Source organism: Helianthus annuus, chromosome 9 (assembly GCF_002127325.2).
Source record: "Helianthus annuus cultivar XRQ/B chromosome 9, HanXRQr2.0-SUNRISE, whole genome shotgun sequence".
Taxonomy (NCBI): domain Eukaryota; kingdom Viridiplantae; phylum Streptophyta; class Magnoliopsida; order Asterales; family Asteraceae; genus Helianthus; species Helianthus annuus.
The window spans coordinates 179,768,813-179,840,901 of NC_035441.2; the positions used below are offsets into that span (position 1 = coordinate 179,768,813).

The following is a 72,089-nucleotide window of genomic DNA, read 5'->3' on the forward strand; positions in this document are numbered from 1 at the left end:
TGCACGTTTGCATATGCCGTAATACATTCATATTAACTTAATCTGACAAAATATGCACATGTGCATGTGCATAACTATGCACATGTGCATTAACATGACTGACCTTATCAACAGGTTTGTTTCAATAAACAAATTAACCCTTACCAAATCAAAATTCGTATTACCACCAATCATATTTAACATCAATTAGTAACAAAACTATTATGACAAACTATGCACATGTGCATAACTTTTTTTTTAATGCAAATGTTATTCATGGAAGCTAACCTCCAAAACAGAGGTGGTCGAACCAACCACTACAGCAAAGCAAAAAACAACAACTCAACACAAGAACCTAAAGACCGAAAACGAGCAGCTACCTTATATCGAACCTACACCATTTTTCCCAATTCACGGACCTATTTTTGGACCGATTCTTATACCATAAAAAACCGATGGACTTAATATTACGGATAATATCTCCGGGAACCTTTTATTGTTCCTGGCTAACCATATACACCAATTTGTCATGAACATAATGCCATATAAAGCTTCTTTCACTTCTCTATCCAGATGGTAAAACTCAGAGGCAACTACGATATCTTTAGCTGAAAACAGAATAAAAGGACTCACCTTGCACCACTGACTGATGTGATACCAGACAGTTTACGCTACCCTGCACGAACAAAGAAGGTGTTCAGCTATTTCTTCGCCATCTTCACACAGACAACATTTCACGTCTCCGCCCCAACAGTTCCGATCCCAAAGTGAAGTCAGTGTGGGAATACGATCTAAAACCTCCCTCCAAACAAAAATATTGCATTTTTTGGGGACCCATTTCGACCATTTCACAACGTGCCTGCTGCTGAAATCGGAGCCGCTATACAGGAAGTTCTTGACAGCATTGACTGAAAAATCAGAGTCATTACCTCCCAACCATTCCCAACCATCTTTGCCATCGGACAAAGTGACATTATCGAGGAGCCGGTCAACTCGTGCCATTACAGTAATTATTCGGCAGAGCTTGGGTTTCTCGACAAATTCCAAACCCCCATAAAGTTTATATTATCCTGATTGTACTGGTCCGCAACCAGTCGTCGTTTCTCTTGTTCCATTCTAAATATATTTGGGAAACGGGTTTTGTGCATAATTATGCACATGTGCATTAACATGACTGGCCTTGTTAGCATATTATGACAAACTATGCACATGTACATCAACATGAATGACCTTATTAACCTATTCTATCAAATTATGCACATGTGCATAACTGTATATCACCCAATGCTACCTTATTATCATATTCAACCATGAGTTACAGGTTCATATAACTTCATAATATAATTGATTACATAATAATATAACTACATAACTGTATGTCATAACAGAAAACAACACCAAAATAATAATACATACAAATTATATATTATTATGAATAAATAATTGAGATTAGTATTCAAATTAATGTGCATATTAACAAACTATGACAATTTATGCATACGTGCATAACTATATAAAACACAAAATCACCTTATTATATTGATTTATTAAGTGAATCCTATTCAATTTTTTGTACACGTTAACATACTATTACGTTTTATGCACATGTGCATAACTATGTATCACACACCTCATTGTCTTATTCAGTGTAATCGTAATTTGTCAAACTTTGCACATGTGCATAACTGTATAGAACATAAAATTAGTTTATTCATGTTCTGTATAAACTATTATGTATAAGCCTGTTATGTCGTGTTAATGCACATGTGCATTAACTGTATATATCATAAAATTATCTGATTATCCTGTTTCGTATAAGCCTATTCTGCCTTTTCTGTATAAGCCTATTCTGTCGTGTTAATGCACATGTGTATTAATACCACATAACTTGTCGACAGTCATAATTCAGTACTAAAACCCTATCACTTACCAAATCAACTTCCGTGTTGCCAATCATATCCAACATTATGCATATAACATCATTATTTAATAAAAAAATAAATAAAACAACACATCAGAATCACATTACACATAGTTCATCACAACATTAGCCCTTCTGTTCACTTAAAAATCTGCATTAACTGTATATATATCATAAAATTATCTTATTATCCTGTTTCGTATAAGCCTATTCTGCCTTTTCTGTATAAGCCTATTCTGTCGTGTTAATGCACATGTGCATTAACACCACATAACTTGTCGACAGTCATAATTCAGTACTAAAACCCTATCATTTACCAAATCAACTTTCGTGTTGCCAATCATATCCAACATTATGCATATAACAGCATTCTTTAATAAAAAACTACAGAAAACAACACATCAGAATCACATTACACATAGTTCATCACAACATTAGCCCTTCTGTTCACTCAAAAATCATATATATACCACGATTTTCAATAATTCATTTATGAAACAACTGTTTAAATGTAATAACCACATAATAACATGCCTGAATCGACTGTTGATAGTTGTTTTATCATATACGAGTACAAAACAAGGTGTATGAACTTACAATTTCACGGAACGGTGCAACAGAGGATCGATAGTCCGTTGGATGACTTGTGTTCTTCCGATTATCCCTATGTGTGCATTACGATCGTTTTGCCCTAATTTAGACTGGAATACAAATGTGCAATCGGTGATTATGTTGTTAATGCACTGATATATACTAATTTTGATGACGAATACATGATGAATTATAAGATCGAGATGATGAATTTTGGGGGATTTGGAGTGCGACGTGAACTGAGCTGATGAATTGTGTAGAGATTGGATCTGAGATGATGAATGGATGTGAACTGAATATAAATGATGGTTTAATCTGATGTTTGAAGTCCAGGAGGAGGAGAGGCAACGGATTTAATTTTTATTATGTATTTACAATAATGCCATGTGTTCACATTGGTTCTCGCGGTTCTTGCAATAAAGGTGGTTCTCGCATGAACCCTACCCTATATATATATATATATATATATATATATAGTGGAGGGTTCAAATGAGAAGAATTTTTTTGTAAGAAGAAAAAAGAAGAAGTTTCAACCAATAAGAATGCTTCATTTTACTTCATTTAATATTTGTATTTAATTTTATTATAAGGGTATATTGGTAAACTTACATAAATCATTAATTTGTATTCTTCCCCTTTAATGACTAGCTAAATTTAATTTGTAACTCCTTTTCAAAATATATATTTTTTCCAAATTAAAAAAACAACTTAATTTAAAGTGTAGAATAATTTACTAGTTGTGTAGGATAAATTACGAGTTGTGTAGGATATATTTCGAGGTGTGTAGGATAAATTTCGACTGTGTAGGATAAAATTCTATAATGTGTAGGGTATATGTAGGAAAATTTTGATATGTGTAGGTTTTGTAGATTATATGTAGGATAATTAATGATTAGTTGACTAATTAATTTAAAGAGAGAAAAATTAATAATATGAGTTATAAATGAAATAGCATTTACCAATATGTCCTTTCTTCTTTTTCTTCTCACATCAAATTTCTTCTCAAATGAACATTCCCCTATATATATATATATATATATATATATATATAAACGTCTATTGTGTGTGTTAAAGCATTCACAATGGGAAACCTAAAAACGTCAGCCACATCATCACTCTACTCGTGCTCTCCTTTCTCACATAATCTGTCTTTACCGTATTCTTTTACATGAATAAACGCTCAAGAACACTACATTAAACACATTCTAGTAACATCCATTAACAAATCAAGATGCTGATACATTAGAAAAATCAGAGGTTATGAGAATGAAAATATAAACGTATTAAAACAAGAGTGTTAATTTTGTTTTGTTAAATCATAACACCTACTTTATTTCGAAGGATTTTTCTCATAACCAAAATTTGTTAAAAACATTTATAAATAGAAAAAAAGAATCTCTAAATAGAAAGAAATATTTTTGTTAAAGACAATAGAAGACTATATAAACAACCACTATGGCAAATTTCATCTCCAGCCCACAACCACACCCTAACAAAATGTCTCAACCGCCGGCGACTAACCACCCCACCGGCGTCCACACAATCTCCTCCGCCACCACCACCGCCGCACCGGAGGAAAGTTCACGACCACACCCCCCTAAAATAGTCGTTCTAGCTGACCTCAACGTTGACCCACCTACCGATTCTGACGTCATCGATTCTTTTCCCAGGTCTCTTACATTTCTTCCTTTTCTTTTTATATACTTAATTAGGTTCGAGTAGATTAAATTTATCTTAAATTAGTGATTTTTAACCTTTTAATTTGTATTAATTTCTAGAATCTGGATACTAATCGAGTGTTTTCAGCTTCACAAAATTATTTTTTGGTAATTTGTTGAGTGAGTTTATAAGATGCATTTACATATTATAACTCAAACAAATGTGTATAATTGTAAATGTGGTGTGCATCTAATGGAATTATGAATTACTAGTTATGCTGTTGTGTGATAGATGTGGTTATGTAGGTTGAGTAATGAAGAAAATAATCAAGATAAAATGAGTTTTCTGGGAAAAGATTCGGATACGGTTGAACTAGAAAGTAAGCAGTCTAAAAAACTTGTGAAATCCCGTTCACGAGTCGGAAAGATGGAGTTTCCCATTGATTGTGGAGCCGATGCGGAAGGTGATCATAACGGTCCAGGATTGCCGTCATCTCGTGAGGAAAAAGTCAGCAGCCTTAAAACAGTGAGTTCTCATCTTTGGTGACGCGTTTGTTGAAATGAGATTGTTTTTGAAAGCATATCGGACTCCCTAGGTTTTATACAACGAAAAATGCTTTGGCTAATTGTTATGTGACCTGAATTCTTGTAGGGTTTGGTACACGTTGCACGAAAGATGCCTAAAAACGCACATGTTCATTTTATACTTGGCCTAATGTACCAACGAATGGGACAACCACAAAAGGTAGGATTTCGCTCGTTATTAATATACTTTTCTTTTATTTTTGTACTGACTTAAAAGGAAAATATTAGGCGGTTTCTGCATATGAAAAGGCAGAAGAAATCTTGCTTCGTGGTGATGAAGATATCGATAGGCCCGATTTACTTTCGTTAATCCAGACTCATCATGCCCAGGTGCATTACAACTTTGCACTTCTACAGTTCTACTTGCACTAAAACTTTATTATTACACTTATTAATTTGTTATCCGTTTGTGTAAGCTCACAGTGTATTTTGCTGGGAAGTTCGGAAGAATATGGTTCAGGAAAAGAACCAGAGGGTAAGGAGCTTGAAGAAATAATCCGCAAGTTAAACGAGTCAATGGCATCCGATATTAGGCAGGCATCGGTTTGGAACACTTTAGGTGTATTGCTACTTAAATCAGGCCATTTGCAGGTAAAAATGTTTTTTTTTTCATTATTATCTTCATAGCAAGTACATTCTCGTTTATATCGTTATATTGTTGGTTTAGAGTGCGATATCAGTGCTTTCATCTTTACTGGCGGTGGTCCCTGAAAATTTGGATTGCATTGGAAACCTCGGAATGGCTCATCTTCAAAAGTAATGACCTTACACTTTTAATTTTGGGAAATTGGCCTGTAATAATCCCACCTAGACCTTATTGGCCATTAATAATCCCACCTCAGAATATTCCCCACACCAGTCCCACCTTTCACATATTTTTCCTACAATGGTCCCCCGTTAAAAAAACTTAACGGAGTTATGCTTTTTCCCAAATTACAAACAGATTTTTTAGGGCTTTTGATTATAACGACGATACGAGTCCATTGATGTAAAACTTGACTCGAAACGGTGCTCCAAACGATGAAAACGGCGCTTCAATTCGGGTGTTTAAATTTCCAATTAACCAAAATCAAGTCACTTGGAGCACCATTTCGAAGTAAGTTTTACATCAATGGACTCGTATCATCATTCTAATCAAAAGCCCTAAAAAATCTGCTTGTAATTTGGAAAAAAGCTTAACTCCGTCAAGTTTTTTTAACGGGGGACCATTGTAGGAAAAATATGTGAAAGGTGGGACTGGTGTGGGGAATATTCTGAGATGGGATTATTAATGGCCAATAAGGTCCAAGTGGGATTATTACAGGCCAATTCCCCTTTAATTTTTACTAGTTGGCGTATAGTCATTATCATATAATTAGATAATCTAAAGCAAAGCACACATCCAAACACCCTCTTAATCTTATTGTTATTTCTTACATTGACATACGTACTTTTAATTATATTCATCATCCAGCGGAAACTTGGAACTTTCAGCAAAATGTTTCCAAGACCTGATCTTAAAAGACCAAAATCACCCTTCGGTTTTTATTAACTATGCCGCGCTTCTTTTGTGTAAATATGGGTCTGTAGTCGCAGGTATGTTAATAATTTTCAATCCGCCCTATTATTTTATTAATTTGTTTATAATTACTATATATAAGACGATTATGGAATCAATCTAGAAGTATTAAAAACTTGTTATTAAAAGTTAAGTAGAATCAGTATATTAGTGACGTCTAGGGCACCAATTTTAGGTGCAGGGGCAAACGGTGAAAACGGGGCTTGTTTGGATAGAGTTACAGCAGTTAACGTAGCTAAAGAATGTTTATTAGCTGCCGCAAAAGCAGATCCGAAAGCCGCTCACGTGTGGACTAATCTCGCTAACGCATATTACATGGCTGGTGATCATTACCACTCCGGCAAGTGTTTGGAAAAGGTTATTATCGTCTTTTGCTAATATCATTTTTGTAAAACAGATCATACAGTTATTCAACTTTTTAGTTAATTGCAGGCTGCAAAGTTGGAGTCCAATTGTTTGGCGACTCGATACGCTGTTGCTGTTCATCGAATCAGAGAAGCTGAACGGTCACAAAATCCTAGTGAACAGCTTTCTTGGGCCGGAAATGAAATGGCTTCGATATTAAAAGAAGGGGACGCACTTGCGGTTGAGCTCCCCATAGCTTGGGCCGGGCTTGCTATGGTCCACAAGGCCCAACATGAAATCGCAGCGGGATTTAAGGTTGAACAAAATGAATTAATGGAAGTTGAAGAAAGAGCACTTTACAGTTTAAAGCAGGTGACTTTTTATTTAAATTATAGAAATACATAAAATAAAGAGTAAAATGCCATTTTCGTCCTTGAGGATTGGCCAGTTTTGCGATGTTCGTCCAACGGTTTGTTTTTCCGCATCAGGATCCAAAAGGTTTGAAATCTTGACATTTTCATCCGGCTCGTTAACTCCATCCATTTTTCTCCATTAAGTCAGGGGTATTTCCGTCTTTTTTGGTAACTTAAAGGGCAAGTCGGTCTTTTTCAGGGGTATTCAGTCTTTTCACATAAAGTGAAAAAAACCGAATTGCCTTTAAGTTAGCAAAAAAGACGGAAATACCCCTGACTTAACGGAGAAAAATGGATGGAGTTAATGAGTCGGATGAAAATGTCAAGATTTTAAACCTTTTGGATCCAGATGCAGAAAAAACAAACATTTGGATGAAATTTGCAAAACTAGCCAAACCTCAGGGACAAAAATGGCATTTTACTCTAAAATAAAAATGGAAGCATTTACATAACGTGGGCTTTGCTTTTCAGGCGATATCAGAGGACCCCGATGATCCAGTACAGTGGCACCAACTTGGGCTTCATAGTCTTTGTATTCAAGACTTCAAAACATCGCAAACGTACCTCAAAGCCGCAGTTGCTCGCGACAAGGAATGTTCATATGCTTGGTCAAACCTAGGTATCTCCCTGCAACTATCGGACGCGTCATCTTTACAAGCTGAAGAAGTATATAAACGGGCCTTATCATTGGCAAAGCCCGAACAGGCCCATACGATCTTTTGTAATCTGGGAAACTTTTACAGACAGCAAAAGCAGTATGAGTGTGCGAAAGCCATGTTTACTAAATCGTTGGATCTGCAGCCCGGTTATGCTCCCGCATATAACAATCTAGGGCTTGTATTTGTCGCTGAAAGGCGATGGGAAGAAGCGAAGTTCTGTTTTAATAAAGCTTTTCAGGCTGACCCGTTGCTTGATGCAGCTAAATCTAATATGATTAAAGCGGCAGCTATGTGTAGAGTGTGTGCACCGCTTCTTAATTAACTTTTGTATGTGAATGTTATTTGACATAATTGTTGTTCTGGGATATTAGTGTTTGTAATTTGTACATAATGCATATATCTGTTTCTTCAATTTTCAGCATCTCTTTTTCTATTTTTTTTTTTTTTTTTTTTTTTGGTTTTGAAGCTTTGATCTATCTATGTAAATGTGGAGTTCTAGCATGCAATAAAAGAAATTACATATGTTTCTCATATTCCTACTGATATAATGGTTGCAAGTGAGTAAAACCCTGCAGGGAATCATAAAACTGATCAACCGCGGCTAAACTGGTATACTCGGTTATATTTATAGCAAATTACTTGTTTCGGAACGCTCTAAACGTATCTTTTACAATGACGTTTGGATGTAAAAATCCAAACTTGAAAATATCAAACCGAACAAGTACTTTGTAGCTTCGTTATTGGGTTTAATCGACTCGTTCAATACAAAACCATTTTCACCTCTAATTTTCCCCTAATTTCACGTCTAATTTTTCTCCAATCGGCGACACCATTGAGCAAAGTGGGCATGTGCGACGTTACAGTTAGTGAAAATAACGATGGCGGCCTAAATTAAATTGCATATTGGCTGGAGTTGGAATTAGGCTCTTTTGTTTAAAAATTGGTTATTTATTTGGGCCTAATACATAATACACATGCTATATAAAGATTTTTAAAATATTTGGAGGTCCTAGGCCGTTGCCTAGATTTAGAAACCTCTAGGTACGGCCCTAGTACAGTATTTGAAGGTAAAAAACGGTAAAATACCAGTACCATATTGAACCGTAAGTACCAATCCCGAAATGCCAAAAGATGGGTACCGAATTGATACCAAAAATGATTCCGTTCGATAAATTTAATACCGGTTCGGGTTCAGATTGGATACCATTTGCTTGTCCCCCCTACTCAAAACTTTAAGAAAAGGAGCCACAAATATTTGATATTTATTATGTGTAGTTGGTATATGGGCCTGGAGCCTATTACACAATGAACCGATCCAACAAAGGCCCAAGTCAATTACTCAATACTCAATGGAAAGCTGCTGACGAGAGAGAGAGAGAGAGAGAGTTGTGATCACTGATCAGTAGAATCAGAGGATGAAGCGCTTCTTTCAACCAGTGCAGAAAGATGGTTCCTTCAAGAAACCCAACCTCTCTTCTTCTTCTTCTTCACCAACACCAGCAGTTGTTGAAGATGAGGAGAATAATAAATCCCAAAAGAAAGAACCCACAAAGTTCTTAACTTGGAATGCCAACAGCTTTCTTCTTCGTGTCAAAAACAATTGGCCTGACTTCACCAAGTTCATCGATGACATTGACCCTGATGTCATCGCCATACAGGTCACATTCTGCTCCTCAATTTTTATTTTCTTAATATAATTAATTTACCCTAAACAAGTTTGAATTCAATTTTTTTTGTCTTATTTATGAGAATTTGAGGAATGCTGTCACGTTATTGGGGATTTGTGTCGTTGGATGTCATAAATTGTGAAATGGGTTTTAGGGCTGTTGAATTTTTGGATTTATGGAACCAAAAAAATAAAAAAAAAATATACCTTTTTCTGCTGTGTTGAAATTGTGGTCTGAAATTAACATTCATTTTGATTTATTGACAATATTATGAAATTTTAGTTTCATTCTGTGCTTTTTTAGTTTCTGGGCTCTAGAACTCTAGATGCATTTCTTAGTGGTTATTTATTTGGGAATTTTAATTTTATGACCATTTGATTTTTTTTTTTATATAAGTGATAAGCATGCAGAACCATTAATGATATTTGTCATTGCATAATGAGAATTAGAAACAAAAGAATGTGTGATATTTGGAAAAGATAAGTTGTTGATATTCATCTAACGATGGTAGGAAGTGAGAATGCCTGCAGCTGGAGCCAAAGGTGCTCCGAAAAACCCTAGAGAATTGAAGGACGATAACAATTCATCGCGCGAGGAAAAACTGGTACTTCTTTCTCTCAAGTTTAAGATTCAAGATTGATTTGAACTTTCAAGAAATTGTTATGCGTTGTTATTTGTTTCCATTTAATGTCTTGTAAACATATTAAACATTTGGAAATTTGTCAAAAACAGTTTAGGTTATTCACTGCATACAATAACTTATTCTGTCCAACAAATATTGCAGATTATAACACGGGCATTATCGGGTCCCACCTTCAGAAAATACGATGTGTGGTGGTCTCTTTCTGATACAAAGTACGCTGGAACCGCATTGTTCGTAAAGAAATGTTTTCCACCAAAAAAGGTTTCTTTCAATCTAGATACCTCAGGTGTGCCACTCTCATACCCATGTATTATTTTATTTTGTATTAATAAACACTTTATGTCGCTAAATACTTGTCTGATTGTTGTCGCTGATATGAAGATTCATCATAAATGTATTGTCATGCTTTATGCATGTTATTGATGATGGCTTTTTATTTTTTTTTATTTCTAGTTTCCAAACATGAAGCGGATGGCAGAGTTATTATAGCTGAATTCGAATCATTCCGGATAATGAATACATATGTACCAAACAACGGTTGGAAAGATGAAGAAAACGCATTTCAAAGGAGACGAAAATGGGATAAAAGAATGAAAGAATTCGTCTTGCAATCTACAGATAAACCCCTTATTTGGTGTGGTGATCTTAATGTTAGGTACCTTTATCCTTATTATTAAGCATATGCATGTGTTATCAGCCTCAGGCTAATTTGTAATTTTTTTTTATTTGATTTTTTTTTTTAATTTCTAATGAGAGTGTTTATTTTTTGTGCAGTCACGAAGAGATTGATGTTAGTCATCCGGATTTTTTTCGAACTGCAAAGCTCAATGGTTACATTCCTCCAAACAAAGAGGTTTTGGTTCTTAAAACAATACGGCTGTTCTTTTACATATTTGAAACTAGTTATCTTAAACGTCGAAAGAAAATCGTATCCATTTTAAAGTTCAATTAAACAAACGACATGCAGTAGTGAAGCAACTTCGTTTCTTCTAGTTCTCCAGAAAAAATCTTCTAGAACATTTGTAAACTGCTAATCTGATTCTTAATTCAGAAACTAAGTTGACTTGTCAACTGCAGGATTGTGGGCAACCTGGTTTTACCTTGTCTGAGAGGAAGCGGTTCGGTTCCATACTAAAAGAGTACGCATTATTTTGATTCTGTTTCAATGGTTCAACATAGGGGCGTCAATCGTGTCGGGTTGAAATGTCCAACCCGAACCCGACCCATATTATTATCCGGGTCAAAGATTTAGACCCTAACCCGTTCGGGTCAACCCAAACACGACTCGTTTAAGCCGTTTTTTTAAATGAGTCATACAAGTTGACAATTTATAAGCGAGTTGTTACGTTTTATTAAATGTGTCAAACTTAACTTAACATAATAATGACTAACCATGTAAAATAGAAACGGAAATAGTTAAACGGGTCAATCCGTTTCTATACAGGCCAACCTTAATCCAAAACGGGTCGTGTTAGTCGACCCAAACCTGTTCTTTTCGTGTCGGGATTCGGGTTTGTGTCAAGAATTGCCGCCCCTAGTTCAACATTTAAAATACCCAAATATTAACTAAGTAAATTCATACAAAATTGTATAATGTCAAATTTGCCCCTAAGTTAGAGTAAGATAAGCTGAACATTTTGAAAACTGACAAAAAAGTAACTGAAAATTGTAAATTGACGATAATCTTTTAGGGCATTTTCGTCATCAGGCACGTGTTTGGTCAGAATTAGCATAAATAAAACCAAATTGATACTTGAGCGACATGTAATGCTGTTGTGATATTAGTGTAATGTATTAGTTAATTTAAAATCTTAAACCATGCATGATATTTTATATTCTTATGTATTACTTTGTTAGGGGAAAGCTAATAGATGCATATAGATATCTCCACAAGGAAAAAGATATGGAGCGTGGCTTTTCATGGTGCGGCAACCCTATCGGAAAGTAAGTCCTTTGTGATATCAAAAACATGTTTTCAGTTTATGATTTGTGTATCATTTTTGTTACTATTCATATGGATCTTTACAGGCATCGCGGTAAAAAGATGAGAATAGACTATCATTTAGTGTCGGAGAAACTAAAGGACAAAATTGTCAAATGTGAAATGCATGGCCAAGGGATTGAATTGGAGGGTATGAATATATGATGAATTTACTTTCACAAATGCGCGCACTTATTTACATTTGTTACATTTTTGTCACTTGAAATGTAAAAATGTGTTGATTTTCTTGCAGGATTTTATGGGAGTGATCACTGCCCTGTTACCCTTGAACTTGCGGAGACAACCGTTGATGCTAGTTAAAATTTGAACCCAGAATGATATGATTTTAGCGGCAAACATATCGTACACAAACTAGTGTTTGATTGGTCTCAAGATTATGGGTTTGGTGGTGAATTTGTTGTAGGTTTCTTGAGATGATGTTTTTAGGGTTTGTAGCAATGACCTTGAAATGGTTTTATTTTGCTGTTGGTAGCATTATATGCTGCATTTCATCTTGGAATGGTAGGCATGATTTAACAAATATGTTTTAAAATGAGCAATTGTTTGTTCATGGTTATTTGAACCAGTGGTGGATCTGACCCAAAAACTCAGGGGCATCCAAATTATTTTTTTTGGGATCAGGGTATCCTTTGTATAAAACCGGATTTTTTTTACCCTACGAAAAGGTACGGAGACAGGGTTGAGGGGTAGCCCGTGCAACCCGCCCATGCTACCCCTCCTAATACACTTAACTCCGCCCATGATTTGAACCCCTCTTGAATTTGCAATCAGAATTTATTTTTCGGTCATTTTGGGGAGTTGATGTACGTGTACACCAAAAGGGTGTTTTACGGAATGCACTTCCCCTCTTGTCATATCAGTCATTTCATCTGTTACATCGGCGTATAGATCTGTTGTATGAGAGCTTAACCATGACAATTCTTTCTATACGGTTGTTTAACCCATGGTGATTCCTTATATACAGACGTGTAGTCCTAAAAATCAATCAGATCAATAAGACGGATAAGTAACTTAGGGTTTCCTTTAGCAAATACATGTTAAAATAAGCGCTTGTTTTTATGGTGATGTTGACCCCTCTTGTAATTGTAGTCGAATTCTTTTTTTTTTTCTGTGTTTTTGTTAGGGTATGCATCTTTTTCTTATATGGTTGTTTAATCATGGTGATTCCGTCTATACAGTTATTAAACAGTGACAATTCCATTTCCATCTGTACGACCATTTAATATATATGATGATTCTTTGTGTGTAGCTTTAAAATCAACTAAATAAAAGATGGTCAACTAGTAATGTAGCCATGTAGGGGTTCCTTTAGCCTCCCTCCACTTAACTCATTTATACTATCATCTCACGTCAGGTACCCCCCCCACCCACCCACCCACACACAGAAAAAAAAACCCTAACTCAACATCCTGCCCCACGTAATGGCCTATACGCAGTGTATAGGACAAACCGCCAGGCCACGACTGATTTTTAGGGGCTATACGCCTCGTATTGGCCAATACAAGGCATATAATATTTTATTTTATTTTTTACTTACTTTTTTGTCCAATATGTACTGTTTTAACAAGATTTATAAAGGTTTTTATTATAAAAAATACGAAGGTTCACCCCGTATCCATGGTCCGAAAAGCCTGGTTAGGTTCATACGTAACTAAAGGAATGCCATACCTGGTTAGTTTCATAGGAAACTTTTGGGTTAGGGTGTTGCTCATCATCCACGAGATCCCGGTTGCTTTGTTGTATGTACGAAGGTTCATCCCCGTATCTATGGTACAGATACTCGTATTGACCAATAGTAGACGTATAGTATTTTGTTTTATTTTTTACTTATATTAACCTTCTTCAAAGTTTCAACAATCACTTGATAACACACATTAAAAACCCACCAAATTGCATCAAGTATGTGCATCTCTTTTTTTTTTTTTTTTGTTTAAGATTATTATATTATAGGTCATTAATGTTACTTGGGTTTGGAGGGGTTTTCCTCAATATGGTTGGTAATGGTACTATATACAAGTACATATATCACATAAAAAATTAGTTCCATATTAAGTGTGCCAATATCACGTGAGTTAGCAGTGCGTTTGAGATAGAATATGGCATTTTTGGTACAAGAATTAAAAAAAGAATTCAAGATTGTTTCTAAGTAAATAACTTCTGCATTTAATTCCACAACGTTCAACCACAAGTACGGATTAAACTTGATAAAGATGTCAAATGAATAAATGAATAAAATGCTCCTTAAAAGTACCATAATTTTTATCGAAATACTTTCTTTTTTCTTTTTTCTTTTTTCTTTATACATATAAAGTAAAATAAGCATGCCATCAACGTCTTTTAAAAGCACACTGGTAAACGTTTAACTGAGCTTCAACTTGAATTAATTTTGACTGGTGATGTAACTTGTAAACTTATTCATATATCTTTCATAAACATCTCTGTGTAAAAAAAAAAAAGAAATAGTAAAAACACTTAAAGTATGCCTATATAATATTCAGAATGGTCTACTTTTTATGTTTATACGCTTTTAATAAATAATACTAAAAATATATATTTTAAATAATTAAATCATCAAAAAGACACACACATAATACGTTCAAAACGAACCTAAAAGCTAAAACTAAAACTAAAACTCTGAATTATTTTTACAACAAAGACATCTAATCTAATCTAATCTAATCTAACTATATAATAAAAGAAACCACTTTAAGGACACTTGTCATCATATTAGGCCATCTCTTATCGATAATTATTATTTTAGTTTAATTTCTTATAATTAATTATAGATAACCCTCCTACTAAATATTATTTAATTTAATAATATATATTATAGATAATCCTCCTACTAAATATTATTAGTTTAATATCTTCTGAATAATTATTATTTAGTTTAATCTCCTTCTCATTTATAATATTATTTATTTGAATTAATTATAGAGTTAATTACATAGTTAGTCCCTGTGGTTTGTCCAAAGTAACATACTTAGGTACTAATAGTTTAAAATCACATTCTAGGGTATTAACTGTTCATTTTGTAACGTTTTGATGTATTAACGTTATTTGTAGGTTTAAAATCACATTCTATTAGTAACTAAGTATGTTATTTTGTACAAACCACAGGGACTAACTATGTTAATACCCTAGAAGTTAATACCTCCAAACGTTACAAAATGAAAAGTTAATACCCTACAAGGTGATTTTAAACTATTAGTACCTAAGTATGCTATTTTGTGCAAACCACAGGGACTAACTATGTAATTAACTCTTAATTATATTTGAACATTTTGTTTAGTTTGGTATCAAATAAATTTGACTAAACTTAAAATAAAATTAATTAATATTATTTATCATTTATACATTTACGGAGTTTTAAATAAAGGGTTAAATTTATTGAGACTTCGTTAACAAATTTTGCAACAACAGAATAATCTATTTTTATCACGAAAACCAAATTTTGTATTAATATATTAAATATTTTTATTTTCACCATACAGAATTACATTATCTGACCCATGTAACACGTGAGGTTTTTTAAGATATAACTTTTTATTATTCGATATATAAAATTAGATTTATTCAATTCGTAAAATACACGGGGTTTTTTAAGGATATATATTTTTAATTATTTAGTACAGAAAATTACATTTATTCAAACCGTGTAATGCACATATTTTTAAAGATGTAATTTTTTATTGTTTGGTATATAAAATTACATTTATTCAACTCGTGTAATAAATGAGGTTTTTTAAAGATGTATTATTTTATTATTTGGTAAACAATATTACATTTATTCAACCCGTGTAATACACGTGGTTTTAAAGATAGAACTTTTTTATTTGGTATATAAAATTACATTTATTCAACCCGTACAACATGATTCTTATAGATATAATTTTTATTATTTAATATCTAAAATTATATTTGTTCAACCCGTACAATAAATGAGGTTTTTAAAGATATATTATTTAATTATTTAGTATATAAAATTTATTTATTCAACCTCGTGTAATACACGGGGTTATAACCTAGTTAAATATATATGCCTATAATTAGTTAATTAGTCCTTATTCATTTGTGTTTACGATAGGGTAATACTATGAAATAAGATGTTAAGTATTAGTGTATTACGGTAAATTGTAATATATTATTATACATATAATAGATTTTGTAAGAAAAAAAATAGTATGCTTCCTTTCACTAAAAGGACAAAGAAATAATAAAGAGTATGTTATTATATACAAAAATATAATAATATAATTAAGAGAAAGTCGTCAAGAAATGTACTGAAAATATCAAAGTTAATTTGATATTACAATTATAAGTTATTCTATAGGGAAAACTTAATTTTGTTTATTTATACATGCTAATTATAACATGATTTCAACAAAAATATATCGAGTCAACCAATTAAACTAAAACGCTATCATAGTTTTTCTATAAAAAAAAAACCAAAACGATGGCAAGCCTGTTATTTTTTATCTGGGGGCAAATTAGTAATTTATGAGAACCAATGAGCGAGTGCTAGACAACTGCTTGACACAAAAGTTAAACTGAGTCAACCAAGTAAAACAGAAACTACTATAGTTTTGCAAAAGAAAAAAGAAAAAAAAAACTAAAATGATGGCAAGACTATAAATTTTAACTAGATGTAAAATCGTAACTTTTGAAATGAGGGCAAACTCATAATTTTAAATTGAGGGCAAATTCGTAATTTTAACCTGGGTGCAAAACCATAATTTTATTTTGAACTGAGGCAAAATCATAGTTTTGAACTAAAGGCAAAATCGTAATTTTGAGCGGGAGGCAAAAAGTGTAATTTTATTTTGAACTGAGTGGAAAACCGTAATTTTGAAGTCAGAGCGAAATCGTAATTTTTTAAATGGGGGCAAAATCATATTTTTGAACTGATGACAAAATCTTAATTTAAACTAGGGGCAAAGCATAGTTTTATTTTAAACTGAGAGTAAAATTATAATTTTAAATTATAAATAAAATCGTAAAGATTGAACCAATGAGGAAGTACTTCTAACAGTATTCCTTCAACTTCTGTTTGTATATATAGGATAATGTATATTTAGTCATGTCTTATATCAATAAAATTTACATTATTATAGTTATATTTTACGAATTAAGAAGGTTTTAAAGTTTAAACATATATGTTGTGAACAAATTTTGAGCCATTCGTCCCAAATTATTTAAACTAATTTCTTTCATTTAGCTAATTTAATCTCTAAGTATATTAAAATAGACAAACTCAACCAAAATACCGATGTATTAAAAAAGTTTAATAATATGTTAGGGATAGTTATGCTAAAAATGATTTTTATCCTTAAAAATTGCAACAACTGAAATTATAAAATGTTAGTCATCCGTTTTATTACAGCGCGGTGTTATCCGTTTGTTTTGCTTTCTCAGTCACATGACAATATGACATCTCGTTAATAACTTCCTACATTTTTAGGGAAAAAAATTCTTTTATCAAAACCCAAACCTAGATCATCATTCAATATATATATATATATATATATATATATATATATATATATATATATATATATATATATATATATAGGGTAAGGTTCATGCGAGAACCACCCTTATTGCGAGAACCGCGAGAACCAATGTGAACAAGGGGCAATTTTGTAAATACATAAAACTTGTAAATTAGTCGCTCCTCTCCCTGCATCTGTACTACTGGACTTCAAACAAAAACTAAATCACAATCTATCAAGAAATCACGTCCGATAATCCCACAAGCATCATCAATCTGCGATTCATCACAGCGATTCACAAAAAATCAAGTTCGACGCTCCACAATATTAGCAGTTCGTCATCAAAATTCGTCGTATGTTCGATATTAGAGCAATAAGAACATAATCATCGATTGCACATTCATCTTCGATTCGAAATTAGGGCAAAACGATCATAATCATCAAGATTTGTTGTACAGATAGGGATAATTTGAAGAACATATGTCGTCTAACGGAATCACGATTCGTTGTTGCACCGTTCTGTGAATTTGTAAGTTCATACACTTTGTTTTGTAGTCGTATGTGACAATACAACTCTTAATCATCGATTCAGATATGTTATTATGTAATTATGACACTTAAGCAGTCGTTTCACAACTGTTTCATATCTGCATTATTGAAAATTGTGTTATATATATGAATTTTTGAGTCAACAGGGGCGAATGTTGTGATAGAACTACATGTATTGTGGTAGTTATGTGTTTGTTCATGTAGTTTTTCTTGATGAATAATGTTATGTGAATAATGCTAGATATGATGGGCAACACACAACTTGATTTGGTAAGCGTTAGGGTTTTTTTTACTGAATTATAACTGTTGATAAGTTATGTCATGTTAATGCACATGTGCATAGCTATAGTTATGCACATGTGCATATTTTGACAGGATATGCTTACACGGAACAGGATAATAAGGTAATGTTGTGATCTATATAGATATGCACATGTGCATATTTTCTAACAGAAACGGAACAGGATAATAAGGTAATGTTGTGATCTATATAGATATGCACATGTGCATATTTTCTAACAGAACAGGCTTACACAGAATATGTCGATTAGGTATAATTGTGTGATATATAGTTATGCACATGTGCATATCTTGACAGAATATGATTACACATAACAGGATAATAAACTAAATTTGTGATCTATATAGTTATGCACATGTGCATAAATTGTTATAATAGGTTAATATGCACGTGTGCATAGTTTGCAATAATAGTCTAACAAGGTAGATAATGTTGATGCATATGACTTTGATCTATATGGTTATGCACAGTTATGCTAACACGTATTTCATCTTGGAATATGTTAATAAGGTATAATTGTGTGATATATAGTTATGCACATGTGCATAGATTGACATAATATGTTAATATGCACATGTGCATAATTTATCAACATAGGTTATTAAGGTATTTAATGTTTATTCACATGTATATAATGATGCATGTGTGCATATCTTTTATGTCGATCATAAATTAATGTTGATACACATGCTCATTATAGATCATCGATGGAAAAAATACATGGATTAACAGATGAAAAGAGTTAAGCAGATGTTAGACGAAGAGGCGTTGAAGCAATAGGAATGATGGGGTGTGCTCAACAACTGGAAAAAAGGAACAGACAATATGATGTTATGGATGTTATATGTGGATGATTCAAGGACATGAAACACGTAGTGTTTGTTTGGTTTTTTTTTTTTTTTTTTTTTTTTTTTTGGGCAGTAGTAAGTGGCTAACTGATGTGGTGTGAGTATATTTGGTTGACAGTAGTTGTACAGGATAAATTATATATGGATGCACATGTGCATTATTCAAAATTAGTAATCATATGTCGATGTATTATGTATATCAAAAGGATGTATTATGTATATTAAAGCAATGTATATACGTATCAAAGCGTGCTGGTATGTTGTTAAAAATATGTATGGGTGCACATGAGCATTATTAGAACGCATATATTGCGTGTGTGCATATTTTTATTCCGTATCAAATAACCATGTTAAGTTAAACAGAAAACATGTATGCACATGTTCATCTTTATGTCAATACATTAAGTTTGGTAACCACTCGGGGTGTCCCAGTGGCCAGCCTCACCCACCTCTTCCCATAGGGCCCGGGTTCGAATCCTGGCAGGCACACCCTCCAGGCTTTTGCTTCCGGTTGGGTAGTAACCACCAGGTAGCTATGGAGGCAGCTATGGGGCTAAACTAGCTTGTGGAGTGAGATCACTCCAGCGGTTAGGAGGACCGTGCAATATCCCCCATATATTAAGTTTGGTAATGCACATGAAAACAACTAAAAAACATAATCAAAATGTAAATTTGATAATTAACATCATGACAACTAAAAAATATAGAATCAAAGTGAATACTAATCGGAATTTGTTTATCGTCATAAATAGTTAATTCAAGAATCATAAATTTGGGTTTGGTCAATTTCTATTTCTCTTCCATGTTCATGTCCCTCTTGTTCGGATCCTTGGCTCTGGGCTTGGGCAGCTTCGGCACAGTTCCTCGTGTCGCAGTTGATGACGGTTTGATCTGTTCTGGTTCTGGTTCTGGTCGCAGTTAATGACGGTTTGATATGTTCTGGTTCTGGTTCTGGTTCTGGTTATGCAGCCTGCATTGGCGATGGCGTCCTCATAGGCGGCTGAACAACAGGCAGGACGATCGATTTAGATGCAGTCGAGTGATTTTGCTTGTTTAAAACAGGAGCAACCGGGTCATTAAATTTCGGCTTCTTGGATCTCTCAAGCGTCTGTATATCGTCCCACGAACTTCAGTGAATTAATATGCAGCAGAAAACTCATTCACACACTGATTAGTAGGCAATTTCGCCTGAATCGATCTAAAAAGCATCTCGAAATAGGACAGCAACTGATGAGCCATTCCATGAACCTCATCCGTATTGGGGTTATAAAGCATCGCATTCTCAAACACCAACCGAACATCGGAGGCAAAATTAAGTGGACTAGAATACATATTCTTGGACAAATTCAACTTAACCAAACCCAAGTCCAGTAGTATAGGTTTATCTGTAAAAGTCGACTTATTTTTCCGAGTGCCAACCCAACCCATATTGACCGTCTTCATTCTGGTGTCTCTCAGCAACGCCAAAAGCTACATAAACTCCACCAATGCCTCCCCGGTTGTCAGATTGTTCTTCCATTGCCAATCCCACACAGTCACCTCCCCTATTTTTTTGTAGTTGTCCACCACCCAATCCCCTTTGTTTGCTGCCATCCTGTACATAATTGGATAGTCATCCATAAGGCACTTGTTCAGAATCCATACATCAACGACATAGTCTAATTTTCAACATAATGCACATTTGCATATAATTTGATACAATATAATTTACAATCAACATAATGCACATGTGCATATAATTTAATACAACATCATTTACAGTAAATATAATGCACATGTGCATATCATTTAATATAATATCATTTACAAAGTATATACATCAATTACAGTCAACATAATACATTTAGTCATAAATCGAATGGACTGCAACTTCAGGTATATATTCAACATCAACTTCAGGTATCCAATATGGGGTGCCACTGGGTGTAGAATGTATAACAGCCGTAACCGTTCATGTGAATTTAATACGGAAATTTAACAAATTGCATGTGCAATGTAATTTAATATACAATATAACAAATTAATTGTCGTCATCATGCACATGTGCATATATTTATAATGAATCATAATTTGTAATATGGTTCAGTTAACACAGTGCACATGTGCATATATTGTTGATTAATAATTAGTGACAACATAATATGAATGTGAACATGTTTTAAACATGTATAACATTGAATAATATGAAAATTGCACAAAATGGACATGGGATACCTTTAGTCTCAAACCAAATGAACTGCAATTGAGGTTGTTCTGTATTTATGGGTGTTGTACCAGTCGAAGTAGTGTCAATCGACAACGATTGGTCAGATATATTGACATTCCTAGATGATACTGTAACATTAGCTGGTATTGACATGGAATCAAGAGTAGGTATTTCAAATCCATGAAGGGAATGTCGACTATCAACTACTATCAACTGTTGTGTACACAATTTTGCAACTTTCAATTGGATTGACAACATATACGGGTTTGGCAGAAGATGGATCACCAAGATAGGTAGTATCAGATGTATGAGGATGATATTCAGAGATTGGTGGGTTAGTATCATCGGATGCGGTAGGTTTAACACTAGATATTTCAACACGGGATGGATCAGAGGACGATATATGTAACAATAAACCCGAATGCCCCAACAATGAAATTTGTGGGATACACTGTTGTCTAATGTCGCGTGAACCACCGTAAACTCATGTGTGCCGCCATGAACAGCCGTGAACCTCAATCAAAGTGCAGATGTCATGTGAACCACCGTAAACTCATGTGTGCCGTCGGTAAGCCGCCGTGAACCTCAATCAAAGTGCAGATGATGATGATGCAGATTGTGGATTGGGAACAAATGTGATGAAGAAACCCTAAAACAGGGGACACGCGTGTTTATGTTACTTTCCATATATTTACAATTTTGACACCGTGTGTTTTTTTGTTATAATTCAATATATTTACAATTTTGCCATGTGTTCACACTGGTTCTCGCGGTTCTCGCAATAAAGGGTGGTTCCTAACGGATCTTTGTCCTATATATATATATATATATATATATATATATATATAGGCTAGGAGTTGGCCAGAAAGTCCAAATTTCCTAAAAAGTGTAAAAAGTCATGAAACACCATAATGTCAACCATAAAACACATCAAAAACCCACAAATAATATGATGAAGATTACTAAAACATCATGTATGTGGGTTTTGTGTTGTGTTTCAGATGTTAAGGCTCTGATTATGGAATGACAAATATTATTGTGTTTTATGTTGTTTAGCATTGTGTGTTTTATATTCATAGTTCTATGATGGTGTGTTTGAAGTTTTTATGGACTATTAGAGTTTGAATATGGTGTTTTAGTAATATTCATTCTATTATTTGTGAGTTTTAGGTGTGTTTTATGCCTGAAATTATTGTGTTTTATGACTTTTTACACTTTTTATGAAAAACACACTTTCCGTAGGATCCCCACTCTATATATATATATAATACAAACCTATGAATAACAACCGCATAATTACTTATACATATTGTCGAATTGTTTATATATTATACATATTATGATAGTGTAACCGTCTTTCTTTTTTCTCTTCCGCAACTTCCAATCATGTAGATTAGGCAGGACTTGATAGAAATGCACCTCTCAGAGGACATGATTTAAGATAGGAGTTCGTGGAGACTTAGAATTAAAGTTAAGGATTTTTAGGGATTAGGTTAGATGTGGTCGTGTGTTGTCATAAGGGGCGTAGAATTACCTACAATTTAGGTGGACTTTGAGTGTGATTGTCTTACTACAGGTATATGAATATGTTATTTTATGATGTTATACTTACCTTCGCTTTATTGTGTTATGCTTCCACCATTTGTTTTGTCTTGGGAGGTTTTCGAGTACCCTTTTAGTGTTGGTTGTTATTGAGCTGGGGTTTCTCTGGAAATAGTCTCTCCATTCTCAGGGATAGAGGTAAAGTATATCTACATGCCACTCTCCCCAAACCCTATCATTAGCTTTGCTATTTGCGGGATTTATGGGCTGTTTGACAACTTCTGAATGGTTATGTGCTAAATCAGTAAAAGGTCTGAACCATTAAGAGCCAGTATAATGCTTAGCAGTTCAGATGCAAATGTCTGACCAATTCAGAGTAGAGGTCTTAACCATTCAGACTCTATATAATGCTTAAACATTCAGAGGCAGATGTCTGAACCATTCAGACATCTGCTCCCGAAACAAATAGTTTGAACCATTATGTGTTGAACCAGTAAGAGGTTTGAACCACTAAGAGCTTCATTAAAAGCTAAACAAACAGCCCCTTACTGGGTACGTTTGTTGTTGTAACATCCAGTCATGCGTAGTCTATACACTATGTTTAATTTACATATTATATTATATTATATTATATTATATTATATTATATTATATTATATTATATTATATTATATTATATTATATTATATTATATTATATTATATTATATTATATTATATTATATTATATTATATTATATTATATTAATGTTAATCAAACTCCCGCCGCACGTACTATTTATTTTTAAAATTAGTTATGTAGTAAATACGTATTTGAGTAGTAATTATTCAACATATACAAAGACCATGACAGGGAATAGTGTTTCCCTGCCATTGGTCGAAATGGGCGGCCGGCACTTTCCCATTGAACCAACCAGTTTATTATTTTAAATCCACTTTAAAATTATGGTTTTGCCCCTCATTTAAAATTACGCTTTTCTCCCAACTTAAAAATACAATAACCCTTTTGCCGGCAGCTAAAAATTACGATTTTGCCATCGGTTCAAAAATTACGATTTTACCCTCAGCTTTTTATTTTATACCGGCTTTAAATTACGGTTTTGCCCCCAGTTTAAAATTATGTATTCGCCCCCAGTTCAAAATAAAATTATGCTTTTGCCCCTAGCTCAAAATTACGATTTTCCCTCGGTTCAAAATTACGATTTCACCCTCAGTTAAAAATTACTTTTTTGCCCCCAGCTAAAAATAAAATTATGGTTTTCCCCTACCTCAAAATTACAATTTTACCCTCGGTTCAAAATTATGATTTTCTCCCAGTTAAAAATAAAAATATGACTTTACACCCAGCTAAACCGAAAATACGATTTCGCCCTCGGTAAAAAAAATACGCTTTTACCCTCAGCCAAAATTACGTTTTCGCCCCAGTTCAAAATAAAATTTTATTTTCCCTCGCTCAAAATTACGATTTTACACCAGTTTATTATTTTATACCAACTTTAAAATTACGTCTTTGCCCCCAATTCAAAATAAAATTATGCTTTTGCCCCCAGCTAAAATTTACGTTTTTCCCCTCGGTTCAAAATTACGATATCACCCTCAATTCAAAATTACGTTATTTTGCCCCCAGTGCAAAATAAAAATATGGTTTCCCCTAGCTAAAAATTAGGATTTTACCCTCGGGAAAAAAAAAAGATTTTTTCCCAAGTAAAAATAAAAATATGACTTTGCCCCCAGATAAAAATCATGTCAATGACCTGCCTAACACTCCTTTTACTTTTTCTTTCTAGCAAAACTATGATACTGTTTTCTTTTAATTGGTTAAGAATTATTTGACCATCGCCCCTCAACGCGGGCGAGGCAACACCTAGTTTCTATATAAAAACATAAAAAATAATGAAATTGTCGTTTAGTTTTTGACGGAAATCATCCGTGCAATCACACGTTTCACACCTATACATACATTATATTCATACATAAAGCCTCTCTCTCTCTCTCTCTCTCTCTCTCTCTCTCTCTCTCTCTCTTTCTCTCTCACCAACACACACACTTCTCCTCATTCTTTCTCCGGACTCAAAACCCCCTTTTTTTCTCCATTTCACACTACTACTACACAAATTGGGGTTTCAAAACTTGAGATGTAGAAATGGATCACTCATCACTCGAAGCAAAATCTCCACCTCCAGACTCACCTCTGCAATCCGATTCATCTATCGACAGCGATAAGCTTCTTCAAATCCTCACGCAAGACTTCCAAACCCTAGTTTTATCCTCCAACGATGCTCAACCTTTCCATCAACATCATTCATATCCCCTTGCTACACAAGATGAAGATCAAATCAAACAACCACCAGATGATGAGCTGGTAGATAAGGTGACTGTTAATGTTAATGAAGCGTTTGAGCCTGAATCGTTGTACGGAGCTGAAGAGAAGATTCTAGAAGAAGAAGATGATGATCACAAGGAATGTAGGGTTTTGGAAGAGCGAGAAAGTGAAGTTGCTGATGATGAAATTGGGGGTTATGAGAGTGAAAATGTTGGTGGATCATCAGTGAGTGTTGTAGAGGATGGTAAAGGCTATCATTATCCATTGAGACCAGATGCTGAAGATTGTTCTTATTATATGAGGACTGGGATGTGTAAGTATGGGTCAACTTGCAAGTTCAATCATCCTCTCAGAAGGAAACATCAGGTTTATTTTCAACTATTACATCATGTTTGAAAGTATATCATTATGTCACCTTATTAGCTTACAGTTGTTTGAGAAATAATGTTTTGTGTACAGCAGACTAGTAAGGAGACACATAAGCAAAAGGAAGAGAACATGGAGATGCATGGACAGATTGAGTGCAAGGTTACATACTATCATTGTTCTTATACAGTCTTATTTTGTCACAGCTGCACTTTATTATATTATCATGTATGACTAGTATTTTGCCCGACTTGTAGTAAGACAACACACGATTAAACGCAATGTGTAAAAGACAATTATAAAACATAAAGATAGACACGGAGTGTAAAACACAATGCCTAACGCATTTCGTAAAACGCAATGCAATGGCATTTGCAAAAGTAATAGTAGTCTAGGGGTTACAATTGCAATTTTTTAAAGTTGAGCAGCTGTAAAGATGTAGTAATAGTGCAAAGTCTAAAAATGGCTAAGTGTAAAAGTGGAGGGGTGGTGGTATAGTTAATATTAAATTATTAATAATCTCGACCATAGTTGTCAATAGCAATCGTAGCGATCGCTATAGCGCACTACGTAGCGTATAGTCTAGTGTCGCTATTTGGGTTATACCGATGAGGCGATGAATAGCGAGAATAGCGACACTTTATTTTTTTTTTAAATCATCATCATCATACTTGGTAAATCCCACCAATAGCAAAGCTAAGGTAGGGTCCGAGGAGGGTAAGATGTAAACAGCCTTACCTCTACCCCGTAGGAATAGAGAGGCTGCTTCCGATGAGACCCCCGGCTCGATTTTTTTTTTTATAAATAGCAATTAAATATAGCTATAAAATAGTTGGATTTTAGGTTTTTGTTAAATATACATGTAAAATAGCATATATACCAGGGTATTTTGATAAAATATACATATAATATCTAAAAAAAAAAACTAGTGTATCGCTATATATAATATAGCCACCCGCTATTTATCGCTATGTAGCATATAGGTACCTTGTCGCTATTCGCCATTAACAACTGATCTCGACGCAATAATATTGTGTGTCAGTGTCTTTATGCATTTGCATCTTATTACAAGTTTGACATGAGTTTGCTGCAGTATTATTTGTCACCCGCGGGTTGCAAGTATGGAAAATCTTGCAAGTTTAGTCATGGTAGAGGAAAGACTGTTACAACACCAGTAGTAGAGTACAACTTTTTGGGCTTGCCAATCCGACCGGTATTAAACAATTTGCAATTCTAATTAATATTATAACATATATAAGATCTGGTTTTTTTGTTCTCTGACTAGTTCTTATAACAGGGAGAGAAAGAGTGTCCTTACTACATGCGTAACGGTTCCTGCAAATACGGGCCTAACTGTAGGTTTAATCATCCTGATCCTAGTGCAGTTGTAGCTGTTGATGCTCCCACCGCTTATGGGAATGACGCACCTCTTCCATTACAACCCCCACCCCAACCAAACATTCCCAGTATGCCCACATGGTCCGGCTCAAGAACACCGGACCCCACTGGCTCCTTCGTACCAGTGATGTACCCACCGACCCAAAACATGCCCCCACCGAACCCAGATTGGAACGGTTATCAGGTAAGTTGTTAGATTCACAACAGCTTTATTCTGGTCAAATTTGTTCTTGAGCTGTTCTAACCTTTTTTTATGGTTGTTTAGGCTCCTCCACCAGTTCCTGCACATGTATACCTAAATTCAGAGCGGGGCCTACCTATACCGCCAGCTTTTTACCTGAACAATCCACCGAGTGATACAAACATGTACGCGCGTCCTCAACAGCCTATGGTAGTTTCAGAATATCCTGAGAGGCCCGGTCAACCTGATTGCAGTTACTTTATGAAAACCGGAGACTGCAAATATCGGGCCTCATGCAAATTTCACCATCCTAGGAGTCGTATCACCAGAACTACCCCATCTGTTCTCAGTGATAAAGGGTTACCTTTACGACCTGTAAGTTCATTCTCATATCGCTTTCACATTGTTCTGTTAAATACTTAAATTTAGACGGTGTTTTGTGAGTCAACACTGCCCAACCGGAGCTTAAAGAATGACCCGTTTCAACCTATTACCCAACGGGTTAACTTTTCCCTAGTGGTTTGGCCTTTTAAACTTCTGATTCTGTGCTATTGTTTGTCTTTATTTTTTTTTACAGGATCAGAATATCTGCACATACTACAGTCGGTATGGGATATGCAAATATGGGCCAGCTTGTAAATACGATCATCCAGTAAATTATACAATGAATTCGATCCGTGCAGAAGGGTATGATGGATCAGATCGGTCTGGGCCTCTGATACAACAATCCGTGTGATCAAGTGCCGCTCTCTGCCATCCTCGGATACAGCAAGCTTAATGAATGTTTTACATGTTTTTGAATCGACTAAGACTTTGAATTTCTTGGAGGGTTTTTAGAAAAATGTTGAATGATATCAGGATATGTTCAAATTATCTTAATAGCTTTTATACTTCTGCAGTTCATGTTTTGTTTGTTATGTTTTGATCAATTGCTGTCCGAGTCGCAGACCTGGAAACTATTTTCTTGGATCTATCACTAAAATCCAATTTTTTTGGTCAGGTTCAGGTCACAGATTTAAAACCCAAATCAAGCATTAGCCAATATGTTCTTCACTGAATTATTCTATTTTTAATTTATGACAATATTGTAATTTAATTGTTTATTAAGTTGATTGTTTAAAATGAGTATTGGGTTTATATGAAGTAATAAAGGATAACTTGTGTTGGTCCAATTGTTGGCGCCAAAATTTACACTAAACAAAAAACACACAAAAAAAGGTAGTGTCGGGCGACACCCATCCAATGTGAGTAGGTCCGCTAATTGTTGTCCCATTGTCTCTGTGTGAGCTTTCAATCAGACAATTGTAAGTTTGAAGAATACGATGGTGATCAATTTTGCAGGGTTTTTCAAATACTGCAAAACCGATTAGGGCAAAACACGTATAAACAAACAGAAGTGAACACCGAGCCAAAAAAAAAATCTTACATCTCAGCATATATTCACAAAGATCCCTTCAAACATCGACTCGTTTTCTCATTTACATAAAATATGCAAACATAATACAAAGTTTACAACAAAGCTAAACATAGAGGGTTAAACGTCAATCCATGTGCAGATAAAATTACGCCTGAACATTAGCCTTGTTGCCAGCAAGGATAATAGAGATCTCGAGACCACGGCTAAATGCTTGATTAAACAGAAGACGGGACTGGAATGTGGAGACAAATGGGAACCATGATAACATAGCAATTGGTGCAAAAATTAAAATGCCCATGCCCGCATCATACATTCTTGCAAATTCCCTCACTGACTCCCATAGTCCTAAACTCCTCACAATTCCTTTCCATGGCACCGCCAACTGTTCATTTTCAAACAAAAATAAAAGTCAATATTAATAATGTTATGTTTTCATCTCTAACTGGTCAACAACATAAAATCAAGTAAATTAGCAAAAAAAAAATGAGTAGAACGGGTCAATAGCTGTCCAAATTGTAGTTTTAGACCAGTGGAAGAAATATATTTGTTACAAAATTTAAACTTTTGGCACAATAAGGGGGCGTTTGGTTCGTGGAATGGAATGGAATGGAATTAGGAAGTTTTTCTTTGTAAAATTGATCTTGGTTGAGGGAGGGAGGAATTTGAAATCCTTCACTCTAATGAAATTTGTGACTATTTCAACATTCCTTAGAAATCCTTCACTCTAATGAAGGAATGGAATGGAATGTTGAAATAGTCACAAATTTCATTAGAGTGAAGGATTTCAAATTCCTCCCTCCCCCAACCAAGATCAATTTTACAAAGAAAAACTTCCTAATTCCAATTCCTACACATTCCACGAACCAAACGCCCCCTAATTGTTTATAAGGGTAACCTGAACTGGATCCATTTTGACCAATGACAATTAACCATCACAATAATAAAGCAAGCATATAATCGACATAATGTAATAAACTTACGCTTATTATGGCCCAACCAGTAGCAACAAAAGCAAGGAAGCTGGCAAATAAGTCGGGGACTGATAAATCTGTGAGTATGACGAAGAGGACAACCGCAGCAATAAGGCACAGAGCTATAACTCCTTGAATAAATCTCAAAAATAACTGGAAGCCAGATTTCTTTGAGTTAAAAGTGAAAATCTGCAAATCAATTCACAACCCATGTTTAGAATCTATTAGATTATGGGCCCACGGGCTCGGTTAGGTTTCTAGGGTTACTCGTAATCCCTAGATATTGTAACCTACTCATTCAATAATAATCATTCAGTCTTTAATAATCTTACAGAATCTAATCAAGTGAGTGATTAAAAGAGTAAATAAAAAAAGAAACAAAATACAGTACCAACCTTGAATATTATGACAAATCCAGCCAACACCACCCAGGAGAGACCATACATCTGTTCATAGATTTAAGATAAGTTCTAAGTTTTTAATTCAAGAACTAATCATAAATGTCCAAATATACGTAATAACTTTATAGTAGATGATAATAATTAAATTTGAAATAAAGCACGATGTAAAACTGTACCGAAGCAGATGTACTCTTTCCTGTGAGATCAAGTTTGTAAACTATTCCATACTGAAACAAGAAAAACCTCAGACTCAAGATAGTTTCAAGTATCCGGCCTCTGATCGTTTGGATATGCGCCTGAGAATCAAATATAGTGAATAAACGTTAAAACAAGAACATAGTATCATAATCCATGATCCAAAAAGAATTCCAGAATACAGAAACTGTCGCTTTTTAACGATCCGGAATAACGTAATAACAAACCTGTTCTTCATCCCACCATGATTCCCAGCTATTGTCTCCTTTGACCCCAACTCCGCCTTTATACAGAAGCCAGTTTATCCAGTCATCGAAATCTTCAACAGTCCTGCTCACAAGGTACCAAAATCATAAAATGTAAGATAAGCTTCTATTCTAAAAACATTGATCCTTACTAACAACAACAGAGGTAAAAAGAAGCATACTTCTGCCATTCAAAACCAGATGGGTTGAAGATATAAGGAGCAAACAACCATGAAATCACCAGAAACCAACTGCTAAGTGTCAGCAAAACGTATGAAACAGCACCTCCTTGAGAGTACCCATAAGCAATATAAACAATAAGAAGCAATGCAACTTCCAGCCTGTAAACAATTTCAAATATTTTTAAGTAAATATGTTGATAATTTTTCACAACTGAAAAAAAAACAAAGACAAACGCTCAAATACTCACGCCTTGACAAAATGACTTCTTGAATAGAGCCTGTAGTTATCAGCAAATTTGATATGTTGCACAACAAATCCTCTACCAGTTGCTCGGTACTGTGGAATAATAACATGTGTTAACTTGTGAATAAAATGATATTTTCACTTGTGAATAAAATAAACTAGTTTTACATTACCTTAGCACCACCATGTAAGATTGTCCGTCCAAAATAATGAGTTCTCGTTCCTAATGAAAATGTGAAGAATACAGAGCACAGCTGAAGCTGCATTGTAATAAAGCTGAAAACGGCCTGCAAAAAAATTCATGAACATAAAACTCGTGTTGTTGCACAATAAAAATAGAAACCTTGAAACTAACGTAATTTGCTGTTACAAACCTTGAGTAATCCAAGTTCAAGTATAAAACCCATAATCATTGGAACAGCAGTAAATACTCCAATCTGGACTAAGAATTGAGCATTTAAAACCGCATTAAACGCAGTATTACCAAGCAACATGGATCTACGGCTAATTCCTTGATCAAGTCCCGAGAATGCCTGAAATTTTAAAATGCAATAATCGATTAATACTCAAAAGATAATATGTACTTAGATATTTCACAGTTATACTACTTATATATACAACTAAGGTTTAAAGAAACAAAAGAATGTAACACTCAATTTAGATCACCTTAAGTGGTTGCTTGCATATGCTGTTTTTTTCAGGTTAATATTTGGAAATTTATTTAAATTCAAATTCAAATTAAATTAATAATAAATAAATATAAGTAAATTTACCAGGTATGCCCTCCCATACAAGAAAACATAGATCGTAAGAACTGTCATCTGCATCCAGAAAAAGAAAGTCGAATTATAAAATAATGAGGGCAAAAGGACACAAATAATAATTAAAAAAAAATGAAGAAGAAATATCATACCATTGTGCATACATAGTAACCAACTGTGGTAAAGTAGAAGGAGAGCATTCTAAAAAAGTCAAAGAGTTGACCAATTCTATACACATCTCTGCTTAAAACCTGCTCCCCATTCCCACCAGCAACTTTACCTTCAAACAGGGCAATTTGATTTAAACCCACATCTCTTCCTTTCCCCACCTATAGATATGGAAAGATTTAGGCATTTATTTAAAACGTTTAATATTAAAAATATTCAAAGGATCTATTATAACCTACCTGAATGTATTCATGGTGTGTGATGTTACCCTGTCTCAAAGTGGAATTGAACCCTGCATATATATCTTCGCTGATATTAATAACACGTGATGCCTTACTTATTCCACCTCGAGAAATATGAAATATTCGGTCAAAGACATCAGGATGTCCATAATGCATTCGCACTCTGCAATATAAACCAATAAATTGAAATATTAGAATCTCACTTTCGTTAACTGAAATTTTTAAAAGACAAAAATACACAGATGGTCCCTGTGGTTAACTAAAATTTAAATTTGGTCCCTCGCTTTTCAAAAGTAAATGAATGGTCCATGTGGTTCGCACTTTGTACTCATTTAGTCCCCAACTAACAAATCTAAAGGTTTTAGCATGTCTAAGTTAGGGACTAAATGCGTTACAAAGTGCAAAATACAGGGACCATCCGTGTACTTTTAGCAAAAGTTGGGGATCAAATGCGTTACAAAGTGCAAACCACAGGGACCATCTGTGTACTTTTGGAAAGCTAGGGACCAAATCCAAAATTTTGGTCAACCACCATCCGTGTACTTTACTCTTTGTAAAAAAGATGGCAACAATCAACTGAGTGCAAAAAAAGAAATTTGTACGTAGTATCTTCATTATATGAAGATCATATGCAGGTCATAGGAAACTTACTTGAGAGGATAAGCCAAAACACGTTGTCCCAATGTTACAAAACTTGTCTCTTGGTTAGACATAAACCAGGCCAGAGAAGAAACACTGTAGGGGATATAAAAAACGTCAAATAAAAATACAAATGAAACTAACAATACATTTTCTTCGCTTCTATATATAGATAATTAACGAGATAGTTGTATGAAAGAAATGATTAAAAGGAAGGCATACCTTCCGGTAAATACATGCTCTCTAACACCAAGAATAGTTGGAGGGCGTAAGCCGTGATTTCCTCGAAATTCTTCAAGTAGGTTTCTCATTTTCATTGCTTCTTCAAGATAATTATCCTTAAAATAAAAATAAGAATCTTTTAGAGAAAGCATCCAACATGACGATAAAAAAAATTGTACTGAAACAGGATATAAATAGTGTACCTGATTCATATCTATGGTTTGGACTGCTTCTCCACGAGTAAAAACTATAGCATGATTTTGGTTCTCGGGCTTACCCTCCCCAAGTTTCGGATCTCCAGGGAGTTTAATGGAATATACTTCCTAAAGTGTATATTACGTGGGGTCAAATTCAGCTATCCACAAAAGAAATTATATGAAAATAAACTTGTTAACTAATACGAAGTATTCATATTAATGTCCAACTTTGTTATTCGACAGAACTGTATTAACAGTTAAAGGTTTATGTGGTCAAAAGTTACAAGCAAGGTGTATATTTTTCTAAAAGGACAAAACTGTAATAGTACTATAATACATCATACGATACAATGAAAGGAACCAAGATAAAATCAAACAGATTAGATTTGTACAAAGGATAAATATACCTGGTCTTTTCCCTGTATATCAGCTTTCACAAGCTTCGAATAAAACGATTTTACAAGTTTGCCTTCAGGCCCAGGACTTTCTTCCACATGTATGAAAGCAACTCTAAGTGCCTCATTCCTGTAATTAAAACAAATAAACCAACAAGTCCAAAATAAATTATAGAAAACATATATTAAAAAATAACACCAATTTAATAACAAAGTACCATTACCTTTGCAGCAAAAGAGCAATATCCGCAGCCTCTTTCTCTTTCCTTTGCTTTTGCTGTCCGTATATTTGGCATGAAACAACATATGTGAATTTTATATCTGCCTGAGCTCTAGCTTCACGCGATTGTTCAAATCCTTGAGGTGAAAGTGATGCTTGAGGATTTCCAACTGTTGATTTAAAAACAGAAAAATAAACATAAAAACAGATTCTTGCTCAAGAATCTTAATGAGTCATAGAAGTATAGAACTCAAGAGTGGTAGAGTACCTCCTAGTGATCTGTTTTCTAAGTAACTTTGAAGCATTAAAGCCCTTCTGTAATACATCATGCCACGAACTATAAGCAAAAATAATGGTACAAGATAGTTAGAAACGTTTATGACCATATTGAACAACTTATCTAATCAACCTTAAAATAATAGAAAATCTGACCAGTTCTAGCTAAGGTTTGTCCCCGATAGGATACCCAAAACCGAAGTTCTAATGCATCGGTAGAGCTATCTTGGAGTTCCATATCTCCCGTATTAACACGCCCAATTCGCTCCAGAAAATTTTCCCATTCGTCTGAAATGATGAAAATTGACTTTAAAAGATGTCTCTCTCTCTCTCTCTATATATATATATATATATATAATTTATAATTTTGAAGCAATTACCTGGAAAGATCTTCTGGAGATAAAAGATTGTAGAAATTCCATCCTCATTTTCTTGCCATAAGTCGTGGGAACTGTAGAGTACAGTCTCACTGTAGTATGGGGTGAAAACACTGTTCTCAAACAAAGCACAAAAGAATCAGAGCTGTTACCATAATAAAAATAAAAATAAAAACAAAAACAGTTAGCTTCTTCAAGATGTGAAGACACGTACCAAAACGGCATCATTTCACTAACTGGCTTTGCAGCAGGCATGTGCATAAAGAGAGAGTTTGTGAAGAACTCTAATCTTCTTCTTGCTTCAAGGTTTTTGGGGATATTATTAGCAGAATCCTTCACTTTTAAAAGTAGGTTCAATCGCTTCACCTGCTCCTTCTGATAAAAGAAATTTAACTTATATTATACACTATGAAAGAGAAATTTAATTCTTATAAAGTTTTAAGAAGCTTACGATGTCGGGATCTCTTGGCCATCCAATTCTTGAAAACAGCCGCCCTTCATTTCTCGCCCTTGCCAAGATCTGCCACGTGTCAATTTGCTCACTGAAAAATTAGAAACTTAAGTTAATCTCTTATGCGAGTATGATTTAACAATTAACAAGAAATAAGTAATAAAAACATGCATTTGACAGCATACCCTAACTCAGATGACAGGAGACTGTGAGTTACTACATCATATAACTCATACACAGCTTTCGCAGCTCCTTTTGCAAGTTGAGGAGTTTCATCCATGATCTGATACAACAATTTGAAGTAAAAAACGTCACATGATATACACCTTAGGCCAGGGGGTGTGGCCTTGCGCCACCCCGCCACATCAACAATTTTGGCGCCCCTTGGCGCCCTCCTCCACATCCTGCATGTTACCAAGGGGGGCTACCCCTTGTCCGCCAGCCCACTAACGGGCGTGAATGGGTGCATCTGGTGGGCCCCATGCAGATTTTGTTTATTTTTCTTTCTTTTTTAATATTTAATTAGGTGGGGGCGCTAGTGGGGCTTTATCCCACACCAACACTGTTGAAGGGGGCACCATTTTTATCTCAAAATCTACGTGGAGCTTACGTGGCGTGATAAAGCCCCTAGGGGCTTTAAACCACACCCACCAGCCTTACCAGCTATAAAGATTATGAGAAATGGGATTTAGTTGATATAAGATCCATGCAGGAACTGTACATGTATTACTGTTCCGTTTAAATATTAAATTAGCAAAAATTACCAGAAGACCAGTCAATGCAGTAAATCTTGACAGCACCAAAGGAAGCTTCTTAAGATTTAAAGTCATGACAAGCGAATTCTCCTCTATACTATTGTTGATCTCACGAAAAATCCTCTCAACCCTGTAAGAAAGTAAATTGTTTAAATCAAAATGGCCTGAAAGAAAATAAGGAATAATATATTTCCAAACACAGATGGAGAAAATAAAACTGTACAAAACGAACCAGAGTTTTCCTTCACCGTCAACTAAAGACAGTAGAATTTTCTCAATACTATAATAGCATTCCTGGACAGCATATGCCATATATTCATCTCTGATAATTCTACTCCAAAGATCATGTTGAGTATCCTTGCAGTCTATAGCTAAGTCAATGGCATAATATATCTGACCAAATAGTCCATGGTCAACACATAATCAAATTGTGACAAACAAATGATTTAGCGGCTGTTACTTATTAGTTATTGCATTTCAGAGTTACCTTGCTGCTTAAAAGAAACAAAGGCCACTGAACTAATCTAAGACTTCCAGTATTGCTTGGCATAGAAAGCAAGTCCATTTCCCTGAAAATAAAAAGTAATTACTGCATATTTCAAAACCTGTTATACAAATATGCAAAAATATTAAATATGGGTCACTTGCCTATTACTGATGTAATCTTCTTCACGCAGGCTTTTGATTATTTCATTCCAAAATGGGGAAAACTGGGCTGCATACATCTTGTCCGTTTTTTCTTCATGGCTCTGCAAAAGAAAATTTAATATATAAACATATAACCTAAGTAGATAAATAGTTAGGACATGATGTAAAGTGTAAACCACCAAGTAGATTTAAGCAACCCACCTGAACAGGTTGTCCACTCATTGACATCCTGGAGGAAACATAATGTAAGACATGAAATCAAAAATTATTTAACTAAAATCTACTATTAACAAAAAAACACTAAACATAAAAAGATTATAGCAAGTTGATTACAAATTCTTTGCTTGCTTAGACACAAGTTGGTCGACAAAGGCCTTTGGGAAGCTCTCGAACCTTTTATGTACCATCTCAATTGACCGAATCTACATAAAGATACATGTGTCATATCATACAAAACAAATCACGCTTTTGAGAGTGAATAATACTGTAATACTTGCAAAAACCAGAAAGAATTTCTTCAAACCTCGCCTAATCGGGCACGTGCACCCATTACACCACCGATAATTGCTGATAGGAGAGTGTAAAAGATATGAATATCCATAAGATATATCTGAAAAATCAACAACAATAATAGTATGAACACTTAAGGAACTGAAAAGCATTGTGTGTTACCATATAAGATAATAGCACTTGAGTTCAGTTAAAAGCCTAAGTCACTGTGTTCGTGTTGTGTATCATACACGTAACAGATGAGACTTTTTTTAATGAAACAAATATTGCTAAAAATAAATTGTTTTACAAATAACTTGCAGATTGGAAAGAGAAAAAATTACTCACAGCCACTATAGGAGCCCATATGCTAACCAAGGTTAGAACATTATTATTATCTGTAAAAGCCAAACAATAAATGTGGGGAAATGAATTTTCAAGAAATGAACTAAAAGAATAAAAAAAGTGAAACAAAGAATTGATTTTAATGCTTACTCTTTGAGACTAAATCGTGCCAGGAATATGCCAGACGTGGAAGGCGTTTAATAATGTTGGTGGGTTCAACTAATGGTTTTATCTGAAAATTTCAACAGACATCATAGTTACAGGCATTTAACTTAACAATATATAATAACAATCTCATATGCATCACAACTTGCCTGAAGAAAGTACGCAAAGGTAAACTTGCACGCAAAGATCACGAGCCAGTAGAGCACATATCTGCAAACATTAACCACAAATGTTAAGATGAAAAAACAGAAAACACTTTTACATTGAATGTTCTAAATATAGAAAAAGGTGAAACTATGTAATCAAACCTAATGTAATCCATGGGTTTCTCATATAGACCACGGCCAACAAAATACCGCTCCTGGATGACCAACAAAATTCCAAAAGATTAAAAGCTCAAAGACACTTTTTTGTTACAAAGAACTAAAATTTCAAATCATGAAGAAAAAAAAAACCTCATAAATCCACTTGAAAAATTGGAAAAATGGATGATCCGACTTTTCAGATAGAGAATGGCAGGCTGGGAATTTTATCAGTATTGCAAAGACTACACGGATTGCAGCATATATACCCACCACAAGTAGATATATTCTATAATACAATGAATTTGAAGAATTGTCGTGTCTTTCGTCCATGAGTTTTCTGGAAAATTCATTATTCACAAAGAAAAGTGTCAGCTATAGAAGTGCATAAAATGCCATAAAAAAGATGATTATAGACTTACATATATACATATGTTATAAACACTGAGCTCAATCCACCCCAGAAGAACCTAATAACCAGCCTTGATATTGCCATTCCTCTTGCTGTGCTGTATGCCCCAAACATCAACAGTACATCCAAACAACCTACATAACATATATAAATATAAAAAAAGATCACACAAAAGCTGGAAAAAACAATTAAAAATAAGAGTTGCAACATAAGTAACCACTCACATTCTATAAACTTTAAGATAGCATAAGTTGGACCAATGCTAAGCAAAGTTTTAAAAGTGTTTTGATTTAATTTCCCATCATTGAAGGCTATAATTGTCAATCCCTGAAAGATAATGAAAAGGATTATTAACCAAAATAAAAAAAATACGCATAAGAATTTGTGAAAAGGAAGTATACCTGGAACATGACTATTAAAAAGATCCACATACGATGAAAACTACGATACAAGTGAAGAAATGTTCGATGCTCAACGAAAGTGCTTTTTCCAGTCTGTTTATTAGAAAAAGAAATTAAAAACTAGCCGCGTAAAAACAGATCACATTGTAAATAAATTAATGCAATGACCGATTGACCGACCCTTTTTCTCCCGCTGGGCTTTCGAAGAAATGGTGATGTCTCTCTCATAGGCCAGCTTAACTCAAAGCAGGCAGGTGACCTGAAATTATGTTAAAAGGTATAAGCCCCAAAACATATACTGTAATAAGATAATTTGTCACAAAGATCTACCAGAAATATTCATTGAAATCATCATAATTCCGCCATGCTGAGTGAGCAGCTTTCCCGTTATTGTTTCTTGCAGCTTCCTATTGAAAAGGTAAGATTTTAATAAAGTTGATACAATGGTAAACATTAGCAGCAACAATAGATCGTTACAAAACAAAACAAAACATTGCACCGTAATATTCTATTAACAAAAATATGTGAAGGCACTCACTGACCTTAGACAATGTATCGTAAATTGGTTGAATAACTTGTGTCAAAAATGACACGGTATTGTTTTCACCAACACAACTGCCAGCAGGGTGAGCTTCTCCATGATCTAAACATGCATCTAATTCCCGGGCCATCTAAGTTATCCAAATATTAGTTGGTTTCCATTATGTAAAAAAAAATCAAATGAAGCATGATGAATGTAAGAAATACAAGAGTAAAAGATTAATAATCAATAGAGACGAGCCTTACATGGTGGAATATATAGCAAATACATTCTGGAAGAAAACGCACGTTTGCAGCTTCACCCCAGATTAGGAAGTAGAGTGAAACTAAGAAAAGCTTTCTGTCTTTGTTAATGGCTTGTAAACTGTTAGAAACAATCTCTCATTAAAATTAGCAAAGCATGAGGAATGATAAATATAATAGGCAAATACCAGTGCAAGTAAATACCTATTCCAAACAAGACGTATACGTAGATATTTGCACCATTTGATGTAATTATCCAGAACCTTCAGGAAAACTTCCGTAATTGCTCTCTCGTCTATTTTCTAAAACCATATAAATTTACACATCAGCAACATGTCTATTAAATTACGATAATTAGAGAAACTTATGAAAATGTTTAAACAAATAAATAGCATCACTCACTGGATCAGATTCGACAGGTATACCAAGCCGTGATTGTGCATTTGCTACAGCAAGAACAACATTCTCACGTTGATTCCTGATGTTGTCCTTCTGCACATGTAATGTCACCATAAATATAAAATCTAAACCGACAACATCTAAACATTATTCCTAAGTGACAAGAAAATGCCCACAAAGGCCCGCTAATCTCATATCATAGTGAATAAGAAATTGACTGAACAAAATTTGTAACAGATCATTCGTACAAGCCTGAAAAACCAACAAGATTCAGCTATGAAAGGATCCAAACCTGAAACCCGAACACAAATTCCAAAAGATCAAACATGTCTAGGGTACGCTGTGCAGGAACCTCAAAATCAGCTGGAAGCCGTGGATATTGTTCATGATACCTAAGTGCCGATATCGCAGCCCTAACCTGTGAATCAAAAGAAAACAAAAAAGACCTTATATAAAAAGGCTATGCCTAAAGGTGCATCACAGGAATACTTACAAGTGAACGAAAAACAAGTAAGACATAACTACTATTAAAATAGTCAATTAACTTACTTCTGGATAGAACCCAATAGCATTAGTCAAAGATGGCGCGTCAAGAGGAACAATGTTGTAAGGCGTGAGATCCCCTGACAATCCTTGATCTGTTTTCTTTAACCTTTTTAACTACAATAAATAGTAAAATATAAATTAAAAAAGAATAACACAAATTTATAAATAGAGGGAAAAGTGAGATACCTCTTCTGCAATACGTCTTCCAACTCCATCAGGCTCGGCATCTTTACTAAGGACTTCCATTACCTCAACAAGAGCTCTCAGTGTGGCAAATACCTTTTTAGTTTCTCGAGATCTCAGTCCCAAGCTAAAAACCATATAAAAAGTTCTAATTAGACTTTTATTTTAACTAGCTACAATGATACTTATTATTTACCATAACTCAAGAAGTTCATGCCCAAAGAATATATGTTGTATGCACAAACACTTATAAGACGAAAAACTTTGTCGACAAGAAATCAAGAACAATGAATGTAAGTGTACCCGTCCATGTCAGCACTAAAAGTTCCAGATTCAAGCAACTTTTGTTCCTCTCTCTGTATTTCATCAACTCTGTGTCTTCGCTTGTAACGCTGATAAAAATCCCATAAGTACTGAGCATCACGCTCACGATCTATCGGCGCCCCATCCCTTTTGGCTAGTTTTTGCTGCGACAAACCCAAATTATAATTTTAAATTTTGATAATAATGAAACAGATTAGATTCTTAAATAGTCCCCCCCCCCCAAAAAAAAAAAAAAGAGAGAGAGAGAGAGAGAGAGATAAATGATGCTACAGTGCAGATGTTCATTGTTCACACACATACACTCAATAAACTCAAATCTTTGGTCTCATTCTTACCTTGATCACTGACATTAAACCGGTCTTAAACTGAAGAACTCCTCTTCCTTCACTATTTGGGTCCAAATTCTGAGCCATGGAATATGCCTGCTCACACACTAAGATTTGAACAACATATGTTGTTTAGCAGTCAGATATTGTTAATAATTAAGCCTTAATTCATAACTATGAGATTTCATTAACTTTTGATTCCACCAAATTAGTGGAGATGTTGATGGAAACATGGAAAGAATACAAGCTACATAACCAATATACTTTAAAGCTCAAAAACATAAAACTAAAACCAATATTCTGCCATGTCAATATACTTTAAAAGTATATACATAAACCTTAGAATATCCCCACACCATGACCACATACGTAGTAACACAACACTCTTAAAAAGTTAAGTCAATGTTAAGAATATTTGATTTTTTAAAGCTTTCCTCGTTAGAATTTAATAACAAGCTAGATGTTCCCTTGAAAACCACAGAATGTTTAACGACTGCGTGCTAAATTATAACTGGTTGATTTTCCTCAAGCTCAGTGACATATAAGTAGAAAACTAAATGCACAATCACATAAAAATAAGTTCTCCTTGTCCTCGAATCCCCTGGATGTAATAACTATCGATATTTGAAATTTTGAATGGCTCTCAGGGATTCTTCATTACCTATTGACAATCTTTTAGTTGAACTATTCAGACCAAAAGAAATTCGACCAATAGAAAGACTCTTATCTCCAACTTAGGGGCCATTTGGCAACATCTGAATGGTTAAGTGCTGAACCAGTAAGAGGTCTGAACCAGTAAGAGGTCTGAACCGTTAAGAGCCTGTATAATGCTTAACTGTTCAGAGGCAAATGCCTGACCAATTCAGATTAGAGGCCTTAACCATTCAGACTCTGTATAAATCTTAACCATTCAGAGGCAAATGTCTGAACCATTCAGACATCTGTTCGTGAAACAAACAGTCTGAACCATTAAGTGCTGAACCAGTAAGAGGTCTGAATCATTAAGAGGTAAACAAACGGCCCCTTAAATCCGGTATCTTAAAAACAGCATATAAAAACCTAGAAACATGTTCAAACTCTCTATCTAATCCCTCCACAAATTGCTAAAAAATACCAGGCATACTTCCACTTTACATGCCTAAGCTACAACCTATAACAGTGATAGAAATTTCAAAATTCTTCTAAATTAGTTTACCAATCAAATTGAACTCTTCCACGTTTCTACCACTACAGCTAAAAAGTCATCATAAACAGGTACTCAATTCGCATCAATACTCAAATCTACAGTCCTCCAAGTTTAAAAAAGATATAGTATAAGTGTATAACTATACAATATCAATACACAAACAAATTAAACTTACATATCCTAGCAACATGCGCATCTTCAGCTTGAATCTCATCAGCGGCTTGCAAGATCGCATTGATATTAGTAGTCCGCTGAAGCGAATCAGGAACTGCACTAACGAGTCCACCGGATTTCCTCTCGGCGGTACTTTGTCCGGCAACTCGGAGCTGTTCTCGCCGGAGAGTAGCTCGCACCAGCCGATTCCAGTTATCGAACACTTTCGCCATCTTTCTTTCAAGTTGAAATTCAAATTCAACTTGAAGAAAACCTAATTCAACTAACAGTTGTTACAGATCTGATTGATTATTATAATTTATAAACCCTAATTTGAAAACATCACGAAGAAAGTTCAAACAAGAAACGAGTATGAGCTTCACGCGTTGTGTAAGTTATTCAGACGTGGATCCGTGGATATGCGGGTCGGGTCGTTATGGATATTAAATTATTATTAACTGGGATCCAGTGGGATACGGACTACTTTTACTTATCTGTGGATGTGTTTGAGTCGTTGGATGGGTTTTAACTGGGATCGTGTGGTGGTTGTTTTGCGATTGGGTGGATGACCTTCGGTTATATTGTGGGTATTAGTGTATGTGATTACCGGCCCGCCCTTTGGGTTTGAAAAGGGATCGTGGCTCGTGCTTTTGTGATTGTGACTTTATGAAAATAACTTTGTTAAGATAGTTAAGATTTGGAAATTTGTGAAATTTCTGGACCACGAAAGATAATGTGATGTAACTCAGAGGGGGTATTTGTAATGTATTTTTATGTAGTGCACATGACACGGTGACACTTGTGGTATAAAAAGCTGACAATAGCTTAACACATTTTTAGAACACATGTAACGGTTTTTTTTTTTTTTTTTTTGACGTTTTTTCCCTAAAAAAAAAAACCCAAAACACTTCATCTAACCGCCACACCCCGGGGGCAACTTTAAAAAAAAAAATTGTTAGAGTGTGCTTTTTTTAACGCCTTCAAGTTTTTCTTTGGCCAATGGCATTTTTTGATTTTTTTTATTTAATTTTATTACACTCTTTTAACATAATTTTTCACAATGCTCACATCCCTACTACACTCTTTTTAATATAAGGGGGGGTGGGGGTGGTCACTAGTGATAAAATTCTATCACTCACAACATACAATCAAGTTCCGCCATGTCTTCAACCATTTTTTCATCACTCACAACATTTTTTAGTGGCATTGTTCATCACTCACCACCACACCCAACAATTTCCCTCAACCAACAATTTCTCACACAAAATCAATTCATCACGCGTTATTTTTGTCACGCGTTACAAACTTTTCCAATTTTCCACGCGTTGAAAAATATGGTCGCGGTGGAGATTCTTGGCCATCACGCGTTATATATGTATCATCACGGTAAATTAACGATGCGCCCCCAGTGGCCTAATGCTCCACAATGTTCACATGCTGACTGAAACCGATACATGACGCAAAATGCCCAAGGGTCTTCCGTCTCCCACTACACATTTTCTTAGAAAATATTACGTGATTTGGTATTTGATATAAACATGATTGTAAAAGTCGCTAGGCGCTCCTTAGTCGGTCGACCGGGGAGTTGAGAGTACTCGGACTAGGCGGAGAGTACTCGGGGAGTACTCGGACATGTTAAATTATAAAGAAATTAGATTTTGGAAATTAAATATACGTCAAATAGGATAAATTTACTAATATCTATAACAAAATACATGAAAATAATATTCATTCTTTAATATGATAGGCATAAAAAATATGTTTTATTATTTTTTTAAGTCAAACTCGGCCAAGTTGACCTACAAGATACGATTTTGGCCGAGGTTGACCGTGTTTGACCGATTCCAAGTAATTAGGTGGAGTCAAAGAAAGTCGCCTCGGCAGTCTACCTTGTAGCGACTACTCGGAGAGTACTCGGCCTTGGAAACCTTGTTTTACAACCATGGATATAAACATAACTATATTTGATATCTTTACACAAAAAAAAAATCTATATTTGATATAAATTTTTGTGGACGCGGTATATGCTTGTATTTATATTTTTCAAAGTATTCATATCTAGAAATATTATTTGTACATAAAGTTGATCTTTTTTACAAATGGGTGTATTAATAATGATTAGGACTCGATGTATGCTTTTACTTGTATTTTTAAAAGTAGTGATTCAAATTGAATATTATATAAAAATAAATTAGATAGATTGGGTCCAATTTTAAAAGATCAAACCTATGGGTACATAAAGTTGAATTTTATTTTTTAAATGAATGTATTGAAGATGGAAAGCATCGAAATACTGGAAACGAAAATACTAAATAAGACTATGGGATATGGGACGGGGGTTGGGGCGTGGGTTGGGTACAAACACCTAAGTCACCATCCCGGGTGGGTATGGGTTTTGGCGTGGCCCCTTAGGGGGGGGGGGGGTTTCAGCCCGGGCGTTGGGCGGGCCTAGCGGTCTTCCGTGGCCGGCTCTCATTGGCTGGGTTGGCTAGGCTTGTTGACTAGGATTTAAATTTTAAAAAACAATCGTTTGACCAAGCCAAACAGGTACCCTAACTGCTATAAAAACCCCCCACCGCCTGTCCACATCGCTACCCCAACCCTTCACTCCACCTACCCAAACCCGCTACCCACATTTGAAAAATGGCTTCATGGACGCACGAGGAAGAGCTAACACTTGTAACGAGCGTCGTGGACGCGATGAAGGGCCGCCAACCCGGTGAGACCCGTTACAGGCCGGAAGCTTTCGCTAGCTACCGGCACAATGTGGGGAACGACCGCCACAATCTAAACGCGTGTCAATACAAGTGGCGCGAACTACGACAGAAGCTCGACCGTTTTAAAGGCCTACTACGACAGCGTCCCGGGCGGTGATATAAGTCACGAAGACCGGGTGGCGGTGGCCAACATCGAGTTCCGGGGCAAGGAGCGGAAGCCGTTTGACAAGCTCGCCCTGTTCGAAATCTACCTAACACTTAATTAGGCTTTTTTTTAATTTTGTAATCTTTTTTTTAGGATTTTGTAATTTTTAGGAAATTTTAATAATAATTTTAGGGTTTTTTTTATTTTGTGTGTATTTTTTAATTTTAAGCTTTTTTTATTTTTATAACACGTGGCCAACCCACGCGGGCTAGCCACGCCCCGCCATACCGACCCAATACGTCACTCACCAGCAGTGCCCCTCGAAGTCCACGTGTCAACTCATGCCCCAAACCCCCGCCCCACCATACCCCACGGTCTAAGTAAATAGTGAAGGTGGAGGCGGATGGTTGTAGCGTAGAGTTCTTGCCCGGCGTGGAGGGGAGGGTGATAGTGACGTGTCGTAACGGTATTGGTTATTGTTTGACTTGATTTTGGTTGGTTGTTAGTTCACCCGTAGTCCGGCCTGATGTAGCACCCCCTCACCACTAGTGCCCTATGGCGCCTTCGTACACCGCCCCGAGGGATGCCATACCCCTCCAACTTGCTTCCCTGTGAAAATTTTCACAGCGCCATAACCCTCCACCATTTGTTTTTCTCTCACACACATATATATACGTACATATGTATAATTGAAGGATATAACCCCACTACACACCCGTATGATATAACCCACATCTCTTACACAAACGCCACGTGTCGAATAACCCCACTTCATGGGCGGTGATGGGGGATGACCACTACACATGGTCTTATTTAACTTTTTTTTAAACGTCACTTTCAAGCCTCTTTCACCCGTGCTTTTTTGAGTTTGCCCCCTCTGCTGACGTGGCTGTCACATAGCGTCTCACGCCAGTCGATCCAAGTAGTCTAAGAATTGCTAAGCTTTACCAAAAATTTGAAGTTTTCTGTTTCTTTGGATTATATGTGTCAAATGTGTACAGGTTATGTATTACCATGCACATGAAGAATTATTGTGTTGTGTTAAAAGGTTGCTCGTCATATACAACTTTATTTGGTTGAAAAGTTTTGAGATAACTGAGTTGTCATCGATAATAACTCTAGAATATGATGATATTGGTTGTGAATTTGAGCTCCTTACACTTAGTTAACACACAATGAGGGTTCGTGTATTTGGTAATCATAGTTCCTCCTTCATTATAACTCATGTTATTCCGGATCTCATGGTCGGACATAGTTACTCTTTCGAGCAAGAATGTTTGACAAGTTGTTAGTAGAGGTGTCTATCATGTCAAGTCAGGGCCGGCTCAAGCCCAAGTCAAATGAGGCTAGGCAGTGGTGGACCCAGGAATTTTTTCATGGGGGTGCGAAACATTTTTAAAAATTTTAGGCCCCTAGGTATATAAGTAAAAAAATCGGTTCGTATCGGGTCGGGTCATGTAAAATAAACGAACATCAAACTAAATTTATATAATCATCAAAAACATGTCAAATCTTGTTACAAACATAATTAAAACGTCGACGCCCTACGGGTTTTCATTTTTTGAAATCTATCCAAAATATCATCTAAAACTAATTTCTTAAGCAATTCTTTCTTTATATAACATAAGTTCATCGCTCCATAACATAATTTAATTTTCAACTATTCAAGCCCTAGAAATCATAACGTAAGTTGTAATCACCCTAAAAATATATAAACAACATAATCACCCTAAAAATCATCTAAACAACCATAAACAACGTCAAAACACATAAAATTTCAAACCTATTTAACAACTTTATTACCCTTTTTTCTCCTATAATATCAACCAAAATCATCAAAATAACAAAGAAACTTACCCGTGTTCGGATTCCGGTTAGATTTGGTGTCAAACGACGGTGGTATGGTGGCTGATTACGGTGGTCGCCGACTGCTGGACTGTTGTCACTGGGTGATGTTGTCCGTTGACAGTGCAGGGACGCAAGAGAGAGAGAGCGTGAGAGAATTTCTAAAGGTTTTGGCTTTAATTATTTTATTATAGTTTGAAATATTGTTGGGTTTGGTTAATGGGCCAAGACTTAGTGGGCTAGCTAGTTAGGAATTATAAGTGGGTAAAGATATGAGTATTTGGGTTTAAAATATAAATTGATAACACTTTTTACCTAAGGGGTGCGGACGAAAAATTTCAAGGGTGCGGTCGAAAAATTCCAAGGGGTGCGGACGAAAAATTCCAAGGGGTGCGGACGAAAAATTCCAAGGGGTGCGGACGGGATTTTCGACGGAATTTAGCACTAAATTTTTTTTCCCCGGGGGTGCGCCCGCCCACCTTGGATTTGCTTTAGGTCCGCCCTTGAGGCTAGGGCTTTAGGCCCCCAATTCATTAGGGGCTAAACCTTTTTTTTAATTGTGTGAAATATGGGCCTGGCTGGCTAGGCTAGTAGGTATTCGTATCAAGGCATGGGAACGGTGGAACAAAGGGGTGGCTATCGAAGGTAGGGGTGTTCAAAACTATTCGTATCAGAAAATCCGATCTGAATTATCCGATATCCGAATTTTCGGATTCGAATTCGGATAGTGATTTTAAAAATTTTCGGATATTCGAAATATTAAAAAATTTAATTTTTATTTTTTTCGGATATCCGAATATCCGAAAATATCCGAAGTATCCGAAAATATTCGAAAAGTATCTAAAAATATCCGAAAATATCTGAAATATACGAAAAATACGAAAAATATCTGAAAACTTATATTTGGATATCCGAAACTATCCGAAATATCCGGTCCTGAATATAAAATAATAATACAAAATAAAAAATAAATAAAAATCGGATATTCGGATATTCGATTCACTATCCGATCGGATATCTGAAATTTCAGATAGTGAAATCTGGTATCCGAAAATTTCGGGTATCCAAAATTCGGATATCTGAATTTTCAGATATCCGGTTTTGAACACCCCTAATCGAAGGGAATGGTTAATACCATATTTACCATTGCTGATTGATCCGATTTATAATAGCAAATAGATTTTGTAAGAATGAATTTTGTCATTCTAAAAGGCAAAACAAGCAAAATGAGTGTGTGGTTCTTTTTTTTTTTTTTTTTTGGAAAAAAGACTCGAATTTGTACTTTGTTTTAGGCCAGCAAAATGGTTGAGCCGGTCCTTTGTCAAGTGTATGGGTTTTGGTTGGTGGGTTGAATTCTTCAACCCTAAGCCGAGCCAAATGTTTATTTGCGTTGTGTCGTGTTAAACCAGTGTTAACCCAATTTGTGTCACGTTTGGGTTAACTGGTTTAATGGCTATTTAGAATGTGACAAAGTCTTATTGTGATCGAGTTAGTGACAAATTAAATAATTTGTTGTTCCGGCTCAGAGGAAACAATTCTCATTGTTTAATTGGGACCCTTCTAATCGTTTTTTTTTTTTTTTCTTTTTCTTTACTTTCCAATTAACAAATATGGTTTTATATATTTAATTTGGTATATAAGACATGAATAGAAATGATTGGAGAATTGGTATTTAAAATTAAGTGTTTTTGAAAATTAAGAGGTGATAAACTTGAGTTAGAAAATTAAGGGGCTGTTTGTTTACCTCTTAATGAGGCTCTTGATGGTTCAGACCTCTTACTGGTTCAGCACTTAATGGTTCAGACTGTTTGTTTCACGAGCAGATATTTGAATAGTTCAGACATTTACCTCTGAATGGTTAAGATTTATACAGAGTCTGAATGGTTAAGACCTCTAATCTGAATTGGTCAGACATTTGTCTTTGAACGGTTAAGCATTATACAGGCTCTTAATGGTTCAGACCTCTTACTGGTTCAGCACTTAACCATTCAGATGTTGCCAAACAGCCCCTAATAGTTATAAAGAAACTTTAGAAAAAAAATCACACTTAAAGTTTTAGCATGTTTAAATAATCCCTTATAAAATCTGAATATGTACTTTGTTATAAAACATGTGTCCGGGTTAACTATTTATTAAATGTGTCGTGTCTGGTGAGCTACTTTATAACGCGTATCGTGTTAGTCGACCCATTACTTTTTTCAGGTTGTGTCAAAAATTGTAGGCCTTGGTAATTTAGTACCAAAAACTGATGATATTTATGTTGCTGAATAAACAAATATATTGTATGCACACATAATCAATTATAAATATGTTTATTCCATGCATCAATCAAACACATGTTGTGTGGTAGCTCTTTGGTTGATGGTCCTTTAGATGAATCACTACATATAAGGCCATCCGTAGTCATAAAACCTTTTATGGGACGTTATGCGACACGTGTCGTGCCACGTTACACAGGGGCTTTATGCGGCGTTATATCACTAGAGCCCGTAGTCATAAAGCCCCTACCCATCAATACCTAATTATTAATTTTCGTTTTTATTAATTAATTATAAAAACACTAACTAATTTTTTATTGGTCCAAACTTTGAAATCTCCCCCATACTTGGCGCTATATATATCACGCTCCACTATTTTTTTTGTCTCATAAAGCCCTTCGTAATGGTGTTTGGGGCTTTATAGGGGCTTTATGTGGATGCATAACGCCCCACTACACATGGTCTAAATAAACAAAATATAAAAGTCAAAGATATGCAAAAGGGGAATTGGCCTGTAATAATCCTATCTATATCTATATCTTATTGGCCACTAATAATCTCACCTCAGAATATTCCCCACACCAGTCTCATCTTTCACCTATTTTTCCTACAATGGTCCTCCGTTAAAAAACTTAACGGAGTTAAGTTTTTTTTTTTTCCAAATTACAAACAGATTTTTAGGGCTTTTGATTAGAACGATGATACGAGTCTATTGATGTAAAACTTACTTCGAAATGGTGCTCCAAGTGACTTGATTTTGGTTAATTGGAAATTTAAACACCCGAATTGAAGCGTCGTTTTCATCGTTTGGAGCACCGTTTCGAGGCAAGTTTTACATCAATGGACTCGTATCGTCGTTCTAATCAAAATCCCTATAAAATATGTTTGTAATTTGGAAAAAAGCTTAACTCCGTTAAGTTTTTTTAACGGGGGACCATTGTAAGAAAAATAGATGAAAGGTGAGACTGATGGGAGAAATATTCTGAGGTGGGATTATTAATGACCAATAAGATCTAGGTAATATTATTACAGGTCAATTTCTCTATGCAAAACATATCATCTAAAAATGTCAACATTTATTGATTGTTTGATATTTTATCAATTTGATGTTTACACAAGTTGAAATTTCTATACCGACTTAAAGTTGTGTTATTCGGACATTGGACATGAATATATGTGTGTGGGCCCGCATGAAATGTTGTTTTGGTATCCTAAAAATATACAACGTGATATTACATGTTGTGATATGACATATATTATGGGATACTTATAGTTTTGATATAATTTGCCATCTTGACTGCATGACATGTCGATGCTATGCATTTAACTTCTCAATATATTGTCAAAGAAACATTAAGTGAAGAATAGTTAGTGCTTATTTCATATTGAGTGGAGAAGATGATAACTTTATGTCAGAAACAACAATCATGCTCAATAAAATCTCATAAATAATGTAGCTATTGTTAGGGTTTGGGGAGGGTGGGATGTAGACACGCCTTACCTCTACCCCCTGGGAATAGAGAGGCTGCTTCCAGTGAGACTCTCGACTCCAAAACATCTAACAGATATATAAATAGTACATGAGGTGTGTGTACGCGTATGAAGCTACCAATATAGAATGAGTGGTGAAAGAGTACATGGTAACACAAGACAAATATAACATCACAAACAACCTATACACATAGTTACAAGACGAGAAGCGCATGTAAGTTTCACCAACATGTAAGCATATTGATGAAATAGTGGTTAACCAGGAGAGGTTAATTCACTGGTCTCGTCAAGTAGGGTTAATCCCTTCTTTCCGAGGATCGGTGGCTGGACCGTCAGCTGGGCTGTCTCCTGCACAAGGAAAACACACCGTGACTCGTAACAAGGAGGAAGGGGTGGGGGTGCTCCTTGTTACCACTCTCCAGCGTGAGAATCAGTAATTTGCTTGAGAAGCAAAGTGTGTGATAGTAGTAGTTGTGAGGGAGTTGAGAAACGATACCTCAAACCTGGTTTGGGATGGGTATTTATAGCCGAGGAGTGAAGAAGGGTGGTTGAGTTGACAGACTGACGACGCGCCGCCCTTATGCAGGTGTGTGTCAGGCTTGTCGGCTGTGGAGGTGAAGCCACGTCCCACTGCGGTGTCAGTCTGTTGCTTACGTATGGGCTGACAGGCGACTGTCATTGGTGCCACTTGCACTGCAGTGTCAGTCCCACTTGCCTTGTGGGCAGGATGCGGTACCTGTAACACCCCAGTTTTCGTATGTCTTAATATAATAAGTTAATAGTGAGAATTTAACGACAAAGAATGGTAAATATAAATTTTTACCATTATACCCTAAAATACAAATTTATGAATAGGTTAACTAAGAATGTATGAAAATAAAAGTTTAACTATCAAGTAAAATGCTCAATAGTTGAGGGACCAAAGTTGGACAATTAGAAAGACAATTTAATTAAAATTGTCAACACAAAACACACACATCAGATATGTGTGTACGTGTATGTGCGACCAGAAGGGGGCAAGGGAAGAACAAACCCTAATCAACACAAATCAATCAAATTGAAAGGGGATTTGGAGTCTAGGTGAATGTATGAGATAAGAATGGTGATCACCTAAGTGTTTCTTGTATCAAGTAAGTCGAATTTTGCAATTTGGTGATGTTTGATTTAATGGGTTTAGTATAATTCGTGAATGTATTGCTAAATTCAGTATGATTAACAGTTTCTAAGGAGATTTAGACATCACTAGATGCTAAATTTTAGTATGAACATGATTAGGGCAAAAACCCACTTGCATGTCAAATAATGCTTGGAAATTGTGAAGTTTTGTATGTTAAATTGATGATTGAATCATGAAATTGTTATGAATATAGATTTGGAATTGTATGTTCTTGATTTGAATGATAGATCCTAACATGGTAGTATGTTTATGTTGCTCAAGAATGAACTATGGAAGTTGTGCTTAAAAGACTTGTACATTATGCTAGTCTAGTGATATGCACACCATGTGTTTGACAAAATGCCTAAGTGAGTTAGTTATGGCTTTTGCATGAATACTTGTTAAGATGATGCAACTTCCTCATGATAATGATGTATGTAACTACTAAACGCCATAACATACCATAAGGATTGTGAAATTAATATTGAAAGAAAGCTAAAGTACGAGATTATGACATATAGGCACAAAGAAGGAGGAAGGCGCAAGTCACTCAAAGGCACAATCATCACAAGATCGCGGTAAGTTCATATGAACTTTATGTACTATGTTGGTAGATTATGAATGACACTATTTAGAACTATGATTTTAGTGTTACTTCCCTTTATGAATCTTGAATGTATAAATGTAAAGAGCTTGTATGGAGAAATGTCCGAAAGACCAAGTTGTGGTTAAATTCAAAGGATCCGTCAATTTGGATATAACGTTAAATAGAATGATAGTTGGAGTGTTTAGGAATTAGATTTGTTATATGGGTCAAATGGGGTAAGTACATGAAGGAATGATAAGCGATGATATATCACTAACAAACAATTGGAAAAATGGAATGATGAAGGTTTCCGAATGAAGGCAAATATGCTAGTAGGGTATCATGCTATGTTAACGGGTGAAAGGAATATGAAATTAAAGGATTGTAATTGTTATGTGTTATGAATTAACAAGTGTTTGTTGTTATGAATGTAGGTAAATCTCATGCTTGATTGCGGCGCATTCGGAGCGAACACACAATTGTCAACCTTTACACGCTTCCGGTTCATGTTGTTAATGATGAATGGGTCAAAAACTCTGTTTTGTCATATGATGTTAAGTCGTGTTTAATATGTTAGTAAGTAGCTAGAACTTTTAAATCTTTTGGTACATTTGTACAAAATTATCCATGTTGAATCTTATGGTCACAACTTTGTAGTTTTGAAAGGTGTCGTAGTTCATAATTAAGATGATGTTGTTAAAGACAGGGAAAAGTTAAATTTTCGAACGGGTCATGTCAAATTTTTTCTAGAAATTGTATAAAATTACGTTGTATATCGTAAAGGAAAATGTGGGTGTTTCAAGTTGGTATCAGAGCCTAGGTTTGAGGGATTTAAGCATCAACTGCTTGAACTCAAACCGAAAGCTCGGGAGAAGTGTGTGTTCGATCCGTGGCGCAAAGCAAGTAAGTGTTCTAAATGATTACGTTATGAAATATTTTTGCATTCTAATTTAAGTTGTTGTGAGACGTTATGAAATGATTACGTGACGTAGTGGGAGATATAGGATGAATCAGATCAGTATGGGGATTAATACGGGTCAAAAAAGGAGTAGAAAAACATAAAAAAAAAACAATAAAAGTACGCTGGGCACTACCGTAAGTTACGGTGGTACCGTAATTTACGGTAGCACCTGGAAGAAAAGATGGCCACCATAAATCAGTAGCTTGGCACCGTAAAAGAAAAAGGGTTACCGTAAGTTACGGTGGTACCGTAATTTACGGTAGCACCTGGGCGAAATGATGGCCACCGTAAATCAGTAGCTTGGCACCGTAAAGGAAAAAGGGTCACCGTAAGTTACGGTGGTACCGTAACTTACGGTGGAGCTCATTTCAGCCTATTTTCAAATTATATTGTTCTGTTTATTGTTTTATTCATACGGAAGGTACTTGGAATGAGATAATTCGATCATAATGGGTAAGAAAAGTGTATCAAGATGTAAGGGATAAAGAATACTATGGAGTTGGTTGTCGGAAACGTTGAGTTTCCAAAGAAAGTTTAAGCATGACTTAGTTATGAGTAATTTCTTTCACATATTAGAAAGAATGAGAGCTACGTAGCACTAGCATGGTCATGTGATAGAAAGGATTAATGAATGTTTAAAATAAGAACGATACGATACAAAGACGATAAGGCAAGAAGTATGAATGATGAATGAAATGTGTTATGATAACGTGATGTTAAGACATGATGGTGGAAGAAATGAAATGAAAATTCTAATGAAAGTAACGAATGTTTTATGTAGATGGCCGATAGGGTGAATGCGAATGAGGACGACGAAGCACGCCGAAATGAAATAAAAGCTATGGTTGTGGAAGAAGTAATGAAAGCAATTGAGGCTAGTATTCCCCGACTAGCTCAAGAAGTCGAAGGGCAAGTATTGGAAATAATTAATACCTCGGTAACTACCAAGGTGGAAGAATTGAAAGAAATGATTAGCGAATTGCAAGTGAAGAAAAGCTTTCGACGATGCACATACAAGGAGTTCATGGCATGCAACCCTTTACCATATAAAGGGGAAGTTGATCCGATAGCTTGTCAAAGGTGGATTTCCAGTACCGAGGCAGTGTTTACACGAAGTAGATGTGAAGCGGAGGATCAAGTAATGTTTGCCACGGGCCTTCTACAACTTCGAGCAAAAGATTGGTGGGACGCATACTCGAAAGAATTGGGGGATGATAAGGTGCAATCGTTAACATGGCAAGAATTCAAGGAGTCATTTCTGAAATACTATAGTCCACAATCCGCAATTGATAAGATTCAGGAAGACTTCCTACGTCTCAGACAAAAGGACGAAACGATTGATGAGATAACAAACAAATTCCTTGAAAGGGTGAAGTTCTGTGAGGAGATAGCGGGGACTGAAAGGCAAAGGATTGTACGTTACCATGCTATGTTAAAGGCTGAATATCGGGAATTTATAAACCCCTCTAAGTGTGCGACGTTAAATGAACTAATTGAATGGGCAAGAGACAGAGAAATTGAGATAAAAAGGCAGGTTGAACGGGGAGAGAAAAGGGCAGCGGAGAAGCCTACCAACGCAAACCCATCAAAAAAGTCAAGGTATCAAGACCAAAGCAAGAAAGGGAAAGCAAGTGGTGAAATTCCGACTTGCAAGACGTGTGGGAAGCATCATTCGGGTGAATGTTTGTCGGGAAAGAAGGGGTGCTACAAATGTGGGCGAGAAGGACATCCGTTTTATAGGTGCCCCGAAAACTCAAAGGCGTGTTACAATTGCAATGAACTGGGGCACGTTAAAGCGGAATGTCCGAAACTCCAACAAGGGGCGAAGAGAGATGGAAAGAAGGACGAGCCCCCCAAGGCTCGCGGAAGGATGTTTCAGCTAACCTCGGATGAAGCTAAAGCTAGCCCGGATGTGGTTTCAGGTATATTTTTGGTTAACTCTATGCCTATGAATGTTTTATTTGATTCCGGGGCTAGTAGGTCATTCATTTCTAATGAATTGTTAGCTCACCCATCGTTTAAGCTTGAAAAGATGTCAATACCCTTAGAAGTTGAAGTTGCTGATAGTAAAAGCTATTTGTTGCATGATATTTGCAAAAACTGTAAGATAATAATCGAAGATGAGGAATTTAGTATAGACCTTGTTCCAATGTATATGGGGGAATTTAAAGTAGTTGTAGGAATGGATTGTTTAGCCCAAAATCATGCTGAAATTCAATGTGAAAAGAAAATCATTCATATAGTAACCTCGGGGGGGAAACGGATAAGTGTTCAAGGGGAAAGGGTCATCAAGCCGAAATTGTGCTCTATAGTCAAAGCTGTCAAATATGTGAGGAACGGGGGTAGGGCTTATCTATCTTATGTGATCGACACTAGTCAAGGTGTCCCAAAGCTTGAAGATGTGAACGTGGTGAATGAATATCCGGATGTATTTCCGGAAGACCTACCCGGGCTCCCACCTGAACGAGAAGTAGAATTTAAGATAGAGCTTAACCCGGGTGCAAAACCGGTAGCTAAAGCTCCTTATCGGTTGGCTCCAACCGAAATGAAAGAATTGATGACGCAACTTCAGGAGTTGCTCGATAAGGGTTTTATTAAACCAAGTGTTTCGCCATAGGGAGCACCCGTATTATTCGTGAAGAAGAAAGATGGCTCGATGCGAATGTGCATCGACTACCGAGAGTTGAACAAGTTAACGGTGAAGAATCGATACCCGTTGCCCAGAATTGATGATCTCTTTGACCAGCTACAAGGGGCGAGTTGGTTTTCAAAAATTGATTTGCGATCGGGATATCACCAACTGCGTGTGCGAGAAGAAGATGTACCAAAAACCGCGTTTCGAACACGGTATGGACATTATGAGTTTTTAGTAATGTCCTTTGGGCTGACAAACGCGCCAGCGGCGTTTATGGATTTAATGAATCGGGTGTGCCGACATATGCTTGATAAGTATGTAATCGTTTTTATCGACGATATTCTAATATACTCCCGTAGTGAAGCAGAGCATGCTACCCATTTACGTGATGTATTAGAAACACTTCGCAAGGAAAAGTTATACGCAAAGTTCTCAAAGTGTGCCTTTTGGCTTAGAGAGGTACAATTTTTAGGCCAGGTGATCGATGCGAATGGTGTTCATGTGGATCCGTCCAAGGTAGACGCGGTAATGAATTGGGTACCCCCGAAGAATCCAAGCGAAATAAAAAGTTTTCTAGGCTTGGCTGGGTATTATAGGAGATTTATCCAAGATTTCTCCAAGATAGCCTCTCCTATGACGAAGTTAACAAAGAAGAGTGAAAAGTTTATATGGGGCGAAGAGCAAGAAAAAGCGTTTCAAACTTTAAAAGAAAAGCTCTCAAATTCTCCGGTGTTGACACTACCGGATGGAACAGATGGTTTGGTGGTGTATACGGACGCCTCTCGTCAAGGTTTAGGTTGTGTGTTAATGCAAAGGGGTAAAGTCGTTGCTTACGCTTCGAGGCAACTCAAGCAACATGAAGGCAATTATCCGACTCATGATCTTGAACTGGCGGCGGTTGTGTTCGCATTGAAAATATGGAGGCACTACCTTTATGGGGTGAAATGTACTATCTTCTCGGACCATAAAAGCCTCAAATATTTTTTCGAACAGAAAGATCTCAATATGAGGCAACGAAGATGGTTGGAACTCATTAAGGATTACGATTGTGACATCCATTATCATCCCGGGAAAGCTAACGTAGTAGCGGACGCACTTAGCCGAAAGGAATACCCGCCCCCGATTCGGGTAAAGTCCATGAAGATGGTAGTTACTCCTAAGCTACTTGATGAAATTCGGGAAGCTCAAATGAAATCTTTAAATGCTGTTGACCCAAAGAAAGAAAGAACAAAAGGATTTATTCATGAATTGGAAGAGAATGCAAATGGTATGAAAACGAGGTACAACCGAATTTGGATACCCCGGTACTGTGAAGTGAAAGAACTATTGTTAAATGAGGCTCACAAGTCTCGATACTCCGTTCATCCGGGGGCTACAAAGATGTATCGAGACTTGAGGATGAATTATTGGTGGCCGGGGATGAAAAGAGACATTGTCAAGTATGTTGCTAAGTGTTTGACGTGTTCCCAAGTAAAGGCTGAACACCAGAAGCCGTATGGAAAGTTACAACCCTTGGAGATCCCGGTGTGGAAGTGGGAACATATAACGATGGATTTGGTGACCAAGCTTCCCAAGACAAGAAAAGGGCACGATGCAATATGGGTGGTCGTTGACCGACTGACCAAAAGCGCACATTTCCTACCTATTCGGGAAAATTATAAATCAGAGAAGATGGCGGAAGTCTACATGAACGAGATCATATCCCGACATGGGGTTCCGGTGTCTATAGTGTCCGATCGGGACACCCGGTTCACCTCTCGTTATTGGAGGAAGTTTAACGATGAATTGGGAACCCAATTACACATCAGCACCGCCTACCATCCACAAACCGATGGTCAGACAGAGCGAACTATCCAAACATTAGTTGATATGTTAAGGGCGTGTGTTATAGAATTCGGAGGAAGCTGGGATGATCAACTACCTTTGGTAGAATTCTCATATAATAATAGCTATCATAACAGCATAAAAATGGCCCCCTACGAAATGCTTTATGGAAGGAAATGTAGGACTCCGGTTTGTTGGGGGGAAGTGGGTCGACGAGAGATCGCGCCAAAAGAAGTAGTGACCAAAACGAATGAAAAGATTGATATGGTTAGGTCAAGATTGAAAGCAGCGCAAGATAGACAAAAGTCTTATGCGGATCGACGAAAGCGACCAATAGAATTTCAAGTGGGAGATCATGTGCTATTAAAGGTCTCTCCATGGAAAGGAATAATCCGTTTTCGTAAACGCGGGAAGCTAGGCCCTCGATATATTGGGCCATTCAAAATACTCGCCCGGGTCGGGGCGGTGGCATATCGGTTAGAACTACCACCTGCGCTGGATGGGATTCATAACACCTTTCACGTGTCTCAGTTGCGAAAGTGCCTTGCGGATGAGACGGCATACGTGCCTATGGATGACATTGAAGTGGATAAGAAGTTAAATTATGTTGAAAAGCCCGTAGCAATCAAGGATTTTAAAGTGAAGCACCTCCGAAACAAATCTGTTCGACAAGTGAGAATTTAACGACAAAGAATGGTAAATATAAATTTTTACCATTATACCCTAAAATATAAATTTATGAATAGGTTAACTAAGAATGTATGAAAATAAAAGTTTAACTATCAAGTAAAATGCTCAATAGTTGAGGGACCAAAGTTGGACAATTAGAAAGACAATTTAATTAAAATTGTCAACACAAAACACACACATCAGATATGTGTGTACGTGTATGTGCGACCAGAAGGGGGCAAGGGAAGAACAAACCCTAATCAACACAAATCAATCAAATTGAAAGGGGATTTGGAGTCTAGGTGAATGTATGAGATAAGAATGGTGATCACCTAAGTGTTTCTTGTATCAAGTAAGTCGAATTTTGCAATTTGGTGATGTTTGATTTAATGGGTTTAGTATAATTCGTGAATGTATTGCTAAATTCAGTATGATTAACAGTTTCTAAGGAGATTTAGACATCACTAGATGCTAAATTTTAGTATGAACATGATTAGGGCAAAAACCCACTTGCATGTCAAATAATGCTTGGAAATTGTGAAGTTTTGTATGTTAAATTGATGATTGAATCATGAAATTGTTATGAATATAGATTTGGAATTGTATGTTCTTGATTTGAATGATAGATCCTAACATGGTAGTATGTTTATGTTGCTCAAGAATGAACTATGGAAGTTGTGCTTAAAAGACTTGTACATTATGCTAGTCTAGTGATATGCACACCATGTGTTTGACAAAATGTCTAAGTGAGTTAGTTATGGCTTTTGCATGAATACTTGTTAAGATGATGCAACTTCCTCATGATAATGATGTATGTAACTACTAAACGCCATAACATACCATAAGGATTGTGAAATTAATATTGAAAGAAAGCTAAAGTACGGGATTATGACATATAGGCACAAAGAAGGAGGAAGGCGCAAGTCACTCAAAGGCACAATCATCACAAGATCGCGGTAAGTTCATATGAACTTTATGTACTATGTTGGTAGATTATGAATGACACTATTTAGAACTATGATTTTAGTGTTACTTCCCTTTATGAATCTTGAATGTATAAATGTAAAGAGCTTGTATGGAGAAATGTCCGAAAGACCAAGTTGTGGTTAAATTCAAAGGATCCGTCAATTTGGATATAACGTTAAATAGAATGATAGTTGGAGTGTTTAGGAATTAGATTTGTTATATGGGTCAAATGGGGTAAGTACATGAAGGAATGATAAGCGATGATATATCACTAACAAACAATTGGAAAAATGGAATGATGAAGGTTTCCGAATGAAGGCAAATATGCTAGTAGGGTATCATGCTATGTTAACGGGTGAAAGGAATATGAAATTAAAGGATTGTAATTGTTATGTGTTATGAATTAACAAGTGTTTGTTGTTATGAATGTAGGTAAATCTCATGCTTGATTGCGGCGCATTCGGAGCGAACACACAATTGTCAACCTTTACACGCTTCCGGTTCATGTTGTTAATGATGAATGGGTCAAAAACTTTGTTTTGTCATATGATGTTAAGTCGTGTTTAATATGTTAGTAAGTAGCTAGAACTTTTAAATCTTTTGGTATATTTGTACAAAATTATCCATGTTGAATCTTATGGTCACAACTTTGTAGTTTTGAAAGGTGTCGTAGTTCATAATTAAGATGATGTTGTTAAAGGCAGGGAAAAGTTAAATTTTCGAACGGGTCATGTCAAATTTTTTCTAGAAATTGTATAAAATTACGTTGTATATCGTAAAGGAAAATGTGGGTGTTTCAGTACCGCGCCGCATCGCTGCCTGTGGTAACCGCTGTTGTTTCCGCGTTCCCACTCTGGCGAAGTTTGTGGGATGCGGTGCTAGGCCGCATCGCCGCTTATGTTGACTGTTGCTGTTGTCCAGATTCCTTGTCATGACGAAAGTGTTCATAGGATGCGGTGCTAGGCCGCATCGCTATGCGTACACCCGTTTTCATACACAAGGTAAGGAGATATTCATAGGATGTGGTGCTAGGCCGCATCGCTTATGCATATCTTTATTTTTCCCATCACTTAATAGATTAGATTCAACAGTTGTGTTCGCGCGTGCCCGCACGGACACAGATAAGTTCTTGCTGGTGGGGGTTTTTGATAAGGGTAATGGTCACTCGCGGTCGTGCTGACGCGAGATCTGGGACCATACCCCTTCACATATCTGCGACCATACATCACACCTAAACACACAATTGTACCCTCTCTTAGAAACCCTTAACCTTAATCTGACATCTCCACGCACTCCTATCATGGACCATGTTCTCAGAGAGGTGTAATCCTAGTAAATCCTGCAAAATCCTCTCATCCAAAGTAATCTTGGGTCTGCCTCTACTCCTCATCCCCTCCACCTAAAGTGTTTCCACCACTCTAACTGGCTATATCGTCTGTCTCCTCTTCACATGCCCAAACCATCTTAATATTCCCTCTTGTATCTTATCTGCTATACTAGCTACTCCTAACCTCTCCCTAAAATTTCATTTCTTATCTAGTCTAACCTTGTGTGCCCATACATCCACCGTAGCATCCTCATTTCTGCTACCTTCATCTTGCATGTTTGTACTTTCTTAATGGCCCAACAATCGGTCCTGTATAACATAGCAGGTCTAATTGTCATCCTATAGAATATCCTTTTCAATTTAGTTGGAAACCTCTTATCGCACCAAACCCCAGTGGTGGCTCTCTACCTACACCATCCAACCTGGATGCGGTGGGCAACGTCATTATCTATCTCCCCATTCATATGAACAAAAGATCCTAAATACTTGAACTTAGCCACATACGGAACCACTTGACCATCAATGGTGATCTGAATGTCCTCGTCGTTGCCTATGCCATTGAAGTCACAATACAGGTACTCGGTCTTAGATTGACTAATCCTTAAACCTCTACCCTCTAACGCTGAACGCCACTCTTCTAGCCTAGAATTCAAAAATTGTTTACTATCCGCAACTAACACAATATCATCCGAAAAAAGCCGCAACGCGTGAGTTAGCGTCAACTTCTTACAATCATTCACTAGTAGAAAAATGGTGATACGAATAATACAATGGTCAACCGGATTAACCCCAAAAACATGCTTAAGTCAAATTATTTACATTATTTGGAAAACGAAATCGCTTATCTACAACGAACATCTTATCACCATATATCCACCTCCCAAGACCCATCATGCTGCTTACATTACATCGAATTAAAAGAAAAAATCAATTACTAAAATCATCACTTATTTAAATTAATAAAATACAAAAGAACTAATCCATATAATAACATGGTTAACATACATGAGCCATTGACCCTTGAGTCGGACCTGTGTATACACACAATCAACACGAGCATGATTATCACTTTGTTGTAGTAGATCTTTTAATATTATCGTACCTACATAATCGTTATGGTGGTTCCTCAATCTATCTATCTATCTCGCAAACAATTAATGCTAATTCATAATCTAGAAGCTACATATGTCAATAACAACTAAATTTGAGTGCTTTGAACATCAGTAAATAGTAAGAAAATCATGATCATAGCTGATATACAACACAAGCACCCAGGGCCGTCTCCAAAAATACGAGGTCCCTCATAGGCCCTGTGCAAGTGGGAAAAATGGGCCCCTGAAGTGTGTGTGTTGGGTGCAAACAAAATAAGGTGTGTCAAGCGTGTAGGGTTGGCTCAAGTTTTTTAGAGGCCTAAAGCAGAGCACATGATCAATATAAGACCGTTTTTCGCAATAAAATAAAAGTAATAAATGGATTTCAATCCTCAAACAATTATAGTGTTAACTGTTAACTTTAGGTATAGTGATAGACAATAATTAGAAGAAAAATATACATGGATGAACATGATTGGCAACAGAATGATTCAAGTTTTGTTGTCAATGATAAGTTAGAAAATTTACATTTAACTTACAAATGCATGCTTAGATAAACACTAAAAAGAGATGCTTAGAGAATAATCAATCAAATTGTTGTTATATATCTATAATGAGGATTAAATTAACTTTAACTAAATTTTAGGTGGCAATCTACTTGATGGAAACATATGATATTAACGTAAATTAAATATGGATTTCTTATGATATTAACACAAACCAAAGGACTACAGAGTCAAATTGGCCTAAAGCAACCAAAACAAGAGTCAACATAAGGGTCCAAAAAAACCAACAGGATAAAAAAATGTTAAAATTGAGTTTCGAACCCACATCTTAGGTAGAAGGGAAGGGCGCTTAACCGTTTGTGCTACAACAAGATTGCTTCTTTACGTGTATATAAATTTAAACTATATATATATAGTTTAAATTTATATACACGTAAAGAAGCAATCTTGTTGTAGCACAAACGGTTAAGCGCCCTTCCCTTCTACCTAAGATGTGGGTTCGAAACTCAATTTTAACATTTTTTAATCCTATTGGTTGCTTCTTTACGTGTATATAAATTTAAACTATATATATATATATATATATATATATATATATAAAACAAAAATAGTTTTGGGCCCTAAAAAGTATCGGGCCCTGTTTAGTGACACACCCTGCACATCCTATGGGCCAGGTATGAAGCACCCAAAGTTGCAACCGGTTATAATCATGAAAGTTTCTCAATCTTCTTCTTGCATACTCAAATTACAAATTTTTTTCCTGAAAGATGTATTCCAATATTTCTATATAGTATATGTACAATTACAACGAGATCAAACAAGTAGAACTTTCACATCACTAAACACTAAACAACCAACTCTCAGCTAGAAGAAAAAAAAACATAATTGAATTAAATAAGTTTTAGACCACAAATCCAATACATGGAGCTGATACATCTTCTTCTTGATATCATCGTCAAGACTCAAAATCCAACTTGACCACTACAAAGATGAACCTTTAACGACTTAGACTGCGAAGTATGGGGACTGTCCCAAGTATGTTCTGGTCCGGAGCCGTTCCACAACCCCCCCCCCCCCCCGGCTTCATCCTCTTCGTCGAGGTGGAGACGTTGGGGACGCTCCACAAAAGGACAAAAAATGCCCATTTACCCACATTTGACCGTTTAAAAAATAAATAAATAATTTCCATAATTAATTCAAACGACCATATTTCAAATTTACCCCAAAATTCAACCTAATTTTATATAAATTCAACACTTTTACATCAATTTTCACCCACTACAACCCCATCTCTCTCTCAACTTTTTAAAACCTTCTTCCTTTTTTATAAAACATTCTTCTGCAATGGATCCATTCAACCTAAACAACCCGTCCAAACCTGAATGCTTTATCGGTGCCCGGGTACTATCCCACAATGGAATCGAACCCTTTCGCTCAATTTTCCACCACCACTTTTGCGGGTTTCCAAAACTCTCCGAACGTTTTTTCTAGTACGCAACAAACTCAAGCTTTACAAAACTTGATGATGCGTAACCCTTTTAACATGCAACCCGTTCAACCGTCCCAACTATCGCAACCCGTTCAAACTTCTCAACCACTACTTCCCGATGAAGATGTCGTTGAAGTCGTTCCCGAGACCCAGCCGCAAAGCTCCAAACAAAAAAAGGAAAGCAAGTTGCGGTTGACCAAAGCCAACCTTCGAAACCGAAGCCGAAACATTGGACGTCGCTCGAGGAGGAAGCCTTAGCGAAGACTTATATAGGCTCATCCACACAACCCGTTAAAGGTACGTAAAGTTAACTTGCAATTTTTTAGTATATACTTTTTAATATTAATTTTTAAATTTTTTGTAATATATTTTTTTTGAATATAGGTAACAATCAAACCGGTGAGGGGTTTTGGAAATCAGTGTTGGCAAAGTTTCTTGAGCTAATGGAACAAGGAGCATATCGAGATCTCGACTCGGTATCTTCGAAGTGGCGAAAGATGAGTGGGGTCATCAACCGGTTTTCGGAGGAATATAATAAAATATACACAAGTGGGCGCCGTATGGGACGAGCGACGAGGATTATCACAACCCCCGCCCCCTATCTGTCCAGGGAACGGGCGGCTGCGAGAATCAGTATTAGTGGTATCGGTGTTTATCAATTTGGCAGCGGAAATTACATCAGGACCGTAGTTAGGAAATATGTTATCAGAGTGAAACACCACATTTTATATAAATAAATCTATTAGTATAAAACCCAAGTTTTCATTACAAACTGTTTTATAGGGGTAAACCCCATTTTATTGAAATAAAACATCTTCTTTATTTAGGTAACTTTTATAGCCACTTTTCCAAGCCTTCAGTGCTGTCCAGCTGGCTTCTAGTTGGCTTTCACATTTTGTTACCTGTAATGCGTTTAAAAACATTTGTCAGTGGGAAATACTGGTGAGTGAATCCTAGTTTAATCAAGAAGAGTTTTATCATTTAACAGTATTGAGAGCGATTACAATGTTTATATCTACACAATTACTCATTCAGTACTGTCACTCCTGACTGGTGGGTCATATTACACATTGGCTAACTCTTTGTCCAATGGTAACGTGTTCTACATTTTGTATACAAAACCCCAACATACCGGCAGTAATTGAAGAATTACAAAGACTTAATCACTGCTAATCACATTGTAAAATATTTAAGGTTTTGTAAAAACAGTTTACAAAAAGAAGATTACTCACAAAAAGGTTTACACAAAAAAGGATTACTCACAAAAAGGTTTACACAAAAGAGGATTACTCACATTGCTGTCTTAGGTTTTTCTTTAGAGTTTCCCGGTGATTATCTATTAAATACACAAATGCACACGTGTTAGTATAATAACCCAATATTTACATTAGCAAATACCCTCCCCGAGACGGCATTCCAACGACTGCAGAACCTCAACAGCCGTTACGGAACCCTGGATCAATCGAGCAGCGTATCTAATACGTAACCAGGGTTATGATACTTACAACAGAGCAGAACTTCGTTATTTAGGGGGGGGTATTATGCCGAGTATAAAGTATACTATGTAGAAATTTGAGAGAGAAAGAATGGAATGAGCGACTGAAACTGAAGGCTGGGGGCCTTCTTATATAGTGCCTCTTCGACTTCTCTCACGGCCCGCGTAAGACATAGCCAAAGGCTACGCGGCCCGCGTAGTAGGGTTGGTAGGGCCTATCTTGGCCTGGTCAGCACTATAGGGTTAACACGAACGGTGACACGTGGCAGCTTGGGGTGTCGCCTTGATGACCAACTGTCGCGCCCCGCGTAGGAGGTAGCCACAGGCTACGCGCCCCGTGACGACCCTTTAAATCATGTTTTTTTATTAAATTAAAGGTATTCGGGGCCCGTTTTCGCATACGGGGTGTATTTTTGGACATATGGGGATATTTTAAATATATTAGGGTGTCGAAAATAATTAGGAGGGTTGTTATATCCTCCCCACCTTGTTTTTAGAGCTCGTCCTCGAGATCTATTGGAATAGGTGCGCGTATTTCCTTTGCATTTCTGATTCAAGTTCCCATGTATACTCTGGTCCTCTTTTGGAGTCCCATTTCACTTTGACCAGAACTAATCTCTTGTGCTTGAGGTTCTTGACTTTCCTGTCTTCAATCTGTAGAGGTCTTTCTACAAATTTAAGTTGTTCATTTACCTCTATATCCTTAAGAGGTACTACCAGTGATTCATCAGTTAAGTATTTCTTGAGATTAGATACATGAAATACATCATGTATTCCTGCCATTTCCTCTGGTAGTTGTAGCTGATAGGCTACAGGTCCTATTCTTCTAATAATTTCAAAAGGTCCAACATACCTGGGGCTTAGCTTTCCCCTTTTGATGAGTCTTACCACTCCTTTCCAAGGAGAGACTTTCAATAACACTTTATCTCCTACTTGAAATTGCAATGGCTTGCGTTTGTTATCAGCATAACTCTTTTGTCGATCACGTGCTGCTTTTAGTTGTTCCTTGACTTGAATGATTTTGTCGGTTGTTTCTTGTACTATTTCAGGTCCGGACAGTTGCTTTTCCCCAATTTCTGCCCAACAAACTGGGGTTCGGCACTTTCGTCCATAAAGTGCTTCGAATGGTGCAGCATTGATACTTGTGTGATAACTGATATTATAAGAAAATTCTATTAATGGTAAGTGGTCATCCCAATTACCTCCAAAATCAATTACACAAGCTCTAAGCATGTCCTCCATTGTCTGAATTGTCCTTTCGCTTTGTCTGTCCGTTTGAGGATGATAAGCTGTGCTTAGATTCAACTTGGTCCCCATTGCTTTTTGGAAACTTGCCCAAAAATGAGAGGTAAAACCGCTATCTCTGTCAGAAACAATTGATAAAGGAATTCCATGTAATGAAACGATTTCATTTACATACAACTTAGCTAATTGTTCCATACTGAAGGTTTCCTTCATTGGTAGGAAATGAGCTGACTTAGTTAGTCTGTCTACAATCACCCAGATTGTATCATTATTTTTTCTTGTTTTGGGTAATTTGGTAACAAAATCCATTGTTATCAATTCCCATTTCCAAACTGGCATCTCTAACTGCTGCAATAAACCTGAGGGTTTCTGGTGTTCAGCTTTGACTTGTGAACAAGTTAAACACTTAGAAACATAAGCTGCTATATCCTTTTTCATTCCTATCCACCAAACTTTTTTCTTAAATCCTGATACATTTTATCACTTCCAGGATGCATCGTATTGTCACACACCAACCGATGGCGGAAACATCGGGGTGCGAGCACTAAGCGTTCAGATTGCTCATGAGAATTTCCATAACACTATTGTTTCAATAGAGGTTAATTGATTTCATGCAAATGTCTAACCACATCATCACAAGTATCACATTACAGACCAAATCATAAATTGTTCAAATTGTTCAAAAGACTAAATTAACTAGGCGACGTTTCTAAGCATCTCCTAGCTTGATTCCATGCATTCCAAAGCATCCTATCAGCCTGCAACATATATTAAAATATCAATACAAAAGTATTGGCGAGTATTCAAGTTTGATAATAGAATAATAGGTTAAAACAACTCATATCCATAGTGTAAACAACAAAATAGTTTCAGCCGTGCTAGTGTCGCAGTCCACACAGTGATAGCCCAAGTATCCCGATGCTTTAGTGTTTACCCAAGACTCAAGGTAAACTAGAATCCTCCTAACAATACCCCCCGAGAATAATGGGAGAGGTGCATCTCCTATAGCGCTACTATTGTTAAGGTGGAACTACACACTCTGGATTAAACGTCACATAGCACAAAGAGTCAAGAATCAAGAATCACAAGTTTCATGCTCACATAGGATAGAGTATAAGTTTCAGAGATTCAAGTTTAAGCTTCATAGAATACATGTTACACCCCAAAAGTTTAAAGAAAAAGGGGATCGAGTATACTCACAACGATTGTTTAACAGTATAAACTGCTATTGGATCGAAGGGAGCTCTTTGTAGGACTAGCCTGATTAGATTACAATAGGATAAGAGTCGAGTAGAGTAACGAGGTTGAATAAAGTGTCAAACCAGTCACTGGATCGGCTGGCTGTCCGATCGGATGGCTGTCCGATTGGATGGTCAGTCGGTCGGGTGACCCTTGTGTTGTGTGAGGTGATAATGGCTGCCCGATCGGATGGCCATCCGATTGGGTTGCCACTCGTTCGGGTGAGATTCATATGCGAGGGACCAAGGTGGCTGTTCCGATCGGGTGGCTGTCCGACCGTATTGCCACTTGACCCAAATGCTAAGTGCCTTGGTTTCTTCAATCGGGTGGCCTTTCATTCAGACGGATATCCGCTCGGACCACCACTTGATCTAAGTTTCCAATATTTTAAGTAAGTTCCCATGTATCAAAGTTTCAAGGTAAAAGAGCAAGTGTACCCTGATAGGGTGGCTGTCTGATCGGACGGCTGTTCGACCGGGTTACCGCTCGATCGGGCGACCCTTGTTCTTGTTTAACATGCTTGTAAAATTTCAAAGTTTCCAGATTAACGGTGACGGCACGACACGTATCGAGACAACGGTAAAACCCTCTATGACCAAAACTCCGATTGAGTGGGAATCACCCCTGTTCGATCAGTCGTTTGTTTCTAATGGATTTATGTCGGGATCTGTTTTGCTCGTCTTTTCTGGTAAGGACTTAGATCAACACCAACTCTAGGCTATTCATCAGATCTACAGTTAGTGTAGACCCGGTTCCCTCCGAATAGCGTAAAAGTTTTGAGAAAAGATGATGATACTCAAGTTTTATAGGAAAAAGTCTAGATTTAACTTAGATTTTGATTAGATTTAGTGTAAAACGCATGAATCATCTTAGATCTGAGCTAGATCTCGCTTAGAATGACATCACATGTCAGTTTGTACAAACCTCCATGATGACATCACTCTCAAGAACTCAAATCCGAGAGATTTCATGGTGAAAAGTGTGATTTCAAGTGAGAATCACGTAGAGAATGATGTGTAAATCAAGAAAGTAGAAGAACCTAGCCTAAAACGTACCGAAATCAGCAAGAAAGTGGAGGAGAAAGGCGTTTGTGCGTCTGAGTCGAGCAGAGCTGTCACATCACTGAAAATGGTGATGTGACAGGTCTATTTATAGTGTGAAAGTAAAGTGGGGGCGGTACAAGTGGATAGGGTGGTGACCCGTTCGGGTGGTCATCCGATCGGACGGCCACGATCGGACAGTCATCCGATCGAACGGCCACTCTGGCCAATCCATCTTTTCCGCGTTCCCGATTTTGATTCGTTTTGCGTGTTAGGTTAGGCGTTGCGTTGCGTATAGTTTATGTAAAGTATCTAGATTTCATTACAAACCAAAAGTTTCCAAGTTTCATAGATTCCGCCAGTGACAAGGCTCCAGTCTCTCGTTCAACCAAGAATCAAGTTTCACGAGTCTAAGGAGTCCAACACCAATTTAAGTCTCAAGAGTCAGGAATCATAGTTTCTCAAGCATCAAGAATCAAGAGTCCAAGTATCAAGTATTAAGAATCCACATAAAGAATCCATAGTATCAAGAATCAAGTGTCTAGATTAAGTATCAAGTCTCATAGTTTAAGTGTCAAGAATCATGCATCTAGAATAAAGAATCAAGCATCATAGTATCAAGCATTAATATCAATAAGATTCATGCCAAAGTTTCAAAGTATCAACATCACTTAACTACAGGGGCTAAAACTGACAACTAATATGAGTTCAGGGACTGATCTTGCCAAGTGTCTAAAGTTTAGGGACGCTGGGTGTTACAGTCTCCCCTCCTTTAGGAGATTTCGTCCCCGAAATCTTAGATGAAGACTGCTCGAAGAGCTGCGGATACTTGGCCTTCATATCACTTTTCAGTTCCCAAGTGAATTCGGCACCACGCTTTCCTTCCCATCGAACCTTAACAATGGGAATTTTGCTGCGCCTCAGACGCTTGACAGTTTGATCCATGATTTCGACCGATTTCTCCACAAACTGAACAACTTCGTTTATTTGCAAGCCTTCAAGAGGAACCTGTAGTCCCTCATCGGCTAGACATTTACGTAGATTGGATACGTGGAACACTGGATGCACGTTATTTAGTTCCTGAGGCAAGTCGAGTTTGTATGCTACCTTGCTAATCCTTTCAAGTACCTCGAAAGAACCCACATAGCGAGGAACAAGCTTTCCCTTCTTCCCAAAACGAACTACTCCCTTCCAGGGAGATACCTTGAGAAGAACTCGGTTACCAACAACAAATTTCAGTGGCTTCCGCCTATTATCAGCATAGCTGTTTTGTCTACTCCTAGCCTTGATCAAGTTATCACGGATCTGAAGAATCTTATCCGTCGTCTCTTGAACAATCTCAGGGCCGGTGAATTGCTTTTCCCCAACCTCATGCCAGCTGAGAGGGGATCGGCATTTTCGCCCATATAAAGCTTCGAAAGGAGCCATCTGAATACTGGAATGATAGCTATTGTCGTACGAGAACTCTATCAATGGTAAATGTACATCCCAGTTACCACCAAAGTCGATGACACAAGAACGGAGCATGTCCTCTAGGGTTTGAATAGTGCGCTCGGTCTGTCCATCCGTCTGAGGATGAAAGGCCGTGCTAAGATTCAAGTGCGAACCCATAGCGGACTGAAACGTTTGCCAGAGACGTGAAGTAAAACGACCATCACGGTCAGAGATTATGTCTAAGGGTACGCCATGACGGCTTATAATCTCATTGGCATAGACTCGAGCAAGTTTCTCCACTCTGTAATCTTCATGGATAGGAAGAAAGTGAGCGGATTTGGTCAAACGATCAATAATCACCCAGATACTATCGTGACCTTTAGAGGTACGAGGTAGCTTAGTAATAAAGTCCATAGCGCTACTATCCCATTTCCACACAGGGATTTTGGGTTGTTCTAAGAATCCAGAAGGACGCTGGTGTTCCGCCTTTACCTTTGAGCAAGTAAGGCACTTGGACACATATATAGCAATGTCCCTCTTCATGCCAGGCCACCAATAAGTCGTACGCAAATCTTGGTACATCTTATCGGTGCCTGGATGGATAGAGTAGCGGGATTTGTGAGCCTCAGTCATAATAAGCTCACGGAGATTATCGCGATCTGGCACCCAGATGCGATTTAGATAATACTGCAGACCATCAGATTTAGTTTCGAGCTGATTCACATAGCACCATGAACTTCAATAGTTAGACTTCCTTTATTTGCTGACGAAAACTGAGCTTCGCGAATACAAGCATGCAGATCACTAGAGATACGCATAGCCTTAAAATGGGTCTTACGACTAAGGGCATCAGCTACTACATTCGCCTTGCCAGGATGATAGCGAATTTCGCAGTCGTAGTCGTTAAGTAATTCCACCCAACGTCTCTGTCGCATGTTCAGCTCTTTTTGGTCAAAGATATGTTGGAGGCTCCTATGGTCGGTGAAGACCACACACTTGGTACCATACAAGTAGTGTCGCCAAATTTTTAACGCAAAAATAACCACACCGAGCTACATATCGTAAGTAGTATAGTTTTTCTCATGCACTTTGAGCTGACGAGAGGCATAAGCAATAACCTTGTCCCGCTGCATGAGCACACAGCCCAATCCACGGTTCGAGGCATCACAATATATCACAAAATCGTCGTTGCCATCAGGTAGAGTTAACACAGGAGCGTTACACAAAAGGTTCTTAAGAGTTTGAAAGGATTCCTCTTGTTCGGGACCCCAAACAAAACGTTTCTCCTTCTGGGTTAGCGTAGTAAGAGGAACGGCGATTTTAGAAAAATCCGCGATGAACCGATGGTAATATCCTGCCAATCCTAGAAAAGAACGAATCTCGGACACGGATTTAGGCGTACACCAATTCTTCACTGCCTCGATCTTAGAAGGGTAAACATGAATACCCTGACTACTAACAATATGACCAAGAAATTGCACTTCATCAATCCATAACTCACACTTAGAAAATTTAGCATACATGCGCTCACCTCGTAGAAGTTCAAGCATGAGACATAGATGGCGAGCATGATTAGCTTTAGACTTAGAATAAATAAGAATATCTTCGATAAAGACTATCACAAAACGATCCAAATAAGGTTTACAAACACGGTTCATAAGGTCCATGAACACTGCAGGTGCGTTGGTCAAGCCAAAAGGCATGACTACGAACTTGTAGTGTCC

The 72,089-nt window shown here is 36.5% G+C and overlaps 5 protein-coding genes across 9 annotated transcripts; 4 read left to right on the forward strand and 1 right to left on the reverse strand.

Moving 5' to 3' along the window:
• The first annotated feature begins 3,927 nt into the window (after positions 1-3,927).
• LOC110879868 (probable UDP-N-acetylglucosamine--peptide N-acetylglucosaminyltransferase SPINDLY) lies at positions 3,928-8,121 on the forward strand. Its single transcript, XM_022128400.2, has 10 exons — positions 3,928-4,161; positions 4,456-4,675; positions 4,802-4,894; positions 4,963-5,064; positions 5,158-5,325; positions 5,402-5,490; positions 6,188-6,309; positions 6,468-6,649; positions 6,725-7,009; positions 7,522-8,121. Exons 1-10 carry the CDS (start codon positions 3,947-3,949, stop codon positions 8,029-8,031), a joined length of 1,986 nt encoding a protein of 661 aa, XP_021984092.1. The 5' UTR covers positions 3,928-3,946; the 3' UTR covers positions 8,032-8,121.
• A 955-nt stretch (positions 8,122-9,076) lies between these two features.
• Positions 9,077-12,577, forward strand: LOC110879869 (DNA-(apurinic or apyrimidinic site) endonuclease). Its single transcript, XM_022128401.2, has 9 exons — positions 9,077-9,367; positions 9,888-9,980; positions 10,161-10,305; positions 10,473-10,674; positions 10,794-10,872; positions 11,097-11,158; positions 11,877-11,963; positions 12,048-12,151; positions 12,254-12,577. Exons 1-9 carry the CDS (start codon positions 9,125-9,127, stop codon positions 12,319-12,321), a joined length of 1,083 nt encoding a protein of 360 aa, XP_021984093.1. The 5' UTR covers positions 9,077-9,124; the 3' UTR covers positions 12,322-12,577.
• Positions 12,578-24,964: 12,387 nt separating this feature from the next.
• LOC110879870 (zinc finger CCCH domain-containing protein 67) lies at positions 24,965-28,149 on the forward strand. 2 transcript variants are annotated; one of them, XM_022128402.2, is made up of 6 exons: positions 24,965-25,647; positions 25,741-25,809; positions 26,741-26,860; positions 26,945-27,229; positions 27,311-27,601; positions 27,804-28,149. In XM_022128402.2, the coding sequence occupies exons 1-6, from the start codon at positions 25,102-25,104 to the stop codon at positions 27,960-27,962; spliced, it is 1,470 nt and encodes a 489-aa protein (XP_021984094.1). In that variant the 5' UTR covers positions 24,965-25,101; the 3' UTR covers positions 27,963-28,149. The 2 variants fall into 2 exon arrangements, with proteins under 2 accessions (XP_021984094.1, XP_021984095.1); XM_022128403.2 differs by having other exon boundaries at positions 25,744-25,809.
• Positions 28,150-28,623: 474 nt separating this feature from the next.
• On the reverse strand, positions 28,624-42,625 carry LOC110879871 (callose synthase 10). Its single transcript, XM_022128404.2, has 50 exons — positions 42,269-42,625; positions 40,917-41,014; positions 40,561-40,724; positions 40,261-40,384; positions 40,078-40,188; positions 39,821-39,946; positions 39,532-39,621; positions 39,334-39,431; positions 39,133-39,250; positions 38,889-39,017; positions 38,677-38,753; positions 38,527-38,605; positions 38,347-38,439; positions 38,170-38,272; positions 37,956-38,079; positions 37,687-37,873; positions 37,540-37,592; positions 37,381-37,441; positions 37,217-37,298; positions 37,070-37,119; positions 36,756-36,842; positions 36,566-36,654; positions 36,434-36,461; positions 36,233-36,333; positions 36,072-36,153; positions 35,817-35,977; positions 35,594-35,714; positions 35,015-35,112; positions 34,830-34,920; positions 34,593-34,753; positions 34,382-34,491; positions 34,158-34,289; positions 33,994-34,062; positions 33,730-33,895; positions 33,518-33,635; positions 33,117-33,236; positions 32,914-33,029; positions 32,704-32,787; positions 32,050-32,215; positions 31,795-31,971; positions 31,655-31,702; positions 31,256-31,414; positions 31,055-31,168; positions 30,886-30,974; positions 30,638-30,796; positions 30,438-30,540; positions 30,192-30,311; positions 30,010-30,060; positions 29,624-29,803; positions 28,624-29,025 (listed from the first exon to the last, which is right to left on the reverse strand). Exons 1-50 carry the CDS (start codon positions 42,477-42,479, stop codon positions 28,789-28,791), a joined length of 5,715 nt encoding a protein of 1,904 aa, XP_021984096.1. The 5' UTR covers positions 42,480-42,625; the 3' UTR covers positions 28,624-28,788.
• Positions 42,626-51,696: 9,071 nt separating this feature from the next.
• LOC110875056 lies at positions 51,697-60,183 on the forward strand. Of its 4 annotated transcripts, XR_004868081.1 has the most exons (4): positions 51,697-51,832; positions 52,380-52,436; positions 59,433-59,489; positions 59,932-60,183. XR_004868081.1 is itself a non-coding variant. In XM_035977934.1 (3 exons), the coding sequence occupies exons 1-3, from the start codon at positions 54,247-54,249 to the stop codon at positions 59,946-59,948; spliced, it is 1,155 nt and encodes a 384-aa protein (XP_035833827.1). In that variant the 5' UTR covers positions 54,223-54,246; the 3' UTR covers positions 59,949-60,183. The 4 variants fall into 4 exon arrangements, 1 of the variants encoding a protein (XP_035833827.1); XR_002556479.2 differs by lacking the exons at positions 59,433-59,489; positions 59,932-60,183 and adding an exon at positions 52,879-52,993; XM_035977934.1 differs by lacking the exons at positions 51,697-51,832; positions 52,380-52,436 and adding an exon at positions 54,223-55,327.
• The last annotated feature ends 11,906 nt before the right edge of the window (positions 60,184-72,089 follow it).

Coding starts and splice junctions, on each gene's coding strand:
- LOC110879870 (XM_022128402.2), top strand. CDS start 25,102: ATGGATCACTCATCACTCGAAGCAAAATCTCCACCTCCAGACTCACCT. Junction 25,648..25,740: donor CTCTCAGAAGGAAACATCAG/GTTTATTTTCAA, acceptor TTTTGTGTACAG/CAGACTAGTAAGGAGACACA. Junction 25,810..26,740: donor ATGGACAGATTGAGTGCAAG/GTTACATACTAT, acceptor AGTTTGCTGCAG/TATTATTTGTCACCCGCGGG.
- LOC110875056 (XM_035977934.1), top strand. CDS start 54,247: ATGGTTGTGGAAGAAGTAATGAAAGCAATTGAGGCTAGTATTCCCCGA. Junction 55,328..59,432: donor TAGCCCGGATGTGGTTTCAG/GTATATTTTTGG, acceptor TATGACATATAG/GCACAAAGAAGGAGGAAGGC.
- LOC110879868 (XM_022128400.2), top strand. CDS start 3,947: ATGGCAAATTTCATCTCCAGCCCACAACCACACCCTAACAAAATGTCT. Junction 5,491..6,187: donor GGAATGGCTCATCTTCAAAA/GTAATGACCTTA, acceptor TTCATCATCCAG/CGGAAACTTGGAACTTTCAG. Junction 6,650..6,724: donor CCGGCAAGTGTTTGGAAAAG/GTTATTATCGTC, acceptor AGTTAATTGCAG/GCTGCAAAGTTGGAGTCCAA.
- LOC110879871 (XM_022128404.2), bottom strand. CDS start 42,479: ATGGCGAAAGTGTTCGATAACTGGAATCGGCTGGTGCGAGCTACTCTC. Junction 30,541..30,637: donor TCTGGTTTTGAATGGCAGAA/GTATGCTTCTTT, acceptor CCTTGTGAGCAG/GACTGTTGAAGATTTCGATG. Junction 29,026..29,623: donor CTGGTTGGGCCATAATAAGC/GTAAGTTTATTA, acceptor GAAAATGAACAG/TTGGCGGTGCCATGGAAAGG.
- LOC110879869 (XM_022128401.2), top strand. CDS start 9,125: ATGAAGCGCTTCTTTCAACCAGTGCAGAAAGATGGTTCCTTCAAGAAA. Junction 9,368..9,887: donor CTGATGTCATCGCCATACAG/GTCACATTCTGC, acceptor TAACGATGGTAG/GAAGTGAGAATGCCTGCAGC. Junction 10,675..10,793: donor TGTGGTGATCTTAATGTTAG/GTACCTTTATCC, acceptor TTTTTTGTGCAG/TCACGAAGAGATTGATGTTA.